At 33.7% G+C, this 72089-nt stretch overlaps 1 protein-coding gene and 1 long non-coding RNA gene across 2 annotated transcripts; one reads left to right on the plus strand and one right to left on the minus strand.

Moving 5' to 3' along the window:
• The first annotated feature begins 16455 nt into the window (after nt 1–16455).
• Nucleotides 16456–22330, plus strand: LOC108472750 (uncharacterized). The gene is made up of 5 exons (XR_008274673.1): nt 16456–17168; nt 17267–17786; nt 17910–18012; nt 21138–21221; nt 22029–22330. It is a non-coding gene; the product is annotated as an uncharacterized LOC108472750 (long non-coding RNA).
• An 11688-nt stretch (nt 22331–34018) lies between these two features.
• LOC108472693 (F-box protein PP2-B13-like) lies at nt 34019–35503 on the minus strand. Its single transcript, XM_017774242.2, has 3 exons — nt 34965–35503; nt 34755–34873; nt 34019–34680 (listed from the first exon to the last, which is right to left on the minus strand). The coding sequence occupies exons 1-3, from the start codon at nt 35235–35237 to the stop codon at nt 34221–34223; spliced, it is 852 nt and encodes a 283-aa protein (XP_017629731.1). The 5' UTR covers nt 35238–35503; the 3' UTR covers nt 34019–34220.
• Between the last annotated feature and the right edge of the window lie 36586 nt (nt 35504–72089).

Consider the following 72089-nt stretch of genomic DNA (forward strand, 5'->3'; position numbering starts at 1 on the left):
TACCATGTTTTAAAGTTGATTAAGCTATTGTTTATAGAAATACCACTGAGAGTATTCTCAGCGTGCGGTTTGTTTCCGTCTTGCAGAGCTAGGTCTGAAAGTATAAGGACTCGACATACAAGCCGATCCCCAAACTCAAATTGGTGAAGTTTCTATCTTTTGGAAAATGGCATTGTACCTAGGATGTCTTTTGGTTATATTGAAAGTATCTAAGTTGTTAAATGATATTTTGGTATGTTTTGTAAATGTTACCAAAACCTTAAGAATGGTATGTTTTGATATGGTAGTGAAGAGTAATAAGAGGAATTGTTGGTAAATGTTGTAGAAAGAAGAAATGAAGATGTTATAAACTTAGTTATCAACATTTTATACTAAAACAGATTTGGACAGTAACAGTAGTCCAACTTTGAAAATATACCAAAAATAGTATAAAGTGAATTAGATGATGAATAAAATATGTAATTGAAGCTTAATGAATCTATTTTTATATGGAAGAAACAAAATTGGTAAAAGAGTTGTATTTTATGAGATATTTACGTTTTGGTGAAACAGGGTTAGAACAATTTCTGGATTCCCTGTTCTGACTTTAGAAATTCACCATAAATTGTGTATTAAGAATTAGGACTCAAACTTTATATGTATGGATTCATTATTGAGTCTATTTTAATTGAAACAAATGGAATAGTCATTGGATTTCTGTACAGGAAGAAATTTGATTCGAAGTGCACAAGGGTCAGAGTAGCTGAACCCTGAAACAGGGAGACTTCTTATAATAAACTGTACTAATTGGCCTGACCAAAATTCTAGAAAAAATTAGTAAGTAGATATATGAGTCTAGTTTCAGGAAAATTTACGGAATTGGATTTCGAGTTTCGTAACTCGAGATATGATTTTTTTAGCGACTGTGACGCAGATGGATAGTTTACTACGAAAACTGTTTAAGTGCTAAGATAAGTTTTGTAATGTCTCCTGCTTGACTCCGGCAACGGTCTCGGGTAGGGGGGACGTTACAGGATGCAACCAAACTGCCGGAGTACTCGATCCCCATTATATTACTCAACTGTCTGGAAATTGATAATTGGTGCGTTAATGCACTACATGTGTGAATGAATATGGGCAGACGAGGGTACAATTACCGTAATTTTTGGTCTCCGATACGACATCCAAATGAATTGCACGATTAATAACATGGTTAAAATTTAACACGGTTCGAGTAAGATATACAAAGTAATTACATGTCACAAATATTGGAATAGCTTACCCCTTCCCCGGTATGTTGTTCAATCATCAGATGATATATCGGGACAGTATATGACCTCCCGATACCCGAATTGGTACTCCATCTACAAAAACAAATTACATGTTAGAATAGTATCGTTAGAACAATATCATTAAAAAAATGTCAATTAATTGCTATAACAAGTACAATTTTATCACCTGTTCACCTGTGGAAATACGTATGTTTGGTGTCTAACCAATACTGAGAATGGCATCCGATAAAGAGCCCATGATTGTATAAATATGAGACATCTACCTATGTCTACGACATCAGGCTTTGTCGTCTGACAAAGCTCATGATACAACATAGCCAGAACTGTAGAACCCGAACTATACGAGCGAACATTCTGCAAATAAGTTAATAGGGGTAAATACATCAAATAAACCCTATTATTGTTCCCATCCAACATCAGTACACCCGTTATAATATGCATAATGTACGCTCGAACTGCGCACATCACCTCCTACTTAGTGGCATTAATTGATAAATGTTCAAAATTGACTTTCAGCCATAAAATCCCAAACCCGTAAATTTGGACTTAGCATCATTAGGCGAGACTCCTAGTAGGCTATAATAAAGAGCAGCCGGCTCAGATATCGTACTTATGCCCTTTATGGCACTCCTGTCGATTGGGAGCCCAAGTTGCAATGCAACATCTTCTAGAGTGACAGTGCACTCCCTACACGACAAATAAAAAGTGTGGGTCTCCGGGCACCAAAGCTCGACCAATGCGAATATTAAATCGTATCACAAATCAAACATCTGGATCAATGCTACTGACCCGAATCCGGCTAACTCTAAGTATGGCATCAGTCGTTCATCCGGAGGATATCCTAAGTCATTCACCCGACCCCTCAATGAGCGGTACAAGCTCTAACACTATTAAATTACAGAAAATAGTTATTATAACATAATTTATTTTCGTAAATGACGTAGAATTTTTTTTAAGGGAACCCGTGATTAACAAATAACAATATATTACCATATTATTAACTGTGTTTGATATGTGATCATCGTTTTTAATCAATGAATCCATTTTAATACCTGCAATTTCAAAAGAAATTTTGATAATTAATTTCTAAGTTTGATGCATTTCAAATATTTATCAAAATACCTAAATTTTACATATTACTTTTAATTACAAAAATACCAAACAGTTTTGTTTACATCATATTTTTGCTATACTACATTAATAAAATAAATATTCTTATAAATTTCAACTCAAACTCCAACTCAATGGTCTCATTCACAAATTTCATCTCAATGGTCTAATCTTTTACCAACATAAAAAAAATATACATACTAAAATAATAAAAATAACATGCTAATAAAAAAATAACAAAAATATAACATAAACTATCTCAACATAATAAATACGAATATTGTTATTATTAATTTAAAATGATAATAAGTAAAATGTATTGATTTAAAATATAATATATATATATATAATAACATGCCAACTTAATTATTGCCAATATATATATATATATTTTTTGCATAGAAGGATTCAAAAGAAATTTTATTTATACTATTTATAAAAATATAAAATAAAATTTAAAAACATAAAATCTTATTCCCAATTATAAAATCTAAAAAATTAGAATATGTAAACTATTATTCCTAATTTATCTCATAAATTCCAACTCAATGGTCCCATTCACAAATTCCATTTCAATGGTTTCATCTTTTACCTATATAAAAAAATAAAATTTATATTAAAATAATAAAAATAACATGCCAAATAAAATACATAAAAATAAATCTAATAAACCTAAAACACACCTAACAGAAAAATTACATAAAAAATAAAACATTCTTTATATATAACATAAATAGGCTTTTTACTTCAATAAACATTAAAAAATTTATGAATGAATGAAAATATAAAATAAATACAAACATACCTTAATAGCTCTTTTTAACCAAATAATACCTTACAAAAATAAAATTAAAAATTAAATTGAAATAAATCAATAATAACAACAAAAACAAATTAACATTTATTTATAACAAAAAAATTACTAAATTAAAAATTACCTTTTATGATTTTTTAACACTAAATCTTTTTAAACCCTAAACACAATTTCTCCTTTCATTTACTGTTTATTTCTTCTCTTTTTCCTTCCCTCTCTCTATTCTACTTCTCCTTTTTTCTTTCTTTTTCCCCTTCCCGCTCTCTTCTTCTTCTTCTTCAATTTTCTTTTCCCTTTTGGCCAAAATGAGTCATTGGGGACCTTATAATGGTCCCCAAAACACAAGTCACGGGCATAGTCCCGTTCCATTGCTGCGACCGATGCAAGAGTCAGAGGTCTGTTGCTTATTAGGTTGGCATCACCAACCCAGTGCTGCCTATCAAATGGGCATGACCAGTGGGTGTGCCGCCTTTCTTTTAGGCTTCACCAGTCTTCTTGTCCCATCAATGATAGCAGGTAGACAGAGGGTTCGAGTGGGTCAGGTTTTGGTCGTATACGAGTCGTAATTGACTCGTATTCCTTTTGATGCCGCCTATTTAGATGACATTTCCCATTATATATATAAATATATATTTTTTTTCTGGCAGTCAAACTTGTTAGATTTTTAAGGTGATGCCACCTATGCACCACCCTCCACTTACTTGGATGTACCATTTCGGTACATAATCTGTTTGGTTATACCATTTAAGTATTTTTTATTTTATAATATACAGGTAAAAATGCCTAAGGGGTTAATTTTGGATGGATGATTTTTAATTATTTAATAATGTTTCAATAAGTTTGATAAATTTTTATCTTAAATCTCTAATCTCGAACCCCAAACCATGAACTCAAACCCTAAACTTTGAATCTAAATCTTGAATCTCAAACCTTAAATTCAAACCTAGACCTAAAGTTTAAGGTTCAATGTTCAGATTCGAGTTCAAGTTTGGGTTCTAGATATAGGGTTTGGATTTGGGGTTCGATTTTAGGGTTTGAGGTTTAAAATTTTGTGTTTAGGGTAAAAAAATTGCCAAAATTATATGTCAATAACATAGAAAAAATTACTAAAATATCATTGAATTTAAGTACATTTAAACATATTTTTCTTTTCTATTTAAAGATTTAGAAATTATAGATACTAAAAATAAACCTTGCATAGAAAGTAATATATTCTATATTCATGGATTTTTTACTAATTCTAACAATAATAATTCAACTCATTTTAAGTTTAAGTTGTACCTTTTTTTTTTAGAAAATGGTTAATCTGTACAATTATATAAAAGGAAGCCCAAATATTGTCCTTTTGATCTTTTTACATAAGAATATTATGAGTAAATTTCAATTTCAATACCTTTACTTTTTAGATTATAAAAATAGTTAAATATCCTTATATTTTGCTCAAATTTAATATTTAATCTTTTAATTTTTGACATAATTTGATACACCAATTTTTGCAATGCCTTTAGTTAGCTTAAATACTTTATTTTAATTAAAATAATTATGTGAGTTTTAAGAATTGTTAACACAGTTGAAAATTTTTATTAAATTCAAGTCCGTTACATTATTATTTTTCTGTTATATGGATACTAAATTTATTTTTTAAAATATCACACCAACACAAAAAATAAATTATAAATTTATGAAAAATATAAAAATTTTAATAACCTTTATATTTTTATATTATAATTTAATCATAAATGAATAATTAACCTATGGGTTGAATGGGTAATGGTAATAGAATTATTGGAGGTTGATAGTTTTGGTACGTTTCAGGCATGATGTTCCGGTTTTTGCATAACAAGCTTTAAGACATAAAGTTCCAAAGGCATGAAACAAGTGAAAGTGCGCAAACCTTTTTTGTTGTGTCAGAATTGGGTCCTATGATTAAGATATATGAATGTACAGGTCATCACCATCATGATCACCATCGGATGGTCCAAAAACCAAAGGCAAAGGCAGGTGTCAAAATCAGGAAGGTAGAGGGTAGATGATGGACAACCCATGTCTTACCACCATTTACCAATTGCCACCCCACTTCAATGATGAGGTAAGATAACCCAATGCACTAAAGTATTTTCCACTACTGCCCCTACACTCCCTGTTTTGATGCTCAACTTCCCTTTCTTATTCTTCCATTGAATTGATTTGAAATAACAAAAAAATCCTCATTGTCTACCTGAATAAGAATTTTAGGGTAAAATCCTTTCCGGTCCCTATCAATTTTTAAATTGAGCAAATTGATCCTTCCAAAAAAACCCAAGTAATTTAACCTTATCAATTTTGAAAGCGAATAATTAATCACAATATTAATATTTTCCTATGTGATTTTGATTGGTATAATAACAAATTTAGCCCTTAAAGTCACATATTCTATTAATTTGGTCTTAATTTAACAAATTTATCTTGCAACATTTGTGTAAATATATCAATATTTAGGCTGAATTTATTTAATTTTTAGAATTAAGACCAAAATGTCAAAATATATAAAAGGCTAAATTTGTTACTATACCAATTAAAATTATGTACAATTGATGGAAAACATTAACGCCGTGATTAATTGTCCTTAATTGCTCATAGACTCGTTCAAGGGTAGGGTAGCTCGCCCGACCCAACTTGGGCTGAGCTTGGATAAGAATGTTTTCACCTCAGGCCAACCTGGCCCGAATTCAATTTAAATAATGAAATATATTTTTATTATTTAAATTTAATTATAAAAATATATAAAATATCAATTAAAAATAATTTTTTTAATATTTTTAGTTTTTTGAAAAGTGAAAAAGAGCTTTTGGTTGGGTCAAGTTAGCTCAAAAATAGGCTTGGACTTGAAATTCTTTTTGGAATCGAGCCTCGGCTCGGCCAATGGACAACTCTAGTTGCTCACCTTCGAACTTTGGCGAGGATTAAATTGCTCTAATTTTTTTTTAAAATGAACTAATTTGCTCAATTTCGAAATTGAGAATTACTTGAGAGATCTTTTTACTAAGTTTTTCTTAATTGTAAAAATCAAATCAGATCAATAAATTCAATTAATTATTCTAACAATTTAATCATATAAATTAAATCAATTTTTAAATTGTGGTCCATTGGTTGAATTTTTTTTTTTAAATTGTACCGGTTCGAATTGTAAGAGGGTTGCTTGCTATAATGTATGTTGATAGTGATTTGCTCTTTTTATTAGTGGAGTGTGAATCGTAAAAAAAAAAATCATACAAATTAAATTTAAAATTTACAAAATCCTCTAAAATTGAAAATAAAAATGGAAAAAATTGTAAAATCAATTTTTAATTCTTTTTTAATTATTATTTTATACTTTTTAAATAAACACGGTGCTTCTTTCAATGTAATTAGTACCACAACAGTGGACGCATCTTTTATTAGAACTAATGCGTACAATACTGGTTTGTTTTGATATACCTTTTAGGATTTTTTTGATATTTTTAAAAATATTTAATGTGTGTATATAAAATATTTACAAATATCAAATGAACGATATTATATAATTTCAAATATAAAATATTTATGCACTAGTGTGATGAATATATATCTTTCGGTGTAAACTTTAAATATAAAAATTTTTCCCGATAAAAGTTTTTGTTATTAATTATCATAACGGTAAAAAGTTTGAAATTTTATATTTTTTAATGTTAGTCGTGCACTAACCAGTGCACAATGTTCCAACTAATGCAACCGAAATTGGATGAAATGGGTCAGTGAGATTGATGCAGGCCAAAATTTAACTAGTGTGAGAAAATAAATTAATTATTACTAAAATGATGCACACTAGCCAAAATAACCGAAACTGATACAAAACCGACTACATTAATTTCTTTATTATAACATGGATGATTTTAATTTCTTTTTAAATATACTTTAATTTCTTTTTAAATATACTTTACAATTTTTGAATTTCTATGAATGTTTTTAATTAAGTTATGTTTTTTAATTCCTTTAAATAGATGTTGAATTCAACATAGAAAACCCAACCCAACAATTTGTGTATTCCACTCTACAAAACCCTCTCTTCATTAAAAAAGAAAAAAAGATAAGGACGGGTTGAATCAAGAAAGATGACATGAAAATGGATGATTTTGATTGAAGTGGTGGGTTGGATTTACTTTCATAATTTGCTTATTTCTTTGTACATAAAAAGAAGGACAAACATTATAAACAAAGTATGTTTCATGGGAGAGCAAAAGGGGAAGATTCAATATTTGAAAGACACATGTGCCAATCTCATTGAATTTTGGTTCCAACATGTAATGTCCCTTTAATGCAAACCCATTCCTCCACACTAGCAACTAAACAAGAATGTAGGGTAGGCAGCCAGAATTTCATTTCAATGTCTCATAGAGGTGCCAATTAATGGAGATTTTTAAAAAAAAATTTGTGTGAAAGATATAATCAACTTAAGGATTTAAAAGATTAGTAAAACTAAGTGAGAGGAATTCATAAATAATGATTTGTTTATATAATTATTAAAAACAATGGGATAATTAGAATAGAAAAATGTTAGGAACTAGAGGAAAAGAAAGACTTAAGTAATGGCATTTTTAGTTTTTATTTTTAAAAATTATACACGAACAAGCAACTTTAAAAATTGTTATATATCTCTCTATAAAATATTTATCAAACCTCTTAGCTCTATGAAATTTTCACTGGAAATGTTTCAAATATTATTCATTATATTTTATTTATTTTATAAGGGTGAAATTGATTTTTTTAAAAAGAAAATCAAATTACTAACAGAACATTATAAATATGTTGGGTTTTTTCTTTTTATAATTTAGTTTTTAAGTAATTTCTTAATTGAGTTGGTATCATTGAAAGTTACACGAAACATAACTAGGAATATTATTAATAGTAATCATATAGATATATTAAAAAATTGAAAAAAAATTAGTAGTAAATTTATTAAGATAAAATTAAGTCATTTAATTTATAAAATTCAAAAACCTCTAATCTTGACAAGAGTCTATAAAATAATGTCATGTTCAATGCGAAAAGGTCCATTCAATTTGAGATTTATCATGATCTTATCTAATGCAATCTCAAGGGTCAATCCATACTCTATAAATTTAAACCTAAGGGTAGGCTTGAACTCATTGGATTTTTTGGTAATTTATAGTTGAGGTTTCGATACTTAAGGCTAGTGGTGGGACCACTCAGCGACCATAGCCCCTGAAATGGTAAATTTTTAATATATATTTTTTATAATTTATAAAATTTTAAAATAGTAATGGTAAAATTATATTTTGGCTACTCTTAAAATGATAAAAATTTGATTTAACCTTTTAAAAATTATAAATATATAGACTATTAAAACGATGAAACTACATTGATACTATCGTAAAAATATATAATTTAAGCCCAACCATTCATAAATTTTTTTTGACTCCACCACTACTCGAGGCTCAAATATCAATTCTAAACTTATATGTTTTCTTTTTCCATTTTAAATCCTCGTAAATTCGAAGGGCATCAACAACTCTAATTTGTAGCATAACCACAAAGCCTGGCATATAAGTGAACCAATGTACAAGTCATGAATGAGACCACAATATAAACACAAGCCAAATAAGATGAAGTCAGTCAATATCAATGACCAAGGTAATTCGGTGTCTAATGCAGCTTGATATTTCTTATCTTAAATTAATTAAAGTATGCACCAGGAAACTTAAAATTCTACTCACTAAGTATACCTCTATGCTTAGTGGTGCTTAAATCAATTCAATATTATCGAGATGCATATTTAATTAATTTAAGTATACACATACTCTCTTGATATCTAAGATAAATTATTTTATAAATTAAGACCATTTTATCATTTAATCATCTCTTTAGACATTAATATGTATCGGATTTTGTTGAGTATTGTTTTTTTGTATCGTATTAAGGGAAATACAAAGGATATTTATACATGTTCCTACTTCTACCATTATAACTCATAATAGGGTTCACTGTTTTGTCTTGGCCTGTGGGCCAATGGTATTGACATTTTCTGAGCATCCCTCGGCTTATTAGATGCTTGCTTGCAGAGCACGCGGTCCTTTCTTATTCTCGGTTTGATTCCCTCAATGAACCTCGCACTTGTCAATCATGAGCAGGAATCCTTTACAGGGCTCACGGTCCCCTCTGCGGACAAATTTATTAATTATTATAGTCTTTTCTTGATACTTAAAAATTACCATATATCATATCTTTTTTACATTCGATCATGATTAAGCTCCTTACATTACTTCTTGAGTTATTCAATCTTAGTAATTCCTTTTCATACTGTTTACCAAATCTTGTATACTCATTGGATATTAGAAGCTATTATACCAGTCCCTTAATTCTTATCTTTGATAAAACTTTGATTCTTAAACTCAACAAGATATTCCTCTGTATATATATATATATATATATCAACATTCCTTTTACAATTTTAATTATAGCCATCATGCAATTTATCAAATAAAATATTGCATATCAAATCGTTTATACGCAGCTCATAGTACACTACGATGAAATCATACAGCTGGATATCAGAATATGTCCAACCTACTCTCTAATATACGCATTGAAGTGATCCATCTTATACTTCAATATACATATCGAAGGGCTCTAGCTTACACTTCAATGCACACACAAAAGTGCTTCAACTTACATTTCAATGTACGTATTGAAGTGCTACATGATCTCATACATATATAATAATATAGTGAGATATGAATGATCAAACTAAGATTTATCTTTCATATATAATAGTGGTGATATTTTGGGTCCATGATAGAATTAGACTAGAAATGTATGTATGGCCATACTTAAATGAGTTCATATGAGATTTTCGACTCATTTGTATATCTTAGTTTCTTCAAGATTTAAGAATTTAAAGTTCGAATTCTACAAGTGTGATTGTTCCATTACTTGTGTACAATCTAAACGTCACAAACAAAAGGATAGATTACATACTAACACTATCATAAAATGGGTTATGTCGAACCATGACTTTTTGCAACTTAGGTAAGAGAAGTACATTGCTAATTGTTTGTAATATTACAAGTGTTTTAATATTACTGTTAACATTACAGTATCCTACAAATAGTGATGTTCATATAATTAATTTAATTTGGCATAGTTAAAATTAGACACTAAATATTTACATGTTTGATGCACATATATAAAGGGTTTAATTAAAATAAAGCAAAAATGTTTCATATATTTTTAGCATGGTAAATTATGTGATACCGAACTTATTAAATACAGTATTTATAAATTTTGGTTAAGGCGATTAGTTTGAAGATGTATAAGAGGGAATTCCATTTATCTTATTTTAGTCACTCTAAATTTTTTTTTCTTATACTTTAGCTACTCTAATTAAGATAATTATTCGAATTAGTCATTAAAAATTCTGTTAATCCACTAACAAATTGCTGATGTGACATATTTGTTCATTGAGTGACTAATATGTGATATTTTTTTTTACTTTTAATTAAAGTTAGAGATCTCTTTATAATTAGCCAAAACACTTTATTTTTATTTTTCTCTTCTCTCTTCTTTTGTTTTTATTTTTGGGCTTTCTGAGATGGCTGTGAGCTTCTTCACATCCATTTAACAAAGATGAAACAAAACCTGGAAAATGTTGCTCAATAAGCCCAGATTTCCTAGCTATAAATCGGGTGGGAGGAGGGGCGAGACACCAAATGTCGTACACAACTCAGTCACACATCGTCATTCTTCATCTTCACTTGATATTTCTAGGGGACCATTGCTGGAAGGGACAAGCATTAGGCCGTTGTGGCTGATTATTGTGAGAGGAGTTGCTTTCAGCAACTGGCATAACCCATATAATATCTGTCTTGATTAGGAAAGCTCACAATTGAAAGCTATATGTTTAGAAAACTATATTAAGTCCTAAGCTCGCATTTTTAAATCCAAATCATGTTTTGTTTAAGTTATTTGTGGCTTTCAGGTTAATTTCGGACAATGTTTTTATTGCTTAGAGATCTTGGACACTTTTAAGAAGCACCGTGTTGGTCGACAAGGTTCTTTTGCCCTCAAGTTGGATATAAGCAAGGCGTATGATCGTGTGGAGTGACGGTTTTTAAAACCTGTAATTCTTAAATTGGGTTTTTGGAAGCTGTAAGAAATAAATATTATCATGAGGGACTTGCTCAAACAGAAAAGGACCTTGTTAAATTTATCTACGCGTACGATAAAGAGATTGGGATGATGAAGTGGGATATGGTACCTGATTTCAAAACTACACAAGAACGAAGGAGGGATCCAATCACGCCGGCTGTTAAAGTAAATTTTGATGCGGCTATTGACGATCACCGCAAGATGTCCTGGTCTGGAATTATAATCAGGTATGTTAATTGCAGTGGCGAAGCTACTAAAAGAACAGGGCATGACTCCCCTAAAATGGTAAATTTTCACTGGTTGATGGGATGGCTCTTACTTCTAGTAGACAAGCTAATCGGCACATTTTGAATGCGTTCACGGCTGAAGCTACGGCGGCGATCCAAGCTATTTCCTTTAATTTGCTGATAATTTGGGATTTTCACCTATGAACTTTCTTACATTGTAAGGTCACTCTCATTCGACGAGGAGTGAATACAATTGCCCATTTGCTAGCCTGGAGTGGTGTCAGATACTGACGGAGCAACTTTTTGAGTTGAAGAGGCGCCAGTTCACCATTTGATTTACTAATGTACTTTTTTATACATATAAGATGCCTACAATTACTCATAGTTTTCTCTAATTTTTTAATAGGAGAATAAATACGCTTCAGCGTTTGAATTCATGTCTTCCTGCATAATTAACTAATGTCAATTGAACTAAAATCTAATCGATAATTTTACCAATGTACTTTTAAATATCTATGAATGCTATTATTATCATTCAAAAATTATTTATAATAATTAATAAATAGTATTAGAGTAAGCTACAATAGTCATTTATTCAAAATTTAACATTCACAATCGAGGAAGTTGAATGGGACAAAACATGCCAATAAGAAAATTGTTATAAATTATTGTGATATTTTTTTATCGATAAATTACAAAAATAGTTTTATATTTCTGTTTAATTTATGTTTTGGACGCTGAAGTTAATTGTTATAATTTGATCAAAAATATTATTATTTAATAAAATTTAATTAATAATCCGTTAATAATTATTAACAAATTATGAAAGTTTGATATTGTACAAATTATATTATTAAATACTAACATGACTTTCATATCAACACCGCATAATTTAAAGTTTTTTAAAACTTTTTTTTATTCTTTTATTTCACTTTCTATATTTCCTTTTTTTTTTTTTTCTTATTCTTTCCTTTCTCTGGATCACAAACACCCTCTTCCTCAAGTAACTCAGCCACAACCACCCACCACTGTTCACTACATACACTCTTCATCTCTCTCACCACCACTCACTAACCCTTCACCCTTACTAGTAACTAAGCCTCACACTCTCCGTCACTACCCCTCAACATCATCACCATATTTAAACCACCACTCACGACCACCCTACACATCAACTACCAAGCCCCTAAATCAAAACCCACTCCATTAGTCTACTGTCATGCACACACCTTTAATCCACCTCATTCCCCAGAATCTCACCACCTCATTTAAATTTAACCCTCAATATTTATAAAATTTGTTATTTTAAGTTGAATTCTAAAAAAAATCAATAAATTCAATTTTCAGTTCAGAAAATAATTATCAGGGAACTTTAACAATACCTGCCTTGAAATGATCATCCGAGTACCACAAACACTATGTGGCCTTTTTAAAGCATTTCAATTTCATAGCTTTGACCCTCTAATATCAGTGCAAGCAATTGCAATAGGTTGGTGCTTGTTTTCTAGAAATGCTGCAGGCAACCAATAAGGCGTTAGAACTTAAGTATTATTTATATTGCAGAAGGAACATAACAACAGTAGCTCCATATATGAAATTGAAATGAGCCAATAGCCCTTGCCTGGAAAGAAGGAGGAATGAGGAAAAACTTTGAGCCAATTAAAATGAAAAATAGAGACATTGGTAACTTGGTTAGCCATACTCTGTAGAGGTAGGCTATTAGACAATTAAAAAATCTAAATCAATTTTGAGTCATCAAAATATTTTATTTCGAAAAATTTAATAATTCAATGACAATTTTGAGTCACCAAAATATTTGATTTCAAAAAATTTAATTATTAAATAAAAAAATTAATAATTCAATGAAAAAAAAAGAAAAAGAATATTTGCCTTAGCAAGTCATAGTCATTGCATCCATTCCATTTTGACTTGAAGCTCAACTTGCAAATTGGGGTATAAATTACAAAATAATTAAGCTTTTTTTTTCTTGAATTCAATTGATACTTGAACTTTCAAAATACATTAAAAAGATCTTCAAACTTTTTCAAAAAAACAATTAAGCTCCTACTTTTTTTTTTTTACACTCAATTGGGTAATTAAATTGCCAATATGCATAAAAAAATCCTCAAACTTTTCAAAAAAGCAAATAACCCTTTGCTTTTTTTTTCTTTTTTTTACACTCAATTGTTAAAATGCATCAAAAAGACTCTTTAACTGTTAAACTAACCGCTTCTAATTTTTTTCAATTAAAGTCATTACATGTCACAACTATTGTGACATGTGGTAAAAATGATAAAAAATAAAAAATCAATAAAATTTATAAAATTTTAATAAAATATAAGAAATATTTGTTTTATTAAAAATTAGAAAAATATTATAAAAATCGTAAAACATTATAAAATATATAGAAATATAGAAAAATATATAAAATTTTATAAAGTCATAAGAAAATGATAAAAATGTAAATAAATATAAAATTAAGTAAAAGAATTATAAAATTATCATACCAAAAGAAATATTTTATAAGTTTTCTATAACTTTTATTGATTTTATTTTTATCATTTTTGTCATATGTCACATTGTGTTGTGACACGTGGTGACTTTAACTGAACAAAAACTGGTGATCGTTAACTTTAATGATTAAATGGGTATTTTATGCATTTTATAATTTTTATGATATTTATAAAATTTTATAATTTTTTATATTTTCTACTGTTTTTATGTATTTATTCTAATGTTTAGTAAATTTTAAATATTTTTTATTAAATTTTAATAATTTTTATAACTTTTATTGATATTTATTTTTATAATTTTTTGTCATGTGTGATGCGATGGTTGTGACACGGATGAAACTTAAAAAGAATTAAAGGTAGTTAAATTTAACTGTTAACTGTTAAAGATTACCGTCAAATAGCTTTTTTATGCATTTTGACAATTGAGTGCAAAAATTAAGGGTCTTTTTTATGTATTTTGACAGTTTAAGTACTCAATTGAGTGCAAAAAAAGTAAGAGCTTAATTATTTTTTAAAAATTTGAATTTTTTATATATTTTAAAAATTTAAATACCTAATTGAGCGTAAAAAAATACAAAAATATAATTGCTTTTTAAAGAAAAGTTGAAACAAAAATAATTGAATAATTAGCATGTATCAGATAAGTTTGTAGGGCATTGTTGATGTCACGATATATATATATATATAAAACAAAAATTCATATTTATCAACTAGCAATGCTTAAATCTTTGTGGATATTAATTTTCATTAGCGTGAGATCACCATTTGAATTTAAATGTTTAAAGCGTAACCTTAGAGGAAAAATGTATAAAATTGAGTGATTTTCATGCCTCGTAAAGACACGACACATGCCATCAACCACAACTATCTATACAGATCACCAATTCAATTAAAAAATTAACGAAAATATTTTTATTAATTAATATATATATATTAAGGATTCGAATTCAAAATAATTACATTAATAAAACATCAATTATATAACTATACTATTATTTAAGCTTTTGAGTGGGTTGATGTCATTATCATCAAATTATTGACCCAGTTAGTGAAATTACTGAAACGTCCTTTTGTAATTAAAATATGTTATATTATTTGAAAATACTTTAGTATTTTTATTTTAAAATTAATAAAATATTCATATTCTAGGATTTAAACTTGAGCCAATTGCATTAATAAAATATTTAATGATGTTGTTGATTGAGTTAGTGTCACAAATTAACTCGACATTGACTCAAGATTTATGACAACACTATAATAAATAATTTAATCTATTCTTTCATTATAATATCTTATATATTTCATGTGTTGTTATTAATTAGTATCAAATTATACGTTTCATTATTTATTATATATCATTATTTTTTTGAAAGGTAAATTCGTTAACTCATTCAATGAACGGAGCCATACAATTTAAGGAAAAAATAACAACACTTGTCGTAGATGGTGAAGGACAAGCTCCATCAACACAACAAAGGTTTTAGCCTCATCATTAATAGAACATTATGACTCGTTGGCAATTGGCTTTGTCACAACTCAGGCACGATATATCTGGAATAATGTTAAACACTTAATACGATAAGAAAATCTGCCTCGGATAGTCCAAAGTGGCGAGCAAAAATCGACAAAAGAACCGAGCATTCACCAAACTAAAGAGGACGATAACAAAATCATCCCTAAAATTACTTGCAAAAGGAAGATTACATGCATAAACAATACTAAAAAACGTGTTACAAGAGTTGATAAAAACTTCTAAAACTAAAGACTTATTAAATAATGGAAAAAAAAATATAAAACTTAAGACAATACGGGTCCAAATCGACTCGTGAAATCATTTATTATTCCGAAATACTCTCAAAATAGAAACAAATTAAAAAGTTAATGAAGAGCCACCCATTTTCCTAGAAACTATTGGTGACCAATAAAGTTTTAGCAAACGACATGCAATGTTATCTATCCATCACAACTTGTGAAGACAACAAAGATACTCACAAGATAGATCTACAAGAGAGAAGGTATGTGGAGTGAATAAGAAAAAGAAACAAAGAAAATGTTAGTGGGAGGGAAAAAAAGGTGGGCAATAGTCAACCTGGAGACTGGTACCACCGCTGGGCAAAACAAAAAATAAAAAATAAACCATTGAAGAAAAAAGGGAATTTTTTTTAAGATTTTGTAATTTATTGTATTTTTTTGAAATAAAATGACTGGGCTATTATTAAATAAATAAAAACAACTACCAAAACTCCCCAACACATATTGGGCTCAGTTTTTTTTAGAAAACAAATAAAAACAAACGTGGGCACTCACTTCTAAATGAGAAACCCATTGCTAGAAATAAACAAAACAGAAAAACGGAAATAAATTTGAATAGACAAAAAATAAATAAAAAGAAACCTATCCCTATCCGCAGTCACATCTTAACAGCCTGGCCACCATTTAATTTTCTCCTCTTTTCACGCCATCAGCCATGCCTTTTCAGCAGATTCATCTTCCCAAAAATCTTTTTACTTTACCTGCTAATTTTGTCTTCTCACTTCTTCCTTCACCACCGGATTCAATCTGAATTTCTTCTCCACCTTCCTTCCAGAGCGAACTCACTATGGTTCATCGTATCCTCCTCCAGGTATGTTTCCTTCCTTCTTTTTAGTGCTTCTATTGCTATTCTGTGAGCGTGAGCGTTCTCAGATCTGTGAATGAACTGAAAAGTAACCTCTGGGAGCTCTGATCTTTTATTCTGAATATCCTTGATGATTGCTCCGAGTACTGATTTATCCACTGTTGTCAATTGACATTTTTTTATGACTGTTTTTGAATCTCCCATTATTGTTGCTGAGTTTAGACCTATTGATAATACTAACTTGATGGCTTCTAAACTTGCCCGAGCTTCTGCTATGAACGGGAATGAGATATTACTATGGAAAATCATTTTTGAGGCTTTAAACTCACCCATCTAGTCTCGAACCACCAAACCGGAAGTCGATCCAAAACATTTGCTACAAAGGCAACATCAAACTGTACCATAGTACTCGTTATCATCCTTGGTGGTTGATAAGTTTTCACTGTAGTAAAGGTAACCTTTTTATCACGCACCCCTTTAAGTTCTACAACATATCTTCTGATTTTTTGTGACATATCTCTGACTGTAATGTGTTTTCTTTCATATATAAGCTGATTTCTTGAGCCCCAAATGAACCATAAGGCGCAACAAAAGAAACCGCACTGTTCATTAGTGCATTTTCTGAAAGCCCAAGTCAGCCACTCTCAGATGTTGTGGCTTGTATACGATGTAACCCAAGAGAGATCTAACTCTTGCCATAACTCATTTGTTGTCGAACACTGTCTAAAAGCATGGAAGCTATCCTCTACTTCGGAGCTACAACGGGGACATGTATTATTTGTAACCACACGCTTATGTCTAAGATTAACTAGTGTGGGGGTGTAATTCCAAGAGATCCTCCAAATGGTCAATGTAATTTTTGATGGTAAGTCTCATAGCTTTTTGTAAAATTCTTTAGTTTCGGCCTGTAATAAATAACTGGTAGGATCCAAGCTAGCATATTGTAATAGTTTATAGGCACTTCGGACCGAAAAATCTCCGGAAGGCTCTCATTTTCACACTTGGAAATCTTCGTAGTCTGCTTCTGTAAGAAGAATCTGCAATATCTTTTGGGCAACTTTCGTTTGAAAGGTATTATTGATTAACTCTGCTTTCCATGTCTTATTTTCACTATCAATTACATCTGAAACTAACTGTAGCTCATTATTTTCTTCGCTGGTTTGCCAACCAACTTCTTCACTCTCTGGGATCCAGCAATCATTCTATATAGAAATCTTATTTCCTTTGCCAATTCTCCAGCACAACCCATTTCGGAAGAAACCTTTTGTTGCCCAGATGCTCTTATAGGTAAAAGAAGGTAGATTTCCCAACTCTGCACTTAGAAAATTCGAATTCAGAAAATATTTTGCTTTAAAAACTCTTACCAGTAATGAATTTGGGTAATTAAAAATATGCCAACCCTGTTTGGCTAATAACACAATATTGAAGTGGCTAACCACGGAAACCCAAACCTCCATTCTCTTTTAAAACACAGAGATTTTTCCATGAGCACCAGTGAATGCCTTTTTTTCCATGTCTCTTTTGCCACCAATATCCCTTCCAGTTCCTCACATAAAGATTTTGGTAATAAAAAACAAGCCATTGAATATGTCGGTATAACTTGTAAAACAACATTTATAAAAACTTCCTTTCTACCCTGAGACAAATATCCGTTGCTCCAATTGTCGATGCGTTGTTTTATTCGATCTTTTAAAACTTGGAAAGATTATTTTTTCTTTTTTTCCAACTATACTCGGCAAACCTAAGTACTTTTCCGGATCGCTTGAGCTACGAACTCCTAATTGATTAACAACGGCTTGTCTGTATTCCTCTGATGTGTTTTTACTAAAAAAGACGGTTGATTTGTCAAAATTAACACACTGACTTGAGCTTTTTTTGTACTCACGCAAGATTTCTTTGATTGTCAAAGCTGCCATTCTTATTGCCTCGCCAAATAAGATGTAATCATCTGCGAAAAATAAATGAGATACATGTGGATCGCTTCTACTTACCTTGATACCTTTCAGTAATCCCTCTCTTGTTGCTGATCTCATTAGGCTTGATAAGCCTTCTCCACATATTAAAAATAAAAACGGGGCAAAGAATCACCTTGTCGAAGTCCCCTAGTTGGGTAGAAAATTTCTCTGATATTTCCATTAACCACAATAGAATATAACACCGTAGAAATACATTTCATTATAGCATCAATACACTTTTGATCAAATCCCATTTGACTCATTATCATCCTAACAAAATTCCATTCAACTTTATTATAAGCCTTGCTCATGTCTAGTTTAACCGTCATGAAACCCTTCTTCCCCAATCTTTTCTGTTTCAACTAATGTAAAATTTCATAGGCTAGTAAAATATTATTCGATATTAGCCTTCTTGGCACGAAAGCACTTTGGGCTTCGTCAATGCATTTATCAATAACTTCCCTAAGCATGTTAACTATAGTTTTTGCTAGTATTTTATAAACAAAATTGCATAAGCTAATGGGTCGAAAATGTGTCAAATTGGAAGGGGTTGGTGATATTGGGGATAAGCACAATATATTTTGAATTTATTTGACTAACCTCCATATCTCCGTTCAAAAGGCTTAAGCAAAAAGAAACAACATCTTCTCCAATGATATTCCAACATTTTTGATAGAAAATAGCTGGGAATCCGTCCTCTCCTGGAGCCTTTGTTGATCCCATTCCGAACAAAGCTTCCCTCACTTCCTCTCCAGTGTATGGCGCTATGAGCTTTCTATTATCTTCCTCATAAACACAACAATTAAAACCCATGATTAACTGTTCATATATAACTGTATTCCCAGCTGTGAATAAGTTCTTAAAATAAGCTCTAGCAATACCCTCTATTTCCTTTACGTTTTCTGTGTCCTTTCCCTATTCATTTTGCAGCTTGATAATCTGATTTCTCCGTCTCCTCTGAGTAGCTTGGCTATGAAAATAAGCTGTATATCTATCTCCAAGTTTCAGCCAATTTAATCTAGCTCTTTGTTCCCAATAATATTCATCCTTTTCTATCTCAAAATTTAATTGTGTGACAGCCCTAAAACGGCCCTAGTCGGAATGTGGTTTCTGGACCATTAAACCGAGGCATAAAAATAATTTAAAATTTATTTTGATGCCTATAATATGTGTTAACTCATGTGTGACATTTTTGATGTTTTGATTTAGAGTTATAAATGTGAATTTCACTAGAAAGGACCTAGTAGTAAACTTTGAAAGTATGATGGGGAAATGTGTGATGACTAGTTGATCATGCATGCAAAAGTGAGGGGTTTGCATGTCAAATTCCCATATATCTTTAGAGGTGGCCGGCCATGACAAAGAATGATGGGCAAAACATGTCATAAACATGTTTTGTTGGTACATTATGGGAGGAAACAATAAACTAAGGTAGGAATAAAGAAATGGAAAAAAAAATTTTTGTGTATGTGGTATTCTCCCTCCCTTTGCCGTATGATGAAGAAAAGGAAAGAAAAAAATTTGTTCATCCTTTCCAGTCTTTCTTTTGGCCGAAAATTCTAAGGAGGAAGAAGGAATTTTTGTTCCATATTTGGTTTAGAAGAGGATTAAGGGGAAGTTTGGCCATACTTGTATCAAGATTAAGGTATGTTTGAGGTTGTGCCATGAGATTCATGCATGTTTTAGTTGCTAGCTTGATGTTCATGTTAGCCCATGGTTCAAATCTTTGCTTTGTCATGGAAATGGTATTCGGCCAAGGTTGATGTTGTGTTAAAGCCATTGCATGCTAAATGTGAAGCTTGTAAATGATGCATGTAATGGTGGATTGACTACTCTTGAATTTTCTTTTAGCATTCTTGAGTAAGACATTGAGTTCTTTGTTTAACCATGACCGAAAATTGAAAGGGTATGGTTGTGGTGTATTCGGCCAAGGTGCATTCATAAGCATGATTTATGCTTATTACATGATAGGTAAAAATTTGTGTTTTTGATGGTTATGAACAACTTGAGATTCGGCCCTTGCACCTATATGTATATATGTTTGCACATGATGTATTGGTATGACATATATACTATCTCAAAGTATATATTTACTTGTGATGATGTTTCGGTTATGAAGTAAATGATAGATGTGTATTGAGCTACAATATGTAATGCATTAGCTAGTAAAATGTATGCCATTCATGTGTGGTATTAAACATGTAATTGGCCTCATCATCAACATGCATAATCGGCCCATGAATGAGTACCTAGGTTGATGTGTTGTTCGGCCATGAGTAAGCATGTTGAAGGCTTTGTCTTGACTTAGAAAATTTGGCTAAGGAGAGTACTAACTAATGTGTTGAGTTTGATTCATGAACTCCGTACATATGTGACTTTAATGTCTAGTGAATATATGTGGGCTAAGTACCTTGAATTCCTCTTGTCGATGCTCAAATGATTAAATCAATTTATTTGTTAAATTAAGCTCAAGAGCAAAGGGGAACCAAAGCCGATAAAGGGAAGGAAAAAGTGGTCGAATAGCCATCGGAATCGTTAAACAACATCCGAGGTAAGTCATTAAGCATATATTTGGTATTGATTTAAATGGTCATAATATCTATGCAATTGTGTTTAATGAGATGGTATGTATATAAAATGTATGTGTATGGAATGATGGCATTGTTGAATGTATGAAAGTAGTAAATTGCGTAGAGTGTTTGGTCTCGGCACTAAGTGTGCGGGCAATAAATGGGCACGGTGACAAGATTGGCACTAAGTGTGCGGGCTTGAAAGGTATGGCACTAAGTGTGCAAACTTAAATTATATGGCACTATGTGTGCGAGCTTAAATCACATCGCACTAAGTGTGCAAGATCGATTATTAAGCACTACGTGTGCGAATTTAATATGTATGTTCGATCGGTTACTCACATGGAGGGTGTGACCTTATCGAGTTGACCATGGACAGCGGAAAGGGTAAGTACCTTGAGTTCGTGGCGAGTAGGCGCTATGTTCATGCTCGGGGTTGAGCTTGGTAAGCTTTAAATCTATGTGATGATTAAACTTGCAGTCACGTAAATAAGGTATCATGGGATAGATGAAAGTTCGTTTGTTTGCATGATTGTGGTGAAAATGAGTTGATATATGGAAATTGCCTCAAATATCTTATTGAATAGAATCTGAAATGTGAATGTATGGCTTGGTAGGAGATTGAACCGAAAGGTCTAAGGAACTATGGTATAGTTCGATATGGATGGGACAATTAGCCTCGTTTCATTGTTTCACATTGTGATGAATTTTGCTAATGGATAATTGTGAAGTGCTTATGACTTACTGAGTAATAAACTCATTCGGTGTTTTCTTGTCACCCATTTTAGGTCTCTTGGACTCGTCTCTTTTTGTGTGCTCGGAACCGTCAACGAAGTCATCACACCGGCGAGCAATCTTTGGTATTGTCTTCTTAGTCGATCTAGGAGAACATTTGGCATGTATAAGCTCTTTGTTTTGTGAAATTTTGGGTTGTAAACTTTAAGCCATGCGAATATGGCCTATGTGGTCGGTTGAGTGGGGTTTTAAAACTTATAGTCGCGAGTACTAGAAATCTTAATTTTGATAAGGTGGTCACAATTTGTGTTATGTATGATGGATTATTAGTAAGGCCAAGGAAAAATTTATGAAATAGGCATAGTTTATTGCAGTAACTGTTGCGGACAGCAGCAGTGATGTGAGATCGAAAAATCACTAAAAATAGTAGAAGTGGAATTAAATGCTAAAAAAAATATGTAATCGAATCTTGATGGGTCTATTTTCATATGGATGAAACGAAACGACCATATGAGCTGTATTTTAAGAGATATTCAAGTTTTCGCAAAACAGGGCCAGAACGTTTTCTGGATCCCCTGTTTCGAATTTGAAAATCCATTATAAATTAATAAGAGAGAATTTGAAGTCATGCCCTATATGTGCAGATTCCTTTGTGAGTCTAGTTTCTTTAGAAACAAATAGTAGAAGTGTTGGAGCCTTGTACAGGAAGATATCCAAGTCGTAACGCGTAAAGGTCAGTGTAGTCGAACCCTGGAACAGGGGAGACTTTAACTAATAAACTGTACTAATTGGCTCGACGAAAAATTCTAGAAAAAAATCCGTAAATGGAATTATGAGTCTAGTTTCAGGAAAAATTTATGGAACTGGTTTTCGAGTTCTGGAACTCGAGATATGATTTTTAAGGTGACAGTTACGCAGTTAGCTAGCCTGCCTAGAACAGCAAAACAAAAAAAAAAATATATATATATATATATATATATATATATATAAAGGGGGAAATAAGTGAAGTAAGCCTGGTAACACCTCGTGTTCAACTCCGGTGACGGTCACAGATTTGGGGTGTTACAATTTGATTGGTATCAGAGCTATGGTTTAGTCGTTTCTAGGACTGCCATAGCGCGCGTGAGTTTAGCTATACATGCCAAATTGTTAGTGCTTAATAATGTGATGACTTCTGACGGTTGAAATTTTTGTTTTGATTGGCAAATGGAACCCGGGGTAGAGAGACCCTTAGCGGATGACGTTGAAAGTGTAGCGGCTGCTCCTGCGCAAGGGACACCGCCTGTCGAGCCTCAGTCATCTGCGAATAATCAAGATGAAGGGGCGAAACAAGCCTTCTTCACCATGATGAATGAGTGGGTCGCGCAATATGCCTGAACCAATCCGGCTGTCCAACCATTCCCGAGTTTAAATACTCCACCCCAAGAGCCCGTAATGCCTTCAGTTACTGATCCTGTGAGGCTGAGTAAACCACCTATGAACTTGATTAGGAAGCGCGGGGTTGAGGAGTTCAAGGCCATAGTTACTGATGATGCCGAAAGGGCCGAGTTCTGGCTTGATAACACCATTCGAGTGTTTGATGAACTGTCATGCACACCCGATGAATGTCTTAAGTGTGCTATATCCTTGTTGCGAGACTTAGCCTACTATTGGTGGAGGACCTTAATTTCCATAGTCCCAAAGGAACAAGTTACTTGGGATTTCTTTCAAACGGAATTTCGGAAGAAATATATTAGTCAACGGTTCATCGATCAAAAGCGTAAGGAATTCTTGGAGCTAAAGCAAGGCCGTATGATAGTATCTGAATACGAACATGAGTTCGTAAGACTTAGTCGGTATGCTCGGGAGTGTGTGGCTGATGAGGTTGCTATGTGCAAAAGATTTGAAGAAGGATTGGATGAAGAGTTGAAGCTACTGGTGGGTATTTTGGAGATAAAAGAATTTGTAACACTAGTTGAACGAGCCTGCAAGGCGGAAGAACTCGGAAGGGAGAAGAAGAAGGCTGAATCTGAAGCTAGAGATTATCGTAAAAGATCAACGGGCAAAGCTCCATTTTTGGCTGTAAAGAAGTTCAGAGAGGACACAAATAAGTCGAGGGCGACTGCGGAGATTTCCATTAGAGTACGACCATCGATGGACTCACGAGCTACTTCGGTTGCTAGTGTGGGCAATAATCGTCAAGAAAAGCCCGAATGCCCCCAATGTGGAAGACGACACATAGGTGAGTGTTGGGGTAAGTCTGCTAATAGGGCCTGTTACGGATACGGTTCGAAGGACCACTTCATTAGAGATTGCACGGAGCTAGATGAGAAGAATAAGATGCAAGGTGCAAGATCTAGTGGGACGACGGCTAGAGGTAGACCCCCGAGGATTTCAGGAGGTAGGGGTGGTAATCAGAGAGGGGCCTCTGATACGGTTGTTCGATCCGAGACTCGTGCTCCTGCTAGAGCATATGCTATCCGCGCACGAGAGGAGGCATCCTCCCCTGACGTTATCACTGGTACTTTCATTCTCTTGGATACTAGTGTGATTGCATTGATTGACCCTGGCTCTACTCATTCATATGTATGTGAAACCTTAGCATCCAGTAAGACTCTACCTGTTGAGTCTACTGAGTTCGTAGTTCGAGTGTCAAACTCTTTGGGTCAATACGTATTTATTGATAAAGTGTGTAAGAGATGTCCCCTAATAATCCGAGAATCCTATTTTCCGGCCGATTTGATGCTCTTACCGTTCGACGAATTTGATGTCATTCTTGGTTTGGATTGGTTGACTGAGCATGATGCGGTCGTGAATTGCAAAAGCAAGACCATTGATTTGAGGTGCGCAAATAATGAGATAATCCGAGTTGAGTCTACGGACTTAAAGGGGTTACCAACTGTAATATCAGCAATGTTGGCCCAGAAATATGTAAAAAAGGGGTGCAAAGCATACCTTACGTATGCACTTGATGACAAAGAGTTAGAAAAGAAACCCGAATCTGTGCCGGTGGTTTGTGAATACCCGGATGTTTTCCCTGAATAATTGTCGGGTTTACCACCTGTTCGGGAGGTGGAGTTTGGTATTGAGCTTGTACCTGGGACTACGCCAATTTTGATAGCCCCGTATCGTATGGCATTAACAGAATTAAAGGAATTGAAGGTTCAATTGCAAGAATTGACAGATAGAGGTTTCGCCCGACCAAGCTTTTCTCCATGGGGCGCACCAGTGTTGTTTGTGAAGAAGAAGGATGGAACCATGAGATTGTGCATCGACTATCGTCAGTTGAATAAAGTGACAATAAAGAATAAATATCCGTTGCCACGTATTGATGATTTGTTCGATCAATTAAAGGGAGCCTCAGTGTTTTCAAAGATAGATTTGAGATCGGGTTATTATTAGTTGAGGATTCGGGACTCGGACATACCCAAAACTGCTTTTAGAACGAGGTACGGTCACTACGAATTCTTAGTGATGCCGTTTGGGCTCACTAATGCCCCTGCAGTATTTATGGATTTAATGAATCGAGTTTTCAGGCCATACTCGGATCGGTTTGTAGTTGTGTTTATTGATGAAATTTTGGTCTATTCGAGAGATGAAACTGAACATGCTGAACACCTGAGACTAGTGCTGCAAATTTTACGAGATAAGCGATTATACGCAAAGTTCAAGAATGTGAATTTTGGTGAGAGGTTAGCTTTTTGGGGCACGTGGTGTCCGCGTCGGGTGTCGAGTGGACCCGAATAAAATTTTAGCCATAGTCGATTGAAACCTCCAAGGAACATTACCGGTTAGGAGTTTTTGGGGCTTGCGGATACTATCGACGGTTTGTAAAGGGTTTTTCGATGATAGTGCACTGTTGACAAAACCGCTTCAAAAAGATGTTAAGTTCGAGTGGTCAGAACGCTGTCAAGAAAGTTTCGATCGACTAAAAACCTGTTTAACCGAGGCCCCAGTGCTAGTACAGCTGGAGTCCGGTAAAGAGTTCGTCATTTACAGTGACGCATCCTTGCTTGGGCTAGGTTGTGTATTGATGCAAGAAGGTCGAGTTGTGGCTTACGCGTCGAGACAATTAAAGCTGCATGAGAGAAACTATCCGACCCATGACCTTGAATTAGCAGCTATAGTGTTTGCCTTGAAAATATGGCGACATTACTTGTTTGGAGAAATGTGTCATATTTATTCGGACCACAAGGGTCTTAAATATTTGATGACTCAAAGAGATCTAAACCTGCGACAAAGACGTTGGCTTGAGTTGTTGAAAGACTATGAACTTGTCATTGATTATCACCCGGGAAAGGCTAACGTGGTGGCCGATGCTTTAAGTCGTAAAGTACTATTTGCTTTGAGAGCGATGGATGCTCACCTGTCCGTTTCACCCGATGAGGTACTAGTAGTTGAATTAGAGGCCAAACCGTTATTAGTTCATCAAATACTTGAATCCCAGAAGGTCGACGCTGAATTGGTCGCTAAACGAGCTGAATGTGTTTCGAATGAGGAATCGGAATTTCAGATTGACAACAATGATTGCTTGACGTTCAAGGGTCGATTATGTATTCCAAGGAATTCGGAACTTGTTTCGATGATTTTGAACGAGGCTCATAGTAGTCGAATGTCAGTCCACCCGGGTAGTACTAAAATGTACAATGACCTGAAACGCCAATTTTGGTAGCCCAGTATGAAACGAGACATTTCAGAATTTGTTTCAAAGTGTTTGATATGTCAACAAGTGAAAGTGGAACATCAAGTGCCATCGGGATTACTTCAGCCAATCATGATACCCGAATGGAAATGGGATCGAGTAACAATGGACTTTGTGTCTGGGTTACCGTTGACTCAGAATAAGAAAGACTCGATGCAGGTCATTGTTGATAGACTGACCAAGTCTGCTCATTTTATCCCTGTCCGCACGGATTTTTCGCTTGATAAATTGGCAGAATTATACGTCTCCCAAATTGTTCGATTGCATGGGGTACCTATTTCTATCGTGTCGGATAGAGACCCAAGATTTACATCGCGATTTTGGAAGAAATTGCAAGAGGCTTTGGGTACCAAGCCTGCATTTTAGCACTTCTTTCATCCCCAAACCGATGGTCAATCCAAACGGATAATTCAAATACTCGAGGATATGTTGAGATGTTGCATCCTTGAGTTTAGTGGTTCATGGGAACGGTATTTACCTTTGATTGAATTCGCTTACAATAATAGTTTTCAATCAAGTATTAAGATGGCGCCTTACGAGGCTTTGTACGGTCGTAAATGCCGTACCCCATTGTTCTGGACTGAACTTAGTGAAAGTAAAATCTTCGGGGTTGATTTGTTCAAGGATGCCGAGCAGAAAGTTCGAGTAATTCGTGAAAGTTTGAAAGCTGCTTCGAATCGCCAAAAGTCGTATACGGATTTGAAAAGAAAAGACATTGAATATCAGGTTAGAGACAAGGTATTTCTCAAAGTTTCACCCTGGAAGAAGGTGCTTAGATTTGGTCGTAAGGGCAAATTAAGTCCGAGGTTCATCGGGCCGTATGAAGTATCCGAACGAGTTGGGCCAGTCGCATACCGATTAATTTTACCCCCTGAGCTCGAAAAGATTCACAACGTTTTTCATGTCTCGATGCTTCGACGATATAGGTCTGACCCGTCGCACGTGATCACTCCATCTGAGATTGAGATTCAGCCTAATTTGAGTTATGAAGAAGAGCCGGTTCGCATTTTGATGTATGAAGTAAAAGAGTTGCGAAATAAGAAAATCCCATTAGTGAAGGTGTTGTGGCATAAACACGGGATAGAAGAAGCTACTTGGGAACCCGAGAACTCTATGAAAGAGCGATACCCAAACCTATTTACCGATAAGATTTTCGGGGACGAAAATTTCTTAAGTGGGGGAGAGTTGTGACAGCCCTAAAACGGCCCTAGTCGGAATGTGGTTTCGGGACCATTAAACCGAGGCATAAAAATAATGTAAAATTTATTTTGATGCCTATAATATGTGTTAACTCATGTGTGACATTTTTGATGTTTTGATTTAGAGTTATAAATGTGAATTTCACTAGAAAGGACCTAGTAGTAAACTTTGAAAGTATGATGGGGAAATGTGTGATGACTAGTTGATCATGCATGCAAAAGTGAGGGGTTTGCATGTCAAATTCCCATATATCATAAGTGGTGGCCGGCCATGACAAAGAATGATGGGCAAAACATGTCATAAACATGTTTTGTTGATGCATTATGGGAGGAAACAATAAACTAAGGTAGGAATAAAGAAATGGAAAAAAAAAATTTGTGTGTGTGTGGTATTCTCCCCCCCTTTGCCGTATGATGAAGAAAAGGAAAGAAAAAAATTTGTTCATCCTTTCCATTCTTTCTTTTGGCCGAAAATTCTAAGGAGGAAGAAGGAATTTTTGCTCCATATTTGGTTTAGAAGAGGATTAAAGGGAAGTTTGGCCATACTTGTATCAAGATTAAGGTATGTTTGAGGTTGTGCCATGATATTCATGCATGTTTTAGTTGCTAGCTTGATGTTCATGTTAGCCCATGGTTCAAATCTTTGCTTTGTCATGGAAATGGTATTCGGCCAAGGTTGATGTTGTGTTAAAGCCATTGCATGCTAAATGTGAAGCTTGTAAATGATGCATGTAATGGTGGATTGACTACTCTTGAATTTTCTTTTAGCATTCTTGAGTAAGACATTGAGTTCTTTGTTTAACCATGACCGAAAATTGAAAGGGTATGGTTGTGGTGTATTCGGCCAAGGTGCATTCATAAGCATGATTTATGCTTATTACATGATAGGTAAAAATTTGTGTTTTTGATGGTTATGAACAACTTGAGATTCGGCCCTTGCACCTATATGTATATATGTTTGCACATGATGTATTGGTATGACATATATACTATCTCAAAGTATATATTTACTTGTGATGATGTTTCGGTTATGAAGTAAATGATAGATGTGTATTGAGCTACAATATGTAATGCATTAGCTAGTAAAATGTATGCCATTCATGTGTGGTATTAAACATGTAATTGGCCTCATCATCAACATGCATAATCGGCCCATGAATGAGTACCTAGGTTGATGTGTTGTTCGGCCATGAGTAAGCATGTTGAAGGCTTTGTCTTGACTTAGAAAATTCGGCTAAGGAGAGTACTAACTAATGTGTTGAGTTTGATTCATGAACTCCGTACATATGTGACTTTAATGTCTAGTGAATATATGTGGGCTAAGTACCTTGAATTCCTCTTGTCGATGCTCAAATGATTAAATCAATTTATTTGTTAAATTAAGCTCAAGAGCAAAGGGGAACCAAAGCCGATAAAGGGAAGGAAAAAGTGGTCGAATAGCCATCGGAATCGTTAAACAACATCCGAGGTAAGTCATTAAGCATATATTTGGTATTGATTTAAATGGTCATAATATCTATGCAATTGTGTTTAATGAGATGGTATGTATATAAAATGTATGTGTATGGAATGATGACATTGTTGAATGTATGAAAGTAGTAAATTGCGTAGAGTGTTTGGTCTCGGCACTAAGTGTGCGGGCAATAAATGGGCACGGTGACAAGATTGGCACTAAGTGTGCGGGCTTGAAAGGTATGGCACTAAGTGTGCGAACTTAAATTATATGGCACTATGTGTGCGAGCTTAAATCACATGGCACTAAGTGTGCGAGATCGATTATTAAGCACTACGTGTGCGAATTTAATATGTATGTTCGATCGGTTACTCACATGGAGGGTGTGACCTTATCGAGTTGACCATGGACAGCGGAAAGGGTAAGTACCTTGAGCTCGTGGCGAGTAGGCGCTATGTTCATGCTCGGGGTTGAGCTTGGTAAGCTTTAAATCTATGTGATGATTAAACTTGCAGTCACGTAAATAAGGTATCATGGGATAGATGAAAGTTCGTTTGTTTGCATGATTGTGGTGAAAATGAGTTGATATATGGAAATTGCCTCAAATACCTTATTGAATAGAATCTGAAATGTGAATGTATGGCTTGGTAGGAGATTGAATCGAAAGGTCTAAGGAACTATGGTATAGTTCGATATGGATGGGACAATTAGCCTCGTTTCATTGTTTCACATTGTGATGAATTTTGCTAATGGATAATTGTGAAGTGCTTATGACTTACTGAGTAATAAACTCACTCGGTGTTTTCTTGTCACCCATTTTAGGTCTCTTGGACTCGTCTCTTTTTGTGTGCTCGGAACCGTCAACGAAGTCATCACACTGGCGAGCAATCTTTGGTATTGTCTTCTTAGTCGATCTAGGAGAACATTTGGCATGTATAAGCTCTTTGTTTTGTGAAATTTTGGGTTGTAAACTTTAAGCCATGCGAATATGGCCTATGTGGTCGGTTGAGTGGGGTTTTAAAACTTATAGTCGCGAGTCCTAGAAATCTTAATTTTGATAAGGTGGTCACAATTTGTGTTATGTATGATGGATTATTAGTAAGGCCAAGGAAAAATTTATGAAATAGGCATAGTTTATTGCAGTAACTGTTGCGGAAAGCAGCAGTGATGTGAGATCGAAAAATCACTAAAAATAGTAGAAGTGGAATTAAATGCTAAAAAAATTATTTAATCGAAGCTTGATGGGTATATTTTCATATGGATGAAACGAAACGACCATATGAGCTGTATTTTAAGAGATATTCAAGTTTTGCGAAACAGGGCCAGAACGGTTTCTGGATCCCCTGTTCCGACTTTGAAAATCCATTATAAATTAACCAGAGAGAATTAGAAGTCATTCCCTATATGTACAGATTCCTTTGTGAGTCTAGTTTCTTTAGAAACAAACGGCACAAGTGTTGGAGCCCTGTACAGGAAGATATCCAAGTCGTAACGCGCAAAGTTCAGTGTAGTCGAACCCTGGAACAGGGGAGACTTTAACTAATAAACTGTACTAATTGGCTCAACCAAAAATTCTAGAAAAAAATGTGTAAATGGAATTTTGAGTCTAGTTTTAGGAAAAATTTACAGAACTGGTTTTCGAGTTCTGGAACTCGAGATATGATTTTTAAGGTGATAGTGATGCAGTTAGCTAGCCTGCCTGGAACAGCAAAACAAAAAAAAAATATATATATATATATAAAGGGGGAAATAAGTGAAGTAAGCCTGGTAACACCTCGTGTTCAGCTCCGGTGACGGTCACGGATTTGGGGTGTTACAAATTGAATCTTCGTATCAATCATTTCAGCTAGATTCGAATCATCCCTTTCAGCTTCCATCAGTTCTGACAATTTCGCTATTAGAAACTCTTTTTTCCTCTTCCTGTTCATTTGTATTTGCCCAGCCCATTTTTTCAACCCTTTACTTACAAAATTCAGCTTTTGCAAGAAATCCCCTGCTGCCATTCCACATAATTTTTTAACTTCATCCACGAAAGAATCCTCCAATGTCCACCAAGCTTCGAACTTAAAGCTATTTCCCTTCTGCTTTTCTTCCTCCCTTCTTGTGACTACTAAAAGAGGACAATGATATGAAAAAGAGTGTACCAGATGCTGAATTTTACCTCGGGGAACATTAACAACCACTTTTCATTAGCCACTCCCCTATCAAGTCGTTCTTGAATGTTTGTCTCTGGCAAATTTCCTCTCTTCCAAGTAAACCAATTTCCAGTGAACCCCACATCATTTAATTGGCATTTTTTTAGTGTATTTCGAAACTTTTCCATTCTTCTTTCATCTCTAGGCAGCCCTCCCTTTTTTTCAAAACTATACATAATTTCATTAAAGTCCCCACATAAAAACCAAGGGATATCTTCATCGTTATAAAGAATTTTCAAAATAGCCCATGAGTCTTCTCTATCTTGAGCATACGGGGATCCATAAAAACATGTAAGGCGCCATTTAACATCAATATCCTTCTTATCTACTATCACGTAAATATGTCTTCTAAAAAAATTTTGAAGCGTAATATTAGTATCATTTCGTCATGCCAAACACAACCCTCCTCTAGTACCTTCTGAACCAACGTCGATGCCATTTGTATAACCACAGCTCTGTCGAACTCTCTCCATCTGCTTTCTACAAAGCTTAGTCTCCATAAAGAAGACTACTTGGGGATTATAGACCTTCAGCGAGTGCTGAAGTCTTCGAGTTGCCCGTGGGCTCCCCAAACCACGGACAGTCCAACTTAGGATTTTCATTGCACCCAGTCGGCTTGCCTCTTGGCAGCTGTCGATGATAAATGATTTAATTCCATCATCCTCCTATTCCTTGGCATTACGTTGTTAGTATCATCTTGTTCAGGTAATTCATCTATTTCCCTTCTAGACCTCTTCTTCCCCTCATCATCTATTAATGTTTCATCCTCCAGATCATGGTCCATCGCAATATGGGCTAGATCTGCCAATGCGAGTCCCATCCGATTTCCTCCACCTAATGCTTCCCCTTCCAAATTAAGACCGGGAACTGGATCCACAGCCTTCCCAAACCTCCTTCCACTTTGCACCTTCTACTATTCATTATCTAAGATCACGTTATTTTCACCCATTACTCCCACATTCCCCTCCCCTTCCTCACGAAGCCAAATGCTATTCATAGCTATAGCTCTTCGGGACTGAGCTCGCAACAATAAATCCCACCCCATATCAGTAACTTCCTCGCCTAGAGCCATCTTTGCTTCACAAAAAGAATCTTTATGGCCCAATCGTCCACAAAAGAAACAGAATAGCGTCAGTCTCTCATATTTAAAATTAACATAGGAACGCCTCCCACAAAACAGAATCTACTTTTTCCTCTTCAATGGACGTCTTACATCAATTTTAACTCTAATTCTCATGAAGTTTCTGTTTTCTTTTCACAAATTTGCTCCATCATATTCCATAAATTCACCTAAAAAATTCCCTAATTGTATCGCCAAATTTTCAAAAATAAGCCAATAGGGATATCATGGATCTGTACCCAGAAAGGTGTCAGAACTAAAGGCACTTGTAATGGATCCTTCCCCCATTGCAGTTTATAAAGAATCAACAAATGATTGTTAAAAGTCCATGGAGATCCTTTGATAACCCTTTCCAAATCCATGATATGAAAAAATTGAAACAAATACCTGTTCTCCCCCAGATCTCGGATTTGGACTCCTCGAACAAGATGCCACAGATTCGCCAAAGTACTCTTCATTGCTAGAAAATGGATTATACCGGCTGTCAAAAAACAGCCCACAATTTGTAAATTCTCCCCCGTTCTATGCAGATCTATTTGTATTTGAATAATTGCATCTTCTTCATCATTAATCGTCAAATGAGCTAATTCATTTTCCATCACTACAGGGGCAGATCTCGGTCTTGGCTTTCTTGTAGATAGGAGACCACTATGCCAGGCGCTTCAATTATCAAAACAAAACAAATGAAAAACAGTAAACAAAAAAAAAAACCTAAAATTCTTGCCAAAGGCAGCAAACCTAAACGTGCTAGGGTAGCAGACACTAGTTTCTTTATTGTATGTTTTTTCAATATAAATTTATGTTGAAAATTTGTGATGAAATTTGTAGTATATATAAATAAGGTGAACATAATGGTTAATATGAGAACATACTAATTCTTTGTTATGAATGTTAATTTTATATTTTAAATCTTTTTGACTATGATATCAACAATATTCACCATATCCAATTATATAGCGACACTTACATTTGAAAATAGGGAAAAAATTTATATATTTATATCAAATTCTTTATTTCCCGAAAGGCAACACCACATGCTACACAGTTGATTTTTTAAGTTTAGAAGTATTTTACTTTTAAAATTACAAGAGACTAAATCTTGAAATTTATAAAAATAAAAGGATTAATTGCATAATTTAACCTAGAATTAGAAATATTAGCAAACAGACAATTTATTTGTTGGGTAGGTTTAGACTGTGCTAAGTGGCTCGCTCTAGCCTGGATTAGATTTGTGCAGAATATTGTGGAAGAATTTTTTTTCCTCCAAATTTTATAAGGGTTAAACTATAAATTTATTATTTTTGAATGACCAAAAATTCAATTTTACTATTAACTAAGTGCAGCCCCCTGGCTCAATAGATATCAAAATTGAAAAAGAAAACAAAAAAAAAAAAATAAAAAAATAAAAATCTGCTATATATATATATCACGTATTTCAATTTGTTTGAACTTTTCTTGAGAAAATAGTCTTCATTATTGAAGCTGACTTTAACCCTTCTCTATCTTCCAAAAGAAAAAAAACACAAATCATGTCCCATTCTCGACCAGACCAGGATCCGCCGAAGCAGAACAAAATATCAAGTTCTTTGTCCCTGTTTTAAGCTTTGGGTCTGATTTCAATGCCTTCAACAATAACCCCACCTTTAAGCTGGTGACCCTTGATTTCCATCAAACTCATTTTCACTTCTTCATCACTTTCGCCATTGAAGAACTCCCCCAGCTCCATCTCCATCCACCCATCTTCCCTTCTACTCATAACCCTATCATCTCCTTTAACAACCCTTGATTTCATCATCTGTTTCCTGTTTGAATAAAACAGGTTCTCCAACCGGTGTTTCTTGTCGTCTTGGCATCGCAGGTAAGCTGTGTTCTTGAATGATTGGTTCCCGATTTCGATCGATGTCTCTGATGGTATTAAATCAAGCCCGTATGCTCGTTCGGTGATTTTAAGCAACAAATAAGCTCCGTATTTTGTGTTTGGAGATAGCTTTTTGCTTTTGATATTGCCATTGATTTCCAACCTGCTGCTACTTATGAGTTCGGCTACGTCTGAGAATCTGAAAATGAAGAAAATTGTTGTATTTTCGGTTTCAGATGATTCAAGTTCGGGTTTTATAATTAAACTACTGACCTTGATTCAGGGATGGATTTCCAAGTCCAAGACATTGGATCATTGCTCGACCTTATAGAAAGCTGCCTTGCTGATAAAATATATGATTTTCTTCCACTTGGTCTATCTAATTTGAAACTCTGCATTTTCATGAAACAGATGATGAGAAAAAAAATCGTTAAATTTATAAGCACCTTTGTTGTTTCAAACAGGGTTTTAATGGAAACTAACCATTTTGCCATCAGCAATCAGAACAGGGTTGCAGAGGAGGTGATAAAGCTGTTTCTTTGAAGCAAACAAAAAAGTTGTATTACAAGCCTTGGACACAATTTCATGGTAATCAGATGGCAAGAACTTGTCCCAAACCAAATCAGAATCCGCCGCCGATCCGAAAACAGTCGAAACCGACGATGATTTACAAGCATCTGAAGGAGACGTGAGGGACAAAATCACTGCAACACAGCTCTCTGGCAAGACGTTCATGCCTGAAACTGAAACTTCCATTTTTATTTTTTTTAATGGTGTTGAAAACTATGAAAGAACAATTATAACCAAAAGAGGAAAAGAACTGTATGATGATCCAATGGAGATTATTGTGGGTCGTTTTCCCAGTGGGCAAATTGCTGCTGGTATATATGCGTAGATTCCAGCGAAATCCGTGAAACAGACGGGTAAATAACGCAAAGCAAGGGGCTGTCTTTATTAAAATTCAGGGATTCTTCCTTTTCGCGTGTGCATTTCATGACTTGAATACATTCAAGTCAACAACGGCAAAAACATAGCTTGCCATTATTTGAGGGAATTAATTTAATAATTCTTTAATAAATCAACTTCCAGAATTTTCAATATTATGATCCTACTTCTAAATTCATCCTTAAACTTTAAATCATTCTAATTATATCTTTAAATTATTAAAATTATATCAATTAAGTCCTTACATTACTAAAATGTGTTAATTTACCTCTCATTGAGGCAGTTTTTATGTTTCTTCTCTTTTTTTTTTTCTTTATTTGGTATGTTTTATTTATTGTTTTGTCAGTTTTGCTTGCCCTTAAAGGATGTGTAGGCGAACACTAATGTTTGGGTTATGTGTGGTTTGTTTTTATTATTAATTCAAGAGGTGCCTTGATATTTTCTCTCAAAAAAGATAATATCAATTAAGCCCTTATATTACTAAAATTTGTTAATTTAACTATTAAATGATGCAATTAAGTTGGCTCATTAAGTAAAAATAATACATTAATATAACAAAAAGTTTAAACTGGTAAATTAGGTACACCTGTTCTGTAAATCCAGATACTAAAAAGGGAAGTGTTTAGGATCCAGATAATAGAGTGTACAACAAATTATATTACTAATTTATAAAGAAAACATGTAGATTCTATTGGTCGTATCCTTTTAACTTTTAAGGATTTTTGGTAATTAAGAAACCTAAGTCTTCACCACTCTAATTTTAATATTAAGGTCAATAAAGTTTGTGAAATTTGATTAGTCTTGGCTTTTGCACTTTAGACTTTTCTCTTTTGGTCAAATCCTGATTTTCATCCCTTTACTGTATTCAAATTTAAAATTAAATTGTTATACATTAAATTGGGATGATTCTGATTTAGTTTTAAATTTGAATATAATAATCCAAGGACCAAAAAAAGAATTTGACCTTTCTAAGTTTCACTTTAACAAGTGTAAACGTGAAAGCTTGGTTGTAAGGAAAGTTCGTATTAATAATATTTTATTGGGTTTTTACATTGCGGACTCCAAATTAATCCATGCAAAACAATGGCTTAGTATTTGGTATTATCGTAGTGTATTTTTTATTCTATAATTAGTCTCAAAAATTTTCATTTGTTTCTTTTTTTAATATTTATTTATTAGTATTTGATTATATCCGTATAGGATATTTGTCAATCTTTTATTCGATTTATGAAGTCTAAAAACTCCACTAGCAATATAACAAATATTTTCCCTTTTATATATTTAGAGCTAAGAGGGCGATGATGAAAATTATAGATTTCAAATTTAAGTATCATAACAGATTTAAATATTTAATTTTATATTAATTATATTAATTAAATAATATTTTTAAAGGAAATTCATTACATAAAATAGAAGCAAAAGACCCAACAAGTCTAATATAAAATAGAAGCAAAAGACCTAACAAGTCTAATTAATCTTACCCATTACACTCGATCCTATAGTTCTTCAGTCTCAATGGAACTTGACAAAGATAGATTAAAACACAAATTATCCAAAAGATAATCAGAAGAACTATCTCAAGCCGAGTTGTTAGCATATCATAAGGCCACCTTAGCAAGCTTGTAAGACACCCTATCAGTTTTCCTACTAATCCAATATTAAAAAATCTACCAACAGAAGCTGTTAACTATACACAATCACAAACAAACACACCAAGCTCAAAATTATCTTCCTAGTGCTCCCTAAGAGACTTTACCATATGAAAGATCCAATTCAATAACAATATTACTCAATTGTCTTGAATTCAACCATGACAAAATCTCTTGAGCAACTATGGCCTCATCTATGTGGGGACATACACACCAGCACTTGAGCCAACATAATAGCCCCAAAACTCACCGTGATTGCCTTGAAGAATAACACTCCAGGTAGTAGCAGCTTCATCAATGAAAATGGCAACACTTACTATTAAAAAATATGGACATCACATATATAATAAGATTAATTACAAAAAGGTTAGTCCAAATTAAAAAAATATATAAGCATCACATAAAAGGCACTTACTTATAGTGCTTAGTTGTATGGACATAGACATTGCACTAAGGGAAGGACAACCTGCACCTCTTATTGCGGCAAACACCCCTAATGTTAAAAGGGATTTTGAGAGGTGGGATCATTCAAACCATATGAGTCTAATGATCATGAGCACAGGATTCTAGAAGTATTCAGAGGCATAGAATATGAATAGATTACTCAGGTAAAGGGTTTCCTTGACGAAATTGAGAAACGTCTTGCCAAAAATGATAAGGTTAAAATGACATAAATTTTGATTCCTTTAATGTCTGTGAAGTATAAGGGTCAAGGAAACGTGAGGGAGTGCATTATGGAGATGTTCCATGTTGCTTCAAAACTTAAGGAACTTAAGATCAAGCTTTTTAAGGAACTGCTTGTTCTTATAGTTTTGGCATCGCTTCCTACACAGTTTAACCAATTTGAAATTAGTTACAACTGTCAAAAGGAGAAATGAACTTTAAATGAGCTCATTTCACATTAGGTGCAAGAGGAAGAAAGGTTGAAACATGATAAGTCTGAAAGTGCTCATTTGGTTAGTCCCTCTAAAGACAACAACTTATGTTCTGAATAGAATACCCACTAAAGCAACTGCAAAAACACCTTATGAGCTTTGGACAGGTCAAAAGCCTAGTATAAAACATTTTCACAATTGGAATGTCTAGTTGAGTAAGACCTTATAAGCCACATGAGAAAAATTTGACTCCAATATAGTGAACAACTACTTTATTGGTTATTCTGAGCGATCTAGGGGATATGGGTTTTATGAATTCAAAATTAGGAATATTTTTGAGACAAGAACTATAATATTTTTTGAAGATATTGAGTTTGGAGGGAGAAATAAGGTTAGAGACATTGCTTTTAAGGAGGAATTGTATTCTAACTCAGTTCCTACTATCACTTTTGACAATGTTCAGGTTCTCATACGTATCATTGATCAAGAAGTGAATTCAGAACCTCAACAAGAAAATGTTGAATGACTCCCTATTCAAGATGAGGTAATTGTTACAGAAGAAAAAACTTAATAAATCAAGAACGAATGTCATTAAGAAGGTGGTCCACCAGAGAAGTGTTATAATGACTTTGGTGGAATATTTTGGTCTTAAGCTGCATCAGATGAATGTTAAGTTAATGGTTTCTTAATGGTAGCATTGATCATACATTTTTACGGTGTATCTAGAAAAATTTGTGTTTGATGATGCAAGGTTAATGATTTGCAAATTAAAGAACTCTATTTATGTGTTTAAGTAAACTTCTCGTAATAGTATTACAAAGTTTACCAAATGATTATCTCATTCGATTTATAGATGAATTTGGTTGATAATTGTATATACCAAAAGTTTAGTAAGATTAAGATTCTATATTTGGTTTTATATGTTAATGACATATTGCTTGTCAATAATAAGTTAAGTCTCGACCAATGCCCCAAGAATGATTTTGAGATTAAGTAAATGCATAAGATTCCCTACGTCTCAAGAGTGGGGAGTCTAATGTATGCTCAAGTATGTATGTGTCTAGATATTGTGTACATTGTTAGGATGTTAGACAGATATTTAAGCAATCCTAGTATGGACTATTAGATAGCAGTCAAGAGGGTTATGAGGTATCTTCAGAGAACAAAAGATTACATGCTCACATATCATAGGTTTGATAAGTTAGAGATCATCATGTATACAAACTCCAATTTTGATGGAATATTGATGCAAAATTTTGTCACTAGGGTGCAAATTGTAACAATAATTGGTATTCTTTTATAACAATAACAATAGGAGCACATCAAAGTTAAAACACATATATTTTAAGTTCCTGGTAGTTAAAGTAAAACTTTAGAGTGGTTAGGTGCCTATAAAGCATATTGGGACAAACTCCATGATTGTGGACCCGCTTACTAAAGGACTACACCCAAGGTTTTATAAGAGTATACTACTCATATATGTGTAATGTCATTCTAGGTTATTCAATTTTAGTGGAAGTTTGTAATTTTAAATGCTTTTATGTTTTCAGTTATTTCAGTTTACAAATATTAAGTTTATTTTTTGCATAAATAAAATTTATTTAGCTTATTCACACTCTGATTTTGGTAAGGTTTGATCTCACTAAGGTTTAAGGAAGACCAATTGGAAATAGACATGTTTGGGTCATATTGCATGTAATTTCCATGCTACACATCCATACTTGATATATGCCATTTGTGTTATATTAATAAAAGTGATCAGGGATAGATTTAGTTACGATATATGCAACGAAAGTTGCCTTGGTTCTATGTTAACATAATTAATGGACGGGATTGTTCGGAATACTATTTGAATATGATAGTAAAGTTTTGAGCTCATAAGGTTATGCAATGACATGTAATTATAGAGTAATTAGTATATATATGTGGTCCAAGGGAGATTGTTAGAAAATATGGACATCACATATATAATAAGAGTAATTACATGTTATTATTTACTATCATAAAAGGTTAGCCCAAATTAAAAGTGATCTAATTTGGTTGAAGTTTATTGGGCTTAAGTTATTAAATAAAATATGTGCCAAATATGTATAGATACTCTAGTAACTAATTTCTAATTAATGATGGACTGATTAGAAATTAGGTTAATGTTCAAAAAGTTATATATTAGGGTTATGGTCCCTAAGTTACACATACATAACTTTTCTAATATCCCATCTTTAGAAAAAAGAGCCATTTTCTCAAAATTACTTGTATGCTAATTTGGAAGATCAAAATCATAATATCAGAAGATTTCAAGAAATCCATGGATTTAGGTATGCTTCTGTATCTAGTTTTGTTTTCAATGATTTAACATGACATATCTTGGTTTACAGTTTTAAGTTTATATCCGATCTTCTTTTACGGTTCTAACATCTACGTCACACTTCAACACCCCCGTCTCTGACTTCCTCCACACAACAACAGTACGCCTCCTAGCTGTAATACCCCTTACTGAGTAAACTCGAGCAACAACTTTGCATTTTACATTGAACACTCATTTATGATTCCAAATACTTATAAATTGGACTTTTATTAATTATTCCAAGGTCTCATTACACTTTTAAAGGTATAATTAAACTATTAATTAAGTTTAATTACTTATAAAATTTGTTTTGAGTCTCTTTTACTCCAATTAAAAGTTTTCAACTGCAGGTCCGTATGGCTTGAGACCAAAGCCTAAATGTCTTGAGAATTTCATAGCACTATAGAAATTTAGCTTAAAAGTTATTTTGTCTCGAGATAAATGAGTGTACGTCTTGAGACAAAAGGGCTTATGTCTCGAGACACGACCTTGATATTATAGCCTTTTAGCTTCGAAGTTTTTGTGTCTTGAGATAAATTTTGTATGTCCCAAGACCTGGGATAGGGGACCAAAAAAATTTATTTTCAAACACCTCTGAACTATACCAAAACCATCCATGATCATTCCAAACAATAATCAAAGCGCATAAACTATGTAATACAACAAATTTATCGTTTAAAACACATTAAACTCAAATATTATAACAACTAGACATTTTTTTCTCTTACTTCATTAATTCACCGATGTACATGTTATACTCTATATCATGAAATTTATTTCATACTCCTTTTCTTCCAAGCCTTGATGATGTGATGAGATGTGTCAAGGTTGTTACTTCAAACATGAACTTCAATTCAATCTTTTCACCTACTTGTTGAAAAATAATGTGTTAAGCTTGTGAAAGCTTAGCAAGTACCTATGAATTCAGATCTTGCCATTTCTTTGATTTTTATTTATCATAAAGTTTTTAATATTAATATTCTTGAATATATTTTAATAATCAATAGGTTATTTCATATTTACAAAATTCATAATACTTTTATTAACTAATTTTATCATTTCACAGAGTAACAAGAACAAAACTTTTATAAAAAATCACTTACCATGACTTTTTGGCCCATGATAAACATGTTTGAACCAAATGGATATGTAACACCCCTTACCAGTCTCCATCATCAGATTAGGGTTATGGAATGCTACCAAACAAAATAGAACATAAACGAGCTATATACATTTTAAATTTTCTTTAAATAAAAATTGGTCATCAAACATGTAATCAAATGCATAATATTGATGCATAATTGGGGTTAAAATTAAACTTACAAAAGTTCTAAAATAATTAGGAACGAAGCAGGGACTAATTTGTAACATTTAAGAAAAATATAGCAAAATTGAAAAATAGAGAGTCACACGGTCGTGTAGCTAGGTCGTTCGTGTGGTGCAAGGCCACATGCCTGTTCCTTCAATCCATACAACAAACTGATGTTGTGTGATAAAGGGTCACACGATTGTGTAACAAACTATGACTGTGTAAGCAAATTGTTACCTAAAATATACAGACCACATGACCATTCCATCAACCCGTGTATGGTACACGGTTGTGTGTCAGGTTGTATTACAGCCCGTATGCACCTAAATGTCACTTTTTCAACAAGTTACCTAAACCAATTTTCTTAGATCACAAGAAATACCATTTCCATCCATTTTACCAATTCAAAACACACCAAAACATGCCAAAATATACCAAATAACATTCAACCTAAGTGCCTAACCAATATGCCTTTATTGGAACCATTAAAACCATTTCACATTTACTAAGTCACATATCATGTACCTATCAATTAGACCAAAAAATCTTATCACATCCAAAACCAAACTCACAAAACATGATTCAAACCATTCATACATACATGAATGTACTTAAACCAAAATGCTAATTAAGTAGCACCTTAACAACATTTACATAACCAAGCCATAACACAACATGGATATATACATTTAGGCTTTAAACCTTTTAGTACATGCCACTTATACCCTAAACCAAAATGATCAAAATTTCTATTGAGTCATTGAACGGATAGAGTGAGATCCGACTTGATTTTGAATCGACCAGACTTTTGATAATCTACAAATAAAACATATACAACGGATGTAAGCAAATCGTTACTCAGTAAGTTCGAATTAAACTTAGACTTTAACTTATTATAAAGGATGCGACTTAAACATTTCACAACTAAGTTCATAATCAAGGTCATGAGTTCATTAATTGCCTATACATATCACAAGTCTCACAAGGATAGTGAGTTCACATATGTGAAACATGTAACCTTATCACGTCATAAAACATATACACGTAAACACATTTAATACACAATTCAACGATCACATATTAGTTTAACATTTCACATTATCATTTCAAGTATCCATATCAAATTTCCCTTTCATATATCTATTTCCATATAATCATTTCGTATAATCAATACATATAATCATTTCCATTCATTCATTTCTCACCCGATGAACCATAATGAAATAGCATTGGATACACGGGAACAATGCTCATACAACCTGTGATCGTAAATGCTCACACGAGCTGTGGATCAGGATGTTAGACTACACGATGCTGCTCACACAATCTGTGAAAAATCTACAACAAATGCATGATCTTAGCCATCAGTAGGACATCTAAGACCAACACCTGAAACAATAATAACCCTAATGACATGTCATTTGTATCTTAAGAATTCATAAGTTTCATATAGGCCATGATTCAAATCCATTTCGTTTAATTATTCAAGCATTACCTAATCACATGAATTCAACTTTACAGTTGTTCATTTTCATACATAACCTTCAACTATAGTATCATTACAACCTAATCCATTTTATCAATAAATGTTTACTAACTAATGAAATCAAATTACAAACATATACAGATAATATTTAATTCATAAGAACAATACTAATCAATTTAATCACCAACAAACTTACTTAATAAAAAATGACAACGGACGCGACAACGATATTTACTCCGTTAACTTTTTTTTTCCACGATTATTGTTTGGTTGATTCATTTCTTGATCAAAATAATAATTTTAATTCAATTAATCATACTTAAACAATTAAAATTATGCATATAATTCCTTTTATTATCATTTTAAAATTTTACCTCAGAATTTCACCTTTTATGCAATTTAGTCCCTAAACCTAAAACTTTCAAATTGAACACAATTAATCCTAAACCATGCTAGACGAATTTTCTATAGTCCCTATACAACTCATATTTATCAAATTTTCCCAAGAATTTCATGCAACTTTACTATTTTAACAACTTAGTCCTTAAACTTAAAAAAAAACTAAAGCCACTTTACAAAATGGTTTTATTTAACTATCAAGCTTATAAACCTATCATCAAACTTCAAAAATATTACAAATTCATTAATGGCATAACTCAAAACATTTAATAGTTTTAGGTTAGCTAGATTAAGCTACAACAATATCAAAAACATAAAAATTATTAAAAACGAATTAAAAATTCATACCATGTGATAACTCTTAAAAAGAGTTATAATTCATGCCTTTAGACTGAGTCAATTGTTTGTACTTAAGTGAACTTAGTTGCATTTAGTTGCATTTTAGGTATTATTTTAGCATTTTTAGAGCATTGCATACGAAGCTTGGATGGTGCTTAAATATTATTATTTGTTACTTTTAATTGCATATGGAACGGTTGTTTTTGGTGGTTTGGTAAGTACATGATGCAGGATGCAGGATGCAGAGAAAAAAATAAAGGAATGAAGGTTTGTTGTGACAAAAGGTTGGACATTTTGTCAGCACAAATGCCGTGGCAATTCCAAGAAGACCAAATCAACGCTCAACGCATATCGATTTTAGCCCAACTGTACTTGTACCAGAAAAATCTGTCTAAAAAAAAGGAGAAGATAATCCTGGGATGTTGGTTTTTATCCTAGAAAAAAATAATTAAAAAAAAAAGAGAAGATAAACATGGGTTGTTGGATTTACCTTAGGGAAAAAGCTATAAAAAGCCAAAGGAGGAAACCCTAAACAACAAACAAGAGGGAGAGATCCTTAGGCAAGAATAGAGGGTAGCGGCTTAGTAGTGACAGGAAGAGGAAGACGAAGGCAGTCCCTCTCAGCCATTGCAGGACATTGTGCTGCTGGAGTGTGAATTAGATAGGCGAAAGCTGTCTTCTCAAAATCTTAAACATTTCTTACTTTTTTCTTCCGTGAATTGAATGATGAAAATGGTGTTGGATGTTATTTTGGTTTTGAAATTTATGTGTCAACCCATGAGCTAAATCTCATCGGGTTGGGATTATATGATGAAACTTTTATTTTCTTTAATGGTTGAAGCATAGATTCGAATCAATTTACTGTTTCATTCAATTGTTTTATTTTTAATTGTATGCGTGTAATCCTTAGACATAGATGACTGTTCAGTATGCCCATAAATTAAATCTAACTCTGAAAAGGTTGGATTAGTTGGATCGAAATTGAATGATATGAGCAAGTACTCGACTGATACTTGTAGTAGACTCTAGACATAGTGCAACATTCATACTGAAGGAAAAAAATGTAGGGTACCACATTAATGCCTATAGACACGGGTAAGGTAACTTAAGGTTTTTGCTCTCAAAAGGAGCAAGCGTTTTAGAACTCTTCTGAGCAGTAAACTGAGTATGATTTTGCCGAGACATTATTAACAGTAAGGGTAGATTCTTAGTAATCTCGACCTTCTAAATCAACATCATATATCCTTTATTCTTTACCGCCGTATCTTTACCATGTCATTCTTAGTTATTTACTTGGTCGTTTACATAATATTCTCATAGTAATTCTCATAATTGACATTACATTTCTACTATCGTTTTGCCATAGCATTTCCAAGTATTCATTAATTCCACATATTGCACACATCATTATTCCTTTTAACTGCCACCACATACTTACCATGTAACATCCTGATTTTCGGATTTATTCGCGGTTTTCAATATTTTGTAAAGATTTTAAAATTTTGTATTTGGATGTGAAATTAATATTTTGAGTAGGTAAATGGGCTTATAGAAGGCCCATGTGTTGGCCAAAACCCGGTTGAATTTTTGAATTTTTGGACTTAGGAGTTAGGGGTTCTGGCTAGATGGCCCTTGTATAGAGATATGGGCAAATTGCATCACAAAAAGAGCCTTAGTAAAGTGGCAAGGGTGACGCCACTAAGCTCCTAAAAAGGTGGCGTGTGGAGCATTGGGGAAAGCATGGGATCGATTTCCTGTGTTGACAAATAGATGCATTTATTTTTAAGTGCTGGAGGGGTAAGTGTTGGAGTCCAGGTGGATTCTGCTAGAGGAGAGTTTGAATCAGTTTAAACGCTTGGATTAAGGAGTGATAAGGGGAGAGATTTAAGGGATTGGGAGAGAGGCTAGGAGTTGGCCGAATTTTGGGAATTGAAGAGGGAAAAATCGGCAGAAGGTTAGGAGGTTAGTATTTCGGCACCTAGGGTATTGAGTGGTGCCGTTCTTTTCTGCTCAGACATCACAAGGTTTTTCTTTCCTCTCTTCTTCCTCTCTAGCCGAAACTACCACTTCCCCTATTCTTTTTTTTTTTTTTTTTTCTTCAAAACCATTCATCAATTCTGCTGTTCATCGATACTTTTGCCGAATCCATAAAAGCCGAAATCTTGAACACACATTACTGGTACCGATTTTTTCAAAGCCAAACCCTTTAACATGGTGTTTCCATTAATCAACATTTATTCTTTCTAAACTCTAGAGACCTGTCGGCAATTCTACATCCAGGTTATAGTTTCATATTGTCATCTCCTTCTACACCAAAAGCCGAAATACCATAGCTTTAGGGGCTATAGCCGAAATTTCTTCAACTCCTGGATTCGGGTTTTACCGTTGTTTTAAGGATAAATCTGTACTGGATTGAGTGGAAATCAAGAAAGAACAAGAGGTAAGTGCTTATTATCTCAGATCTGGTCCTATTTTTACAAGTTAGGAAAAGCCGAAGTCCCTAAACTACAGGGAGGCTGTCAATTTGGGCCTTTGGCTCTCTATGGTCTTTAACCAATGTTTTCTGTCAATGATTAGTGTTTACTTAAGCATTGGAGAAGGCGTGGTTCCTTGGGGCAATCAGATTCGGAGCTAGCTATCGGTTTTTGCAGAAAGGTAAGGTTTTAAAGGTTTTTAAGGACATGGCTCGGTCTTGGATGAGTAAGTTTTGGGGTTTAGTGATTATGGTTTGTAAATAAGAACTATGCTAATCAATTGTAGGACATCGAAAGAGATCTCAGTAGCAGTCGTCGCGAATCAGGTGTGTACTGAACACCCTTTCTTAGTTCAATTCGGCAAAAGTCGAAATACCGAAATTCCGGCATTTCATGGGCTTGTGAGTATGCGAATGCTCTCAAGACGTAGAGTAATTGTTAGATCTAGCACCGCAAGGTGGTAAGTAAGTTTGTGTGACGTCTTAACGTACTTCGAAAAAAGAGGGCCTCGATGGGCCAAAACTGGGCCCAATGGGCTTACGGACCAATATGGGTAAGGGATGGGCAAATTAGCCTTTTAGTTAGATGGTGGAACCAAACTGCATAAAACTGTTGAAAATTACTGAAGTAGCTTGTGTAGTTGGTAAGTTACGAAAATTACCCCTAAAGAGTAAAATTACCGATATACCCCTAGGGTTTAAATTGGCCAAACTGCATGATTGATTAATACTGTATTTTACATGATATGCTTTTATTAATATCTGTTGCATGGGATTGGAGTATTGATGGAGGAAGTATTGAAAGTGGTTCATCCACGTACTGGAAGCTTTGCCTTAACTTATCGATATTTGAGCTGTTCTGTCGCAATCGTGGAGTGTAAATTTGGGTGGGTTGAGATATTCCCACATGGAGTGCGTGGTGGTACGGTGCAGTGTAGCGGTTGGTGGGTTGAGTAGTCTCCCCAGATGGGTTTGCATGCATTACTACTATTGTTACCTATGTTACTGAACTGGGCCTATGGGCCACACTGTTATGTAAAGAGGGGCTAAGGCCTTACTATCAGATTCGAAAAGGGCTTCGGTCCATCGTATCGTTATCTGAATAGGGCTTAGCCCAGTGGGCTCGAGCTGATTTGGGCTTTGGATGGGTTTCTGTATGCACTGAGTTTCCCAAACTCACCCCTTCCTCTTCCATCCTTGCAGGTGAGCCCTAGTGGTGGACTTGGAGCTGGGCGGGATTCAGAGTGGCCATGAAGATTGATTGCCAGATTTAATAAGTTTAGCATTTAATTTGGTTTATTTTTATTATGCTTAAAGTTGTAATAAGGCCGCTCTTTTTAATTAATTTTATTTTGGGGATTATTAAACTGGTTAGCACTAGGGTTCGTTTTATAAAAACTACTTGTTTTTAAAAGATCACGATGACACGCAAAGTTTCCGCAAAGTAAATGTTTTTCCAAGAAAATAAATATTTTAAGCAGACTTAAACTTGTTTTAATGTTCGTAGGCACGTAACCTGCTTAAAGTGTGGCAATGGATGTGTACATGTCTAGGATTGGATTCGGGAAGAGCTTGGTACTTAAGCGGTCCTATAAGACTCACCTCCTCTTTTCTGGCTTCCTACCTGGTGCACAGCTTCCATTCACTTTAACTTAAAACAAGAACAGATTTTTGCTAAACTCTAAACAAAGAATTTAGATAAACACATGTTTTTTGAAACATCTCCATGTGACATACTAAATTCAGCCGTAACGTCTGGGCCGGGTTTGGGGTGTTACATACCATAGTTTTACAATAGCATTAATCACATTTTATTATAATAACTTGACCACTTTTCTGCCTCAATCCGATCCTCGTGGAACGATAGTCACCGATCACTTTATTACTTGATTCGACGTGTATACTTGCACAATTCACATATCATTTCACACGCGACACCATGCAATTGAATTTAGCTTTGCTGAACTTTATAAAGTCAACAATGGTGTTTTTCACTCACAAATTCGGTGGTAGTGATGAATGAAGATGACAACATGCTTTTTGTTTTGTTTTATTTTATTTATTTGTTAATTTACTATTTTAACCTTTAAAGTCAACTAAAACTTCATAATTAAAACTTTTTAACCATCCACCATAATATAAATAGGTGTAATTACCATATAAAGCCCTTAATTTATGATTTTATATCTATTTAATACAAATAAACCTATAGTGATTAACTTTTGTAACTTTTACGATTTAGTCCTTTTTACCTAAATAACCAACCAAATATCAAAATTTCTAATCCAAACTTTAATATGCCATTATAATAGACTCATAAATATTAAATAAATAATATTTATTAACTCGCTAGTCAGAATTGTAGTCCCAAAACTACCGATTCTAACACCACTGAAAAACGGGTTGTTATATGATATATGGAACATACCATGATACACAAAGCACAATAATGCTGGAAACATGGGCACCGAAGTACATAACAGAATAGGAGGCACTGTAGTGCGATATTACAAATAACATGGTTGTGCTTAGATTCCTTTGGTATGCCAACTAGATCTATGAAGTTCAAAGCTAGTCTACATGGGCACTTGAATATCAATCAATTTACAATAATTAATCATGAATACTTTATTCCACGATTTTCATTATTTTATTACACTTTCACATTTCTTTCATTCTAATTTACTATTTAATATTACATGAAGATATAATTTCAAACATTAAATTTTTCAAGAGCATTTTCTTTACACTTCCACTTCATGAATAACCACAATCTTTGTTCATACTAGTATTTATTTCACGATTTTCACAATTTAGCTACACTTTTGTACTTATTCAATTTGGTCCTAATTTTTCACGATTTAAATAAAAATTGTAGTTTCATTTATAATAATCACGAAAGTTTATTTAGTAAATTCTTAATCCACAATACACCTAATATTTCATGTTCTCTACATCATTTTCACTTATCAAATAATAACACCCAAAACTTTCAAGTACTTTTTAATTTAGTCCTTTTTACCACGAAATTCAATATTCACTATCACATAACACTTTAATCTATTATTTCATCATAATATCTTATTTCACATGTCTAATTTATATGCTCTTCTCTTTTCTTATTTCATTCATAAATTTCACAAAGTTCACGTTATAGTTCTTAACCTTATGAACATACAATATTTATTATAATCTCACTTCAACATCACCTTATGTCTATTTCATTACCATATTTGACTTTAATTAAGCCTTCTTTAAAATATTTTATCCTGCTTATCAAATTATTTTACACTTTATTTTACTAATTTACCACAACTTGCTCAAAGTTTACATTTTAATCCTAAGGTGACAAGAGAATTCAAGGGTACTTACCTTTTTTCAACCTTTAATCACTTTGTTTTTCTCTTTTCTTTGCCACTTGAATCACTTCCTCTATCTCTCTCTTCAATATCATGTCAAAAACATAAACTTTCCATGAGAATATTTACTTTAACATAAATTCTATACCTTTCTAACAAAATTAAACTTGAAAACATTATGAAACCGTAATATTCATACATTTTTCTTTTGATTTCAAACCTAAGTTTGATTTTCTCTATCCACCAACATGATCATACATCTTCTTCTATTAAAAATTACCTTGTAAAAGAATGGAAACCTTTTAAAGATTTTTATGGAATTTTGGTGGTTTCTAGCTTGAATTTGATGATTATGTTAGAAAGGGACTATTTTGTAAAAGAATGGAAACCTTACTTTCATGAAAAGGGAGAATGGCAGGAGAACGGAAGAAAGATGATGGAAAATTCTACATCTTTCTCTCCAAATATCCAAGTATTTAATAATAAAACAATCTCAAATTATTTAATATTAAAATAACCAAACCAATCATCTTTCAACATTTTCCTTCCTTAATTATTAACATGGAAATTATCTTGATTGAGAAATGACCATTTTTCCCTTGATCTTTTTTAATATTCACTTTTAGGCCATTTCCCACTTTTGAAAAAAAATTACAATTTAGTTCCTTTAATTTCTCATTTTATTCGTTTGATTCTTATTCACCAAATTATTTTACTCTTTAGTCCTTTCTACCCTTGGGACATTTTCACTAATAGATCTTCAACTTTTCAATATTTATACTTTGCCCCCATGAATTTTGAATATTTATACTTAAGTCACAAAACTTTTCAGACCTTTACAATTTAGTCTCCGCCTTAAATCAATATATCACGAAATACTACTTAATTCAACTTTCTTTGGCATCCATCAACCTTCTTTTTTATCATTTATATTCCTTATTTTACTTTACCGAAGAATCTATTATGCATGATTTTCACTTAATACCACTTTTATAACTTAACAATTTTAAGGGTGTTACACTAGCATCTCCAAATGAAAACCTTAACCTTACGAGGCATATCTTAAAGCGTGAAAGCGACCAATGAAAAAAATTCCATTGTCTCAAAGCCACTGATCTCTAAAGACTTCAACCTTCATTCCATCACCAATCCACCATCGCACACCATTCACAAACACCTTTTTAGACCCTACTATGCTTTGCCAAAAAAAAAGAAAAAGGGTTATTACCCTCATTGGCTTCAAGAAATCCTATATTAGGACAATATTTAGCTTTAATAAATTGAAAAGGAAGCAATTCCAGGCACTCCATCAACCGCCATCCTTGCTTTCCTAACACGGAGACATGAAAATAGTGAAGAAGGTGAAAACCCACGCCTCCAAATCTCTTAGGGACATAAAGCTTTTCCCATGGAAACTAGTGTAATTTCTACAAATTCAACATCTTTTGAAGAGCATCACAAATATATGTGGGAAGCAAGAACATAATCATGCAGAAGACAAGAATGGCTTACGCAATCATTAGAAGACCACTTCCTTACAGGGTTTAAAAAAAATCTTATTTTTCCAACTAAACAGACGCTTACCAAGTCTTTCTCAAATAAAAGGAAAAAATTGCTTCTTATTTCTTTTTATTAAGAACGATAAGCCCAAATATCTACTGTAAGTTGGATCTAATCCTTATATATTAACTTGACATAAATTGATCGCTCTGTTCTTACAATGTTATTGATTAAATCAAGTGGATAATATCATTAATTCTTTTTGTTAGCCCTAGTTTTTCAAATGTTTTGATATAACAAAGTCAAATTATAAATTCCCATTTGTCAAATTTGCAATTAATTGATATAAAGCTCTTAACATTATTTTCAAAGTGTTTAGAAACTTAAAGCTACAAAGTGCCTTTGAAAAACCTTGATCCAAAGCAAATTTTACAACTTTGGGATACTTCTATTGATACATGGTCACACAAGTATCGGTAGAACCAAGTCAGAGAGCAACCCTAGAATCCTTCCAGACTACTACCGATACTTGGGAAACCTTCTACTAATACAACCCTTGTTGTATCGATACTTGGGTTTAGTTCTACCAATAGAAGTAAGTCAGAGAGAATTCCAAGCCAATTTAGTTCTACCAATAGAAGTAAGTTAGAGAGAATTCCAAGCCAATTATCAGACTTCTACCAATACTTAAGGGGACTTCAAATGATACAAACAAGTTAGCAATTTTTTGTCTCCCTTGCACTTTTTACTGATACAACTATCGATACAAGTCTAAACCCTTGAAATCCTTAGACTTCTATCGATACTCGTGACTCCAATGGCCATAATTTTCAAGACTTCTACCGACACAAGTACACTTGTATCGATACAAGTGGTTTTCAGTTTGCAATTAATACACAAATTAATTGCAACGACGACTCAAATTGACTCATAAAATCTCCAAACAGCTCCAAGTTTGTTAAAATGCATAAATACAAGTCAATAGCTCCAAATTGAAGATAAGAAACAAGCTTGTAAAGTCAATTGCATAAAATTCCAATCTTTTCATTGATATTCTCTTTGTTCTTATACACACACTTGGGCAACCATCTCATTTATTCTTTTCAAGTGTTGTATTGTTATTTAGTGAGGTTTATCATTGTAATATCTTTCTTTGAAAGGAGTCTTTAATCCTATTCTTATATCCCATCTTTGTAAAGGTTTGCTTAAGAATTTTTAGTAGAAAGTAAAAGTTAAACCTTGTCCTTGAAATGTTTAAATATAGTGAATTTGAGAAATCCTTAGTTGTGGTAAGCTAAGGTAGTCCAAACCACCATAAATTCTTGAGTATCCTTTATTTGCCATATTTCTTTAAATTTTGTAAAACATCAATTCACCTCTTCTTAATGATTATTGAGCTTAACAATTTTGATTAAAATGCTAATGCATATTTTTAAAAGTAAACATTGCTTGCGTCATGAAAAGAGTCTATGTCATTGAGAACATGATGGGTCCAAAAGAGGTGTTTTTAACAAAAATAAAAATAAAAATTTACATTAGCCTTTTAACGAAAATACTTTGTGGTATCACCTATTTGGACTACCTAAATAATTTTATAAAAATAAAATAATTTTATAAAAATAAAAATATTGAAAATTCTCAATTAAAGTAAAAAATAATATCAAATTTGAATATAATTGTCGAAAGACCAAAAGAGAATTTGACTTTTATATTTTCTTTCTAAATTTTACTTTAGCAAGTGAAAACGTAGAAGTTTAGTTGTAAGGAAGGTTAGTGTTAATCATATTTTATTGGGTTTTCAGTTTGTCGATTCCAAATTAATCCATGCAAAAACATTTCCAATTTTTATATATTTAGAGCTAAGAGGTTGGTCATGAAATTTTTAGATTTCCAATTTAGTATCATCTTAGATTTGATTATTTAATTTTATATTAATTTTTATTAATTAAATAATAGTTCATTTGCTGTTATATAGAATTTTTTATTAAATTAATCTATCGATTATAAATAATATACGAATATAATATAGTTGTCTTCGACTTTTTTTTTTGATAGAATTTGACTTTGGATATTAATTTCAAGACATCTTTACATTAAAATAAAATATGATGAGATGAGATGAGATGTAGTATACATCTAGCTTTTGATGATTTGAAAATTCATCTATATTTATTCAAACTTAGACCTCTTGATTTTCAAAGGTTTTTTTTCTTTGAAATATTTTTTTAATAAAAAAATAGAATAAAGTGATTACATCAATCTGTTAATATTAAACAGGCAACGACACAGTACGATTAGTAAGTAATAAATCATGTACTTAAATTGGAGGTTCATCAAACAACGGTAGGATTGAATTACCAACTGTAACACACTTAGCCATTATACTCCCTTGGGATGTAGCACACTTTTCCGTCCCACTTCCTACGTAGGAGTTGATGTAAAAGCCTTAACTCCACCAAGCTACTATTAGCACCACCACCTGCTAACAATAGTTCTACCGATAAAGCATTATCACAATCCATCTCAATCCTTCTAAACCCCTTCCCCCAAGCTATAAAAAGGCCTTCCATCACCGCTCTAGCTTCAACTTTGAAAACGGATTCCTTACCCAATGACATCGAGTAACCACACAACCATTTTGCATTTTAGTCTCAAAGTATACTTCCAATGGACACATGAAGTCTATTATGTGACACTGTCCGATCTGTATTAAGCTTTATCCAATCTCGCCCCGAATGAGACCAATTCAATAAAGAGCACATGGATCTAGGATGATCCAATTTCAAATTTGTCTCTGCATAAATCCTCGCCCACGTATAACTTATATCCACAAGGGCTTGAACACAAATTGTCACATCCCAAAAATTAGGTTAGAAGAAATTGGGTTAGTGAACTAAGAGTTATCATACCTTGTTTTAGAAATAAATGTTGTAAGAGTTATAGCAAGAATGATTATTTTGCCTAGTGATTAAGGGATAGTGAAGTTATCTTTGACACCTAAGTTTGACTCCTCTCGCTCGCAAATTCTTTTTCTTTTAAGCTTGTTCCGTCCACCCCTAGTAAGTTGTCAGATTTCAGTCTCACTCAAACTCTGGAAATCTAATTAACTTGATTATTTTAAAAAAAAAAGATTATCTGAATTATCTAAAGTTATCAAATTTTTTTAAAAATATTAAAATAAATTTTCTTAGCTTTTTTTTTCTTTTTTTTTTCACTTTCTTTCCCCTTCTGTCATCCCCTACCTTTTTTCCCTCTCTATTCCTTATTTTTTTTTCTTTTATTTCTTCTTCTCCTCCTCCACTGTGCCGTCGCCACTACTATCCTCCATTGTGCCCCCCATTGTAGCCTTCTCCTCCTATTTGAATTTATTTTTTTGTTTTCTTTCCTTTTTCCTAAAAGTAGAACTTTGCTATTCCTTTTTTTTTACTATCATTGTCATTGTCCAATACATCACCACCTCTTTTCGTTGTCACCCATATTTTCCTCTTCCTCTACTCTTTGTTATTTTCTTGTCATTGTGGATCTGTGTAAGTGCAGAATTTTTTGATTAATTCAATCGAGTCTAAGTAGTTCTCTTTTTATTTTATATATATTCTGATATGGTCGAATCTGATGAGTTATCCTTTCCTTGGTGTTTAAATGCTCAAAATTTGGATCCAAATCATTTGGATCAGACGTAGCGTTATGGAGTTTTTTTTGCAAGCTGTTGTAAGCTAGTTAAGATCTAAGTGAGTTTTGATCGGATCTAAGTCCTAGGAGCTGCAGTTTTAAGTTAGGGCCTCGTGTTTACACTTATCAGGTGTGGGTTTTCCCTAAGTCTAAATAACATAAAACTTAAACAAATATATTTAAATATGTTATTTGATTGCTGATTTTGGTTTGGCCGAATGGCCTAAATATAAATAAGAGCAGTTTCGAGCAAGGTACGTAATTAAATAGAAAACCTAAATGTTAAATGTCCTATTTGGGTGATGAAATTGTGAATGGAATACATGTATAACATGCTAGATTTTTTTGTTACTGTTTGATGTACATGTAAATTTGCCATGCCTAAAATTGTGCTATGTATATAATCATGTTACATACCATGTATGACATTGATTGTATTGGAAGCATGTACACATGCCACTGATTCTGTTAATTGAAAGTATACAAGGATATCCTGATACTGTTTACCGAAAAGCTTGATAAGCATGCCATTGTATTGAACTATTATTGATAAGCATGATGTGTTTCATTGATTGTATGTCATAATTGCATTTGCATGGGGTGGGTTTTTTTGGTTGACGGAGGAGTTTTGTGGAGAACCAGATGACATTTAATGTCCACAATATTGTTTTCAGTGCACTGCACTGGAGATTTGAGAAGATTAGGAGATTTATCGCATTTTTACTGACAGCTTGTCTGCATTTTTACTGGTAGTTTTATCTGCATACTGTTATTGGTGGTTTTAACCACAACGAGCTTAAGCCCTTATTATTTTAGAGTTTGGTTGACCGGTTCTGGGGAACTCGTGTTGTGTAGCGAATGAATAGGTAAGATTATTGTGTTGAAACATTTAGCATGTCATACTCATATGTGTAATGCCATGACAAATTGGTTGAACTGTATAATAAATGAATGTTTGTTTGATTGATTGAATGTTATATTGTATGGTCTCACACTGGGATTTTCAAGCTCACCCTCTAATTTACTCATTATAGATAACCCTCAGGACTAGGCTCGGATTCAGCATTCGGAGGTTTCATTACGGATTTTCTAGCATTAAATTTTTTTAAATTACTTTAATTATTTTGGTATTATTTTATTTGGGACTGTAATTTTTATTTAAGTATAGACTATGGTTTGAGACATTTTAAATTAGAATTTTTGCATGTATGAGTTTTGACGAAAACTGCACAAATTTGGAAATAGGCCTAATATAACTTAAAATATGGAATTTTCTATGAAAATAAACTCAAAAATTTTTCCCACTGCACAATGGTAAAATTAAGGTTTAATAAGGGTATTTCTGATGTAATATATCAATTAAGCTTTATTTCAAATGGCACGACCTTTTAATAAATTGAACTTAACGAGGGATGGCCTACTTAACCAGTGTTTTAAACAAGATTTATGCAACCACGCTAAGGTTTCTGAAAACTTAGCAAAATAGTGATTTTACAATCAGACATTTTTCTTAGCCATTTTGGTGGCTAATATAAACTTTAGAATTCAATCATAACGTCTAGGCCGGGTTTGGGAGGTTACATAACTATTATTGTTAGAAAAAAACAAAATGATTTTTATTTTTCCAAAGAAACTAGCATAAAATTGATAAAAGAGTTTGCCAATCAATATCAACGTTACCACAACTCCCTTTATTCTATAAATTCTATAAAAACCATTCATTGAACGAAAAAGAGAAAAAAAAAATCATAAACTTGCCTCGAAACCACAACAAGTCATACAACTTTAGAAAAAGAGCAATCCCGAATCGCATAGACCTCCATTTCCAAAACACTGCTACATTGAGGACAATTACCATTACTAGTCATATGTCTTCACACTCTTTCACAATTCATCAAGAATCTATTCTTCCAAAAAACCCATAAGAACACTCTCACCCTCTGAGGTGCCCTCGCATTTCAGATCAAACTCCAAACAGTAAGAGAAACAATGTCTTCAACATGGACCAACTTTCTATAAGTTTTAGCAGAAGAAAATAAATCTCTCTTTATCCACTTCCAAGCTAGGCAATCCTAACCTGCTTCAGGTGAAGAAGGCATTATGGCTGAAATTTGCAAGATAATATGACTCGGTACAACATTACTAAGATGACTCTAGTCCCAGCTTCCATTATCAGATACCATGTCGTAAACTCACAAAGTGTCATCCAGTTACCAGGACCTATATAGAAATCACAAAGAGAACCTACTTGCTTAAGCCACACATCATTCCAAAAGTTTGTTAGACGATCATCTCCAATGGACTAGTAGACATTACAATGGTTTCTAGCCAGAACTTCATTAAAGACCTCCAAATGAAAGAACAATTACTTCTAGAAATAGAGCTTGGAAGTAAACCCTTGAAATTTTCATTTTTTTTCATCATCTTTTTCATTTTTCCTTTCTTCTCTACCGAAATTTTTAGCAAAAATGGGGCTTTTGGAAGCTTGAAATTTCAGCAACTTATCACCTTTGAAATTAAGTGATTTCCATATTCATTTTTAATGATTTTTGTATTTTTAGGACCCTTGTAGCATGAGATTTCCATTCAGGAGACTATTTTGCAAAATGGTTGATAGTCTAGGGATTTGTCATGAAAGAACTTATGATGTTTGCTGAGTTTTTATGAAATAAAATGAACCTTGGTTGTGAAGTAAAAAACTTTTGTGAAAGGATTTTTCATGAAAACCCTAATAGGGTCATTTTATAAGGTTTATAAAATAGGTGGTAGTTGTGTGAAAGGTGTGAAATTATGCATTGCCATAAGCATGAAATAGGTTCAGCTAGGCTTGGTTGATATGAATATTTGATTGAAATCGATTTATGAGCCTAAAAGCAAAATCGTAAGTTTTATAAAGTCTAAGGGCAAAATGGTTAATTTTCCAAAGTATGAATTTTGGAGTGTATTAATTATTATGATGATTAAATTAGTGAAATTTGTCGTTTTAGATCAAGAAAGACGCAATCTGGACTTAGACTAAGGGAAGACCAAGCTAGTTGAATAACTCGACATGGCTTCAGCTTGTTGTGTGTCAGTGTAAGACCTGTTTGGGACATGGCATCGACACTGATAGATGAGAGCCAGTGTAAGACCTGTCTGGGACACAGCATCGGCCTTGATATATGAAAGTCAATGTAAGACCTGTTTGGGACATGGCATTGACTTTGATGTGCTAGCCAGTCAGTATCTTATCCCATGTTTGGGGCTATTGAATATCCTGCAATATTCCAAATGGTTCAACGGGATATTTATGGTTTGTATCAAAATGAGAGAACTTATGACCATGTGGTGAGTGGTAGAGGTACCTAAATGAGAATTACAAAATACGAGCTTCATTTATGTTGTATGCTTAGTAAGGAAGGAAAGTGAGTAAGTTATGCTTATGACCATTTGTGTAGGTTAGATGAAGTATGAGATGTGAATTCAATCAACATTGTATACTTGGTAAGAGATGAATATGAACAAATAATATTTATGAATCCTCACTTTCGAGTGCAAATTGAATTATATTGGGAGTATGATTCCTTATGGTAACTTGTAGTTATTTCATTATTTACATACTACTTACTAAGCTTTATGCTTACCTCTTTTCCTTTCCATTTCCTTGTAGTGCCACCAAGTTAGCCTGTGGATCAGATACCGTCAGAGTCCTCATTCACACTATCATTTGAAGCTTGGTATAGTTAGTTCTTTTATTTTGAATATGGCATGTATAAGACTTTGTCTTTTGAGTTTTGTGTTTTTGTTATTTGGCCGAATGTGTTGGCTTAGGATGAAACCCTTCATTCTATATAAGGCCACAAATTTTGACTAATAATTATCTATGATATGCAGTTGATGATGCTTCATGGATGGGCAAATTGCATGAATGAATAATTGCATGCTTGGATTGTTATAGTGTAATGAGGGTTATTTTTAATTATCATGTTGTGGTTGAATTGGCCTTATGTTAATGCATGGAATTGGAAATATTGACGTGCTATAAGTTAGTGCAAGTAAGGGGGCAAAAAGGCTTGGTAGATAGCCTTATTTTTGTCCACACAAGTAGACACACGGGTATGTGTCTAGGCTGTGTGCGACACACGATCAGCCCCATGGGCGTGTTGTCTGGCCGTGTGTCCCCTGCACCTTGAATTTGCAAGTCAGTATGCATGGTAGTAAACACACGGGTAGAGACACAGTCGTGTGTCTCAGCCGTGTGGAAAACACAGCCTCTGGCCGCGGGCGTGTGCCTTGGCCGTGTGCCCTAATTTGTTGCTGACGTCAGAAACAGAATGTTAAGGTTTTTACACAAGGGCTGCGACATGGGCGTGTCATAGCCATGTGAGGGACACGGGCTATAGACATGGGCGTGTGCCCGGTCGTGTGAAAACCCCTTTAGGTTTGAATTTGAAATTAAATTCATATGGGTTAGGGACACGGGCGTGTCCCCTTATGCTTAGGCCGTGTGAACCACACGGGCCTTTAACACAGCCAAGTCAAAATAGCCACACGGGCGTGTGCCCCTGTTTCAAGTGTCATTTTTCAAAGTTTTCAAAGGTGTTCGGATTAATCCTGGATCATTTCCAAAGTGTAAATTGGGCCTTGTGGGCCCATATTAAGAAATTCTAGATTAAGAGTGAAAAGTTTTAAATTTGATCTAGTTTTTATGACTCGAAAATGATTGTATGCATGTGTTTAAGTCAAGTAATACCTCGTGCCTAGTCCAAGCCTCGGACTTGGGTAAGGGGTGTTACAGTAACTCTATTGTGCAACAACTGTAACCCAAGGTAGATATCAAGATCTTCCACCAAGTTAAAGCCCATCTTAATAAAAATAGTATCCACAAGGTTTTCTAGTGTATTAGGAAAAAAAAACTCCTGCGATTTACCTTTATTCATTTTTTGACGAGAAAAATGACAGAAAGTGTCCAAAATACCATTCACAATATCCACTTAACCCCTGCTAGTTTCATAGAATATCATTAAACAATCAGTAAAAAGCAGGTGGGATGAGGCCAGACCTCTCTATGAAATAAACAAAGGCTTTCAAGAGCCTCGTTCAATCGTTTCTCCAATAAGATACCAATCTTTCTTACACAGCACAAAAAGATAAGGAGATAGTGGATCTCTTTGCCTTACTCCCCGCGTAAGTTGAAAGGACTTTATAACAACACCATTCCAAAGAACCTAAAAAGTCAACGAGGAGACACATTTTAAAATCACATAAACTAAATACAGAGGAAACCTAGCTTCAAACAGTGTGTCCTTCAAAAAATCTCATCTGATTCTATCACAAGTTTTCTCCAAATAGATCTTTAGCACCATCCCATATCTACTACCTTTAAAACCCTTCAAAGAATGCACAACTTTTTATGCCACAATTATATTTTCAGTAATATTCCTGCCCGAGATAAAACTTACTTGGTTCTGACAAGTTTGCTTAATCAGTGGTCTCAGCCTATTAACTATAGTTTTTGTAATAATCTTGTAAAGAATTGTACAAAAACTTATCGCTTCAAACTGATAAATTCTCTCCCGACTTTAGACCTTAGGTAGCAGTACCAGCAAAGTTTTATTTAGATTAGAATCTAACAACTAACCCCCCAACGTCTGCTTGACTAGAGAACATACCGAAGGCCTAACAATATCCTATTGAGATTGAAAAAACTTCACCTGAAAACCATCCACCTCAGGTGCTTTCAGTAGAGCCATACCAAAGACTGCCTTGTGAATCTTATTGTCAGAAACTATTCAGAGTGGACCCCTTTTCATCAAATTGTAGTGAAGGAAATTTACCATGGCATGGAAACACACCACTAATTGAATAATCCACTGTGTAAAACTCCCTAGAAAAAATTATAACATGTTGTTTCAACTCCTCATCATCAAAGCACCAATCACCGCTCTCAATGATAAGACCCTCTATCTTATTCCTTTTTCGCTTGGCCAATGTACGACTATGAAAGTAACTTGTATTCCTATCACCATTCCTAGGCCAAATTGATTTAGATTTTTGAAACCACAACAACTCCTCATGCTTTAACACTTCTTTTATTTCCTGTTGAAGCTCAAGTTCATGACAGTGAAGTTCTAGAGAATTTTGCCACTCCAACACTCTTTGCACCCTTTCCAACTTTGAAATCAGCCTCTTTTTACGCAAAAGAATGTTACCATAAACACGCTTATTCCACTATTGAACTACTTCTTGGAAATGCTCCAAATTCTCATCAACCGTCATCTTATTGTTCCAATTATCACTAACTAGGTATCGAAAGTCTGCATGAAGCATCCAACTGGCAAGACAACGAAAAGGCCTGTCACACCTACTTACCTTTGGATGGAGCATGATTAAAATCAACATAGGATCCGATTTCGGTCTGTGAAGGTTCCTAACAGAACAATCATATGCAAAGAAATCCCAATTTTAATTACAAATAGCCCTGTCCAATATTTGAGACAAGTCCTCTCGACACCAAGTAAATTGAACTCCACTAGCTCCCAAATCTCGCAATCTATTTCCAAACAAAAATCTCGCAATCCATTTCTATTTTTAATCAATCTCATTTTAAATTATATTATATTTTTTGTTAGGATAAATAATATTCTATTATGTGTCCTTTTTTCAACAAATATTTGTTTGTGCTGATAATGTTGATAAAAAAAATTATTGGAAAAGAATCTAGAATGATTTTTTTCAATAGTAAACTACAAAAATGGTCATCCAATTATACTTTTCGCTCTATTTTGGTCACTTAATTATTATTATTTTTAATTTTAATCACTAAATTTTTTGAAATTAAATATTTTAGTCACTCAACTGTTAGTTGTGCTTGGATGAGTGACAAGAAGTTGAGATTGGTTTTTTTATTATTGGTCTAATAACAAATTTAGTCATCTAATGCTACACGATCTATTAATTTATTCCTAAATATAAAAAAAATCAATAATTTAACCCTCAAAATTTATAAAATTTGTCAATTTAAATATAAAAGTTTTAAATATATATATTTAAAATATTTTTAACCCTTTATCAACTCTCTCACAAACCACATCAATTTCCTTTCTTTTCCTATACACCCTTTTTTATTCCTCTCAATCAAATTTAAAGAGGAAAAAACAGAGAACAAAACCTTAGAGAGGTTTTTATTTTTGGCCAAACCCAAATCTAACATTGTATCTTACAACTTTAATTTTTGCTTAGAAAGAGCCATATGAATATATTGAGGGAGGTTGAACCGGAGTTGAGAAGCAGGGGACTGTAAGGAATATGTTGAACGAGACTGAATCGGAGCTGAGAAGCACGAAACCGTAAGGAAATTGATGTGGCTCGTGAGAGAGTTGATAGAGAACTAAAAATGTTTTTCTTTAATATTTTTTGTAATAAGCCAATTTTGGCCTGGGCTCGAAAAAATAATAACCGAAGCCAAAGGATGCAATCGGACGAAAAGAAGCCAAAAGAGGCCAAATTGAAAGACAATCATTAATTTGTGGCCAAATCAAAAAGATGGAGAAAGCCAAGGGGTTATCAAATTTTATTGACTTGGTAAAAGGCTAAAAATAGGAAGATATTATTTTTATTTTATTTTTTTATTATTAAATTAGTTAGGCTATTTTTAGTAAACCCAATGTACATAAATAGGGGTATTTTGTTCTTTGAAAGTGATCAATTACTTTTGGTATTCCTACTTCAATTTGGAATTGGATTATTCTCTCTTTTCCTATTTTCATTGGAATTGAATTATTTTCTTTTCTTTTTCAATTACTTGAGAATTTTTTCCATTTCATTTCAATTTCTTTGTTTTTTCTAAATTCGTCCAATTGCTTTTAGCCCTTCTGTTTTTTATTTGTTTTGCAATTAAGTTTTCATTATTCTTAATTTTGGCCCTAAAATTTGTTTTGACTACATTTTGGTCTTCCTTGAAGTTGTGTGTTTTGGAGGGTGGGGATTATTTCCCTTTTGGTCCCTCCTTGTTATTCGCACTTTCAAATTGGTCCATTTTCTTTTATTTATCTTTGATTTTTCCTAGAATTTTGCTTTAAGGTTTGATTTAATCCTTTTTTATTTTCGCTATTTTATTATCAAATTAGCTAATTTAATATATTATTGCTATTATTTTTATGTTTCTATTTACATTTATTTTGTTATTCTAATACTATTATTATTTATCTAATTTTATTTATCTATTTATATTTCTACTATTATTATATTTCTATTTATTATATTTTCATTTCTATTTATATACTAATATTATTTTCATTATTATTTTTCTTATATATGTTTTTTACTCTTGTTATTAACATTCTATTTATTTATTTATTTATTTATTTATTTTACATTTTTGTTATTATCTATTTTAACTTTTTATACAACACTCATTTCAAATTTTTACACATTATTTACTTTAATATTTTCATATATTATGTATTTCAAACTTTTTTACACATTATATATTTTGAATTGTTTATATATTATTTTTAAAGAGTTTTATATATTATTTTATCTTTAATAGAAATTTTTAAAAAAAAAAAATTATTTTCTATACTTTAAATCGCTTTTATAATCACCTGCGTTTCAAAGAACCCTCTCAACATAAGGAAATATTTTGTGTTTGGGAGTTCAAGAAATCGTGCCCTATCGTGCTTGGTTTCAATTTTTCGTTCAACTAAAATGCGGAATATCCTTTTGAAATTTCATCCATGTTTTTTTTTTTTTAAATTAAAATGAGGCAATATTTCATGTTTGGAAACTCGAGGGATCGTGCCCAATCGTGCTGGGTTTCAGTTCACCGTTTTACCAAAGAGCTAAATATCCTTTTAAATTTTCAAATGCATGAATTTTGGGAAGCATGAGATAATCTTGTATTGAGGGTTTGAAATGTTGTGTCCTATCGTGCTGGATATGATATTTTATTCTTTCTGAACGAGAGAATCTCAATATCTAATTCAAGATTTCCAAACATTTTTAAAGATTGTATTTTAAAATCTTTTCAAATTTTCAACATTAGGATGTTAATCGATCAATACAGTACCAATTTTGGGCATTGCGAGGGTGCTAATCCTTCCTCGCGCGTAACCGACTCCCGAATCCATCTTCTAGTTTTTTATAGACCAAAAACGTTGTTTTAATAAACCAAAATGTTTTATTAAAATGATCGACCACAGGGTGACTCGATCACACCTAAACAAAAAGGATTGGTGGCGACTCCATACCTTGTTTAAAAGTCGATCCCCGTTTTCCAAAATAAAAATTGTTTCGACAGCTTGGCGACTCCACTGGGGAACAATAAGAGAGTCAAGTCGTAAAATTGATTGTTTTCTGTCTTTTTATCTAAAATTTAAAATTTGGTTTTTAACATACGATCCTTTCACTGCATTTCATGGGTTTTATGGTTTTGGTCATTTTATTCGTGTTTTGAATTTTGAGTTTTTATGTCTCCTCACATCATCTTGCATGACCGTTATGGTCGTACCTTTTTAAGTGGGAGTGAGAAACTATGCCTTCGTGAGGTTTTCACCTCCGCATGGGCTAGTGGAGTGCTTCTGGGATACATCCGTACCTATGTCTTCGTGAGGTTCTTACCTCCGTGCAGCCATAGGGAAATGTATTCCCTTGAACTGAACTCAGTCCACATGAGCCTATAATGGGTGAGGATCGAGGAATCTGTTGGTACGGGTACCTTTACTTTAGAACCAAACCGCATATAGCGAGCCTTAAGAGCCCAACCCTAGGTAATAAAATGGATTATAATACGGTTGTCTGATTATGGTCCAAGTAAACACAACCGAAGAAGGCTGATAGTTCGCGGAGGAAAACAAGACTTTATTTTATTACCTGAGGATTCAAGCCAATAAAGATTACTCGAAATCCGTCATGTCTCGACTTTCTTAAAGGAGCTAACCAACATCACGAGGATAAGTGAGTAATAAATCGTGGCCCGGATAAAAAAAAGTAGTTATTGGGGGCATCTATTGGAAGCTTGCGAGATTTGACTTTTAAAAAGAAAGGAAATCAGTGTCTTCGACTAGAACATAAGGGCAAGGCCACACATGTAATCCGTTTTATGTAAAGGAATTTATTTTCTAAAAAAGTTGTTCTAATAGAATTGAATTCAGAATTAACGTCTTTTTTTCTTTTGCATTCATTCCATGCATTTGCATTGCATTGCATCATTGCATCATGTGCATTAAACTTTACAAAAGAACCTTAATTAATTAGAAATCATGTTATAGTTACCCGGGAACATCACTACTACACACGGAGAAAAATTAGAGTTATGGATCAAAAGCTGGACAAACTGGAACAAATGCAGAAAGAAATGCAGGATCAACTGCAATTACAGATGCAAGAACAGTTGGCTAAGATTCAACAGTATATGAAGGATCATATTCTGGAATCTCAAAAAAATATGATGAACCAATTGTCTCAGCTACTAATGGGAAGGCCAGAAAAAGGAAAGAGTCTCATGGTTAATACTGAGGATGACAGTGAGATCTTTGCTTACCCTCCAGGTTTCACTCCAAAAAATACCCCAGTACCACTACAAGGGGTGTCTATCGATATCAAGCCCCAATATCAGACAGGTACTTCAGCACCGATAAATGCCCCAATAGGCTCGTGTTCTAACCCTGAAGATAATTTGGCAAATCCTATAGACCCTGACCTCGATGCAGCGGAAGCAGGAAAAGCAAGAACGGAATTTCTAAAGCAACTGGAAGACCGATGCAGATGGTTGGTAGAGAAGTTCAAGGTGTTGGAAAGTGCTGATTATTAGTGGGGGGTGGATGCTAAGGAGTTAAGTTTGGTTCCGGATCTAGTGACCCCTCCGAAGTTCAAAATGCTAGAGTTTAAGAAATACAATGGAATCAGCTTCCCTAAGGCCCACATCACAATGTTTTGTCGGAGGATGACTAGTCATGTCAACAATAATCAGTTGTTAGTTTACTATTTCCAGGACAGTTTGATTTGGGCTGCGGCCAAATGGTACAATCAGTTGAATTGCACCCCAATCAAATCATGGAAAGATTTAGCACAGGCCTTCATGAAGCAATATGGTCATGTGACCGACATAGCGCCTGATAGGATAACGTTACAAAACATAGAGAAGAAGTCGAATAAAAGTTTCAGGCAGTATGCCCAAAGATGGAGAGAGGTAGCAATACAAGTCCAGCCACCTCTTCTAAAAAAAGAGACCATGATGCTTTTCATCAATACTCTGAAAGCCCCGTTCATTAACCATATGTTAGGAAGTGCTACTCTGAGCTTTTCAGATATAGAAATATCCGGTGAGATGATTGAAAATACGGTAAAAAGTTGGAGGATAGATACAGATGAAAGCGCCAAAAGGTCAACCCCGAGAAAGAAGGAAAATGAAGTAAACAACGTGAGCATGCCTTCCAAATTTGTCAATGTAAGCCAGCCAAGGGCTGTAACCACTAGTTATCAAGGCTCTTCAAGGCAGGAATTCAACTTGAGGCCAAAGTTTACGCCTATCCCGATTTCATATAAGGAATTGTAACATAATCTTTTTGATATGCATACGGTGTCTCCGCTCTACTCGGAACTAGTGCAACCTCCGTTCTCAAAATGGTATAATAAGAATGCTCAATACGAGTACCACGTGGGAATAACGAGGCACTCAATTGAAAATTGCACTACCTTTAAAAAGTTGGTCGAAAGGTTCATTGAAATGGGAATTGTGAAGTTCGATGATTCCTTAAAACCTAATCGTGCTGACAATAAAGTAAAGGCGATATTAAAGTGGGTACAAAAGAGTTACGATGCCTTGAACAATTCAATAGCCTAGAAGGAATATTAGGAAATCTGAATGACATATCTGAAGAGGGAACCGAGGAATAAAAGTTTCCAAACCTTTGTATACTTGGCAGTGTTTTGAACAATAGGACCGTGGAAGAGATCCCTGCATTTTTAGAGTTAATCTAGAGTAATGTTCAAAACGCGTTTGTTGCTTTAAGCCTAAGGGCAATAAGAATCCTTTTGAGAAATAGGTCTGTGTTCAAAATCTTTATTTCAATCAAAATGCATCTTTTTGGGTAAATGTTCTTTCATTCTTGATATATTCTTTTGATTGTCTTTTAAATACGCTTCATTTATGATTATATCATACAAATAATCATCCTTAGAATTATTTATTCTTTAGAAGCATGCCTTTGTACCTACAATAGGTCCCCAAATATCAACGACAGGAGCAACACTGTAACTGACTCCCTTTTGGGGTGAGATATGTGTTTAAGCGGATCTCAGGACTTTAAAGATGACAGAGATTGTAGCTTATATCCTGATTTGTTAAGGATGGTAGAACAAGATGAAAAACAGATCCTACTCTACAAAGGGTCTGTGGACATTATAAGCAAGAGGTAAAGATCGGTGCCTGCATTACCACAAGACAAAGCGAATCGTCATTGAGTTATTCCAAGAAATCAAAAAGGTTTTCGCGTGATCATGTCAAGATATACCCGAGATATTAAGACCTGTGGACGATAAAAATGTCTATACGATGTCAGACGGGCTAATAGCTTCACAGTAGCCACGCTAATCATGAGGTTTAGATACTGTTGAACCACCATGGAAGGGGATTACATTAGCTATTTAGTGAGACCAAATTCATGTGTCTCATTCATTTCTTCACAGATTTTCTCTATGTGGGGCATGGATGTTTTCAGGTCATTCTCAACTAATATATATCGATTCATCTTGGCAGCCGTCAATTACTTTAAGAGGGGGGTGAAGGTCACTTCATATGCCAATGTTACAAAGTCATCAAACCCAAAAAAAAAAAACAAAGGTCATAGTGAAAGGCGATCGAGAATTGTAAATATTGGCATAAAGAAGTTATAATTTACCCTCTATGCTTATCGAACATTGACCAGGACTCGTTGGGGTAACATATTACTTGTTGATTTATGGGATAAAAATGGTATTGAAATCAAGATTCCTTCTCTCCAAGCTTTGATTGAGTCAAGAATTGGATGAAGCAGAAGGATTCAATGAACTTAATTGAAGAAAAGAGGTTGAAAGTTACCCGTCATGGTCAAAACATACCAAAAATGAAGGATGCGAGTTTGCGATAGAAAGGTTCATCCTAGATAATTCTATGAGGGGGACCTGGCATTGAAGATTTCTATACAAAAGGACTTCAGAGGAAAGTGGATCCCAAATTGGGAAGGACCTTATGTAGTAAAGAAAGCCTTCTTAAAGGAGCATTGATATTGACCGAGATGGATGGCAAGAACCTGCCCAATCTGGTGAATTCAGATTTAGTCACAGTTAACGATTTCAAAAAAAGGGAAAAACACAAAAAAGTAAAGAAAAAGAAACATGAGAGGCCAAAGAAAAAACCCGCAAGGGCGCCTTGAGACCAAAGGGGATTTGAGTTGAAAACCCGAAAAGGGCAGCTCAAATTTGGATCAAAGTGGGGTATACAGTAGTCTTGCTATGCCTAAATTAACAATGAAAAAGTATGCTACGTCTGGGGGCATCGACAAAGTGCTCCGGGTCCTCTAAATACAGATTGAGCTCAAAGTGGTCCTTAAAAAGTTGGTATAGAGAAGCTCAAGCTATGATATTTGGGGCACCTAGTTTTCTATTTTACCTATTTTGGATTTGATATCTTTGATTATCTTATTATTTTCAAGAAACATCCTAATAAATTTTCTTCTTAATTGCATTTGCTATCTTTGGTTAACTTACTTGCTTCGAGCTATGTTTCTGGTCCGTTGTTAGGATCTTTTTCAAGTATTTTACATTGAAATAATGATTAGTGGACTAATAATACTTTCATAAAAGGAGTTTCGCATATTACTCTGGAAGCTTCTAAACAATACAAGAACCTGAAACGGGACTATTGTTTAAAACTTATCAAGCTTAAGGGTTAGAAATATTTAAGCCCAAATTGAGATTATCTCATTGGGTTTTCTGTCAAAGATATTGGTTGAGCAAAAAGAAAATTACATTGGTGTTATAATCCCGACAAAGAACGAGCAATGGGATTATTCTCAAGAAAAGGAAAATGGTATTCTGTATTTAGGTAGATATCAGGCATATACATCTGTTCATTACACCCGAGGAATGGTGTAATAGTCCGAATTGATGAAAGAATCAGGTCCTATACTCTTAAGTTGCAGGGAAGGATTTGAAGATGATACAAACCTAGGGTCCCAGAAGTACAGTGAAATGGACACTGATATTACATTGGACAAACTAGTTGAGCAAAGTGGGTTGTTTCTACGAGTTTTGGTTGGAAATGCTAGCAAAGCAGGAAGGCAGCATAATACGATAGTGATAAAACTCTGATGAATAACGAATGATGTCACTTTAAGCATTTAAAAGGAATCATTCTCATGACATTTCTACATTCACAGCATTCATAGCGCATTTGGTTAGGAATATCTAATTCATTTTGATCATAGCATTCTAATCAATTTGGCATAAACATCGGTGAATTTACAGGTTTTATCTTCCTGAGGTAGCAAGGAAGTAGACTAAAAATTACAGATCTTATCTCCATGTATCGGCTATGGAGCAAATCGAAAATGGAGAGTTTTATCTCCATGTATCAGCTATGGAGCAGATTTTAGCCACCAGCCTTATCTCTCTGAGGTAGCAAGATAGCATGTTGAAAATTACAGGTATTATCTCCATGTATCGGCTATGGAGCAGACTGAGAATTACAGATCTTATCTCCATGTATCGGCTATAGAGCAGATCGAAAATGGCGAGTCATATCTCCATGTATCAGCTATGGAGCAGATTTTAGCCACCAACCTTATCTCTCTAAGGTAGCAAGAGAGCAGGTTGAAAATTGCAGTCTTATCTCCATGTATCAGTTATGGAGCAGACTGAAAAATACAGATCTCCCCTAAACAATAGTGGAGCAGATCGAAGACAACAAGCCTTAACCCCTTAAGCAGTAGGGTAATAGGCTGGAAAATAAAGATCTCCCCTAAACAGTAATGGAACAGATCGAAGACAGCGAGCCTTAACCCCCTAAGTAGTAGGGTAACAGGCTGAAAATTACAGATCTTATCTCCCTAAGTAGTAGTGGAGCAGATCGAAGATGGTGAGCCTTAACCCCCTAAGCAGTAGGGTAACAGGCTGAAAATTATAGATCTTATCTCCCTAAGCAGTAGTGGAGCAGATCGAAGATGGTGAGCCTTAACTCCCTAGGCAGTAGGGTAATAGGCTGAAAATTACAGATCTTATCTCCCTAAGCAGAAGTGGAGCAGATCGAAGACAGTGAGCCTTAACCCCCTAAGCAGTAGGGTAACAAGCTGAAAATTACAGATCTTATCTCCCTAAGCAGTAGTGGAGCAGATCGAAGCCGGTGAGCCTTATCCCCCTAAGCAGTGGGGAAACAGGCTAAAATTACAAATCTTATCTCCCTAAGCAATAGGGAAACAAGCTGAAAATTATAGATCTTATCTTCCTAAGTAGTAGCAGAGCAAATCGAAAAAGGTGAGCCTTGTAACACCCCTAACTCGTATCCATCGCCGGAACAAGGTTTCGAAGCATTACTCAGATTTACATATCATTTAGCAAAAATTTTCGTTAAAAACTTACCGACTCAATACATCATATAGATAAACATATTATCATTCAATCAATAGGTTGGCACTTGTCTTAGCATCAATCAACATTGTTAGTATACTTATGCATATTTTATATAAATTCAACATTGATATACTTATTTTCTCAACACATCACACTTGAGTTTAATAATTGTCTCCACCTACATAATTTCCTTGTATCAATAAATCAAAGATAATCATATATGTGCATGTCATGAAATATATCATTCTCTTACCATTTAAAATCATTTATTTCATTATATTAAAATTTTATGTACCATAATTTCCATATATTTCACGATATTTATTCCGATAATAATTCATATCAAACTTAACATAAATCAAATTCTATATGCACAAACTTTCCACACCATGTGTCCATATATCATATACAAATCATTATATATATATTTCAAGCATATATGGTAATAATTCATTTCAGATTCATATTATTTCATATTATACTGAATGTACTAATATTTCATATTCAATCCAATATAACATACAATTTAACATATTTTCATGCTCAATTATTATACACAAATTTACCTGACAAAATTGCAAAAATACCTAGATTTAGGGGCATTTTGGTAATTTTTTATTTTCCCGATTTTCATCCGATCTTGATGTAAATTGATAATTCTATTCAATTTATTAATTTAGACAATAAGTCAATTTATTTCCTTCAAATTGGTCATTTTTTATATCCTTACAAAATTGCCCCTAAAATTTTACTTTTATTCAATTTAGTCTCTGAGCCTAAAACATACAAATTAGCCATGCTAGCTGAATATTCATACATATTCTCCTCCTCTTCCTCTCCATTCCTCATCCTTAATTTATATAACATGCTACAAGTAACATTATCAATACTTTCTAAATTTCTCTCTCTTCAAATTGACCATTTTGCCCTTTGTAATCTTTTAAAATTCCATTCACTTAATTTTGGTAAAATTGCAATTTAGTCCCTCATAATTCTTCACCTATTCAATTTGGTCCTAATTCATCAATTTTTCCTTGGTTTCTAGATCCTTCCACCCTTAAGATATTTACACTAATAACCCTTTAACTTTTTCATATTTACACTTTAATCCCTTAAATTTTAAGTATTTATTCTTGGGCCACAAAACTTTTTTCACTTCTACAATTTAGTCCTTTCTTGAATCAATATGTCATAATATACTTCCCAGTGACATAACTCAATTTTCCTTTTCTTGTCACTTTATTTCCTTATTTTACTATATTAAGAGTAATATCTTACTGTATACATTTTCAGGATGTTACAAGCCTTATCTCCCTAAGTAGTAGTGGAGCAGGCTGAAAATTACAGATCTTATCTCCCTAAGCAGTAGTGGAGCAGACTGAAGATTACCAGATTTTATCCCCTTTAAGTTTCAGTGAAGTAGATCGAAGCTACAAGTCTCTTGAAACTTTAGTCGAAGATATAAGTCCCACCTTCTTAAGGTTGCAATCGAGGCTACTTGAAGAAAGGAAGCATCAAGAAGTCAAGACTCAGCAGGTCTAGGCAAAATTGGCCCTTTTATAGTCTTTGCACCATTCTCGTTACACAACAATGAGCAAAGAGTGGCAGCTGTAATAGGCCAATTTTAGCTTAGGCCCGAAAAAATAACAACCGAAGCCAAAGGATGCAATCGG

This window comes from Gossypium arboreum, chromosome 11 (genome assembly GCF_025698485.1).
Source record: "Gossypium arboreum isolate Shixiya-1 chromosome 11, ASM2569848v2, whole genome shotgun sequence".
Lineage (NCBI taxonomy): Eukaryota > Viridiplantae > Streptophyta > Magnoliopsida > Malvales > Malvaceae > Gossypium > Gossypium arboreum.

Coding starts and splice junctions, on each gene's coding strand:
- LOC108472693 (XM_017774242.2), bottom strand. CDS start 35,237: ATGGAAGTTTCAGTTTCAGGCATGAACGTCTTGCCAGAGAGCTGTGTT. Junction 34,874..34,964: donor TGATTGCTGATGGCAAAATG/GTTAGTTTCCAT, acceptor ATGAAAATGCAG/AGTTTCAAATTAGATAGACC. Junction 34,681..34,754: donor AAATCCATCCCTGAATCAAG/GTCAGTAGTTTA, acceptor CTTCATTTTCAG/ATTCTCAGACGTAGCCGAAC.